The sequence below is a fragment of the Amblyomma maculatum genome, unplaced genomic scaffold (genome assembly GCF_055883805.1).
Source record: "Amblyomma maculatum isolate TAMU_Amacu unplaced genomic scaffold, ASM5588380v1 scaffold_13, whole genome shotgun sequence".
In the NCBI taxonomy this organism is placed as follows: domain Eukaryota; kingdom Metazoa; phylum Arthropoda; class Arachnida; order Ixodida; family Ixodidae; genus Amblyomma; species Amblyomma maculatum.
The window spans coordinates 14,280,143-14,352,231 of record NW_028146738.1 but is presented as its reverse complement, the minus strand read 5'-3'; the positions used below and the strand labels follow the sequence as shown (position 1 = coordinate 14,352,231).

General features: G+C 46.7%; 2 protein-coding genes across 4 annotated transcripts in view; both read right to left on the bottom strand.

Annotated features, from left to right (window-relative positions):
* LOC146172261 (uncharacterized) overlaps positions 1 to 2,920 on the bottom strand; it is an 18,591-nt gene extending 15,671 nt beyond the window's left edge. The window contains exons 1-2 of one of the 2 annotated variants that reach the window (XM_084585835.1): positions 2,498 to 2,920; positions 783 to 828 (exon numbers count right to left, since the gene is read on the bottom strand). Coding sequence is in view for 1 of the 2 variants with exons in the window: in XM_084585834.1 (XP_084441960.1) it covers positions 2,498 to 2,507 (10 nt within the window). In the remaining variant the exon portion in view is untranslated. The remainder of the gene's footprint in view (positions 1 to 782; positions 829 to 2,497) is intronic. The other variant, XM_084585834.1, reaches the window with a different exon arrangement.
* Positions 2,921 to 20,411: 17,491 nt separating this feature from the next.
* LOC146172260 (three prime repair exonuclease 2-like) lies at positions 20,412 to 58,819 on the bottom strand. 2 transcript variants are annotated; one of them, XM_084585928.1, is made up of 6 exons: positions 58,621 to 58,819; positions 57,415 to 57,593; positions 54,059 to 54,213; positions 52,623 to 52,729; positions 38,196 to 38,335; positions 20,412 to 22,765 (listed from the first exon to the last, which is right to left on the bottom strand). In XM_084585928.1, the coding sequence occupies exons 1-6, from the start codon at positions 58,634 to 58,636 to the stop codon at positions 22,430 to 22,432; spliced, it is 933 nt and encodes a 310-aa protein (XP_084442054.1). In that variant the 5' UTR covers positions 58,637 to 58,819; the 3' UTR covers positions 20,412 to 22,429. The 2 variants fall into 2 exon arrangements, with proteins under 2 accessions (XP_084442054.1, XP_084442053.1); XM_084585927.1 differs by having other exon boundaries at positions 54,059 to 54,216; positions 58,621 to 58,818.
* Between the last annotated feature and the right edge of the window lie 13,270 nt (positions 58,820 to 72,089).

Genomic DNA, 72,089 nt, shown 5'->3' with positions numbered 1-72,089 from the left:
GCTTCATTACGCTACCCCGGGCAGCTGTCGCGGACCTTGGAGTTTTTACCTTCAAATGACCTGGACAGATACTGCATCTTTCCTTTCTTGTAAACTATTTTACAATGGAAGCGAAAGCTTCACTTCGCTAGGTATAGCAGGTCTTCTTGTGACACTAAATTTGCCCTTCAAATGACCTTGTTAAGTGTGGGTGTCCACGATTTCGTGGTGTTCACCCGAATGTATATTGCGCCTTCCTTTCCCCAAAAGCTAACTTGAACGGAGAGACAGCCCAGAGGTGGCCAAATCACTCTGCGGCCTCCGCTTCCACTCCCATCTTCCTTTTCTCAAGTCTGGCAGATACTGCGCCTTTCCTTTCTTATAAACCAATGTACAATATACAAGAAAAAAAAGATATGAAAAACATGATCTTGACCTGGTACAGTGTATGTGTCCACAATTCCTTGGCGTCATTCCTTGGCGTCCACTCAAAAGTATAAGGCTCCTTCCTTTCCCCGAAACCTAATTTCAATAAAAATTATGTAAAAACTGCGGACTAAAAGCGGGTGTTAAAAAAAAAGACATCGCTGCAACACTGACAGCTTTCGCCCTCTCACTGGGTTCAATCCTTACTTAAATCCCCACAATGTTTTTTTTTTTTTTTTTTTTTTTTTTTTTTTCACAGCCTTCGAAACAGGCGCAATTTTTCTGTGGCATTGCTTCTTAGAAAGATTAGATAAAAATGGAGACCAATTAGATGAAGAAAATAAATGCTGCCTCGAGAGCTTCGTGCGCTCGCTTACCACATGTGTCTCGTATACGGGCTGTATAACTTCCTGTTGCCGGGTTCTGAAAAAAAGCACTCAGAAAATTCAGGGAGACGCGGCCGGCAACCCTCGCCACCCTAAGTCACTGTAGATAAATACCAAGATTCTCAATGTCTCAAAACGCGGCGCTTGTATATGGCATCGAAGCATATAGTAGCAGTACAAGCCTTTGGCGACTCTGTATAGCGAGAATTCAGGCAGTTCGACTGCAGTTTGCAGGCTCCGTGCTTGCGTCCGAGGCACAAATCATCTAGCATAACCGCCGCCGCCATGGAGGAAAGTAAATATGTTTCATCTCTGCATATCCGGACATCAGTTGGAGGCAGAACTGCTAGCAAGCGCGGGCCTATCGTGCCGTCTAAGGCTGAACAAAGGACAAAAGACAGTCGCCTGCTCGAACCTTCGCCGGCACGTGGGGAGAACAGAGCAACCAGTTGAATGCGCTGAGTTCCCCATTAAATGCGTTATTGAACGAAACTAAGTCGACTGCAAAACGGGATCCCGGAGGCTTAAGGGGCCAGGGATATTCCCGAAGAAATGATTTAACGCTGTCAAGCCAAATCCTAACTCTAAAATACGCACCTTGCAGAGTCAATAGGTTTCGCTGGAGCGCAGAAAAAAAAAAAAAAAAAAATACCTCGGAGAAAATGACCACCGAAGAAATGGTCTATGTAGGTAAGATTAGCCCAAAGTTAAAAAAAAAAAAAAAGAAAAAACACGACAAAATGACTTCCCGGGAACCGTTTAGAAATGAGACAATTAACTAGCAATTTTTACCTCGGGCGAAGAGAGTTTATTAGATGAACTTGTGCCAGGAGTCAAACAATACAAAAGCTAAGCACGGCCGCATGTCAACGCACAGGCGCCTAACTGCCTTTAATATTCGAGCTCCAGGATTGAATTTGATAAATCTATCTTTTGTGCACGCCCTCTGTAATTTTTCTTTTTGTGTTCGTTGCTGATGCCCATATATATATATATATATATATATATATATATATATATAGAGAGAGAGAGAGAGAGAGAGAGAGAAAGAGAGCTCGAAGCAGTGCATGCAGCCTCCCACTGCCTCTACAAAAGCAGATGCGGCGCCGGGTACCAAATGAAAGTGGTTGCTCATGTGTGCGTCAAATTTAAGATATACCAGAACTCGGCAAAATTTTGGACGGTAAAGCTTTCGTCCAGGACTGTATACTACGGTGCTAGTTAACAGGTATAGTCGCTATATGCTCAAGAAACTCGCAAAAATGCCGCTTCGATCAATACTTGAGCTACAGTGCGATGATCAAGATAAAAATTCCGACTTTTCGGGCGATAGGCTTTAAACAAACACGCGCACCCTGCCCTTTCAATACGCTGCCTCCAAAGGGAACAGCGATTTAGCGAATGAAGTGCAATAAGGCAGACATTTGCTGGCATCGCATCAGAAAACGTGATCGCTCGTTATACACGACAAACTCGTGCCACTGCGTAAAATTTACATATATTAGGCGCACTCCAGCTTGACGATATTTCCATACTGGTGGAAGGGAAGAGTTTCCAGGCTCTACAACACCTCAAGGTATGCGTCCCGACAAGTTTCCACAACATGCTGAATCAGAAAGATTTCGCGGGGACGACCATCCTGCAACCCACCACTGTACAGAAATATCCGCGTAGCCAAGTATAGACGAATAAAATGTCTGACATACCTGGTTCCATGGCGGCTGTGTTCGACGGATTATCAGGCGTACACGTCAGTGCTTGAGACTAGGCGAAACAAAGCAGTCGCAGCAGCGACCCATGCTACGATATATCGGCCTTCGTTTATCGTCTCGCCTTTGGCTGCTGCGCATCCGCCGCGCTGCTACACACAGCGCGCAAAGCAGGCTCTCGTAGCTGCTCCGAGCCGCGTGGCGCGAGCGGCGGACGGAGCGTTTCCACGGCCCGTACAGTGCAACGAAGTTTGTCACGACGCTGCGACTCTCAACACACCGACAACGCCATGTTGTTTACGGTTTACGCCTGCCATGCATACGTCCACGTCGCCCCTCGTGGCCCCGCCCCGGGTAGGAAACCGTCGCCCCGCCGGCCGCCGCCAACTCGGAGCTGCCCGCTGCCCTTTCCCGCTGCCCCCATTTATGGCATGGCCTCCGCGGTCGCAAGTAGTCTTCCGCAGTACGAGGGACAGCAGGCAGCGTGGCGTACTGCAAATCACTATCGCACCATTCAAACGGCGTTAAACAATATCTATGTGTCTGTGTGAAGTGCCGAATATAGCCGACCACTGTACATACATGACCCTTTCTCTTCGATATTTGCTGCAAACAGAATAAAACGCGCATTTAACAAAGGGCCGCGGCGCGAAATCCAAAACCGGAAAAAAGTGACTGGCGCGTCCAGAGCAGAGTTACGAAATTATTGGAGCGATTTCAAAATGGTGTTCTGCTGGCCTATACCTAAATGTAACTGTGAGGCCTTGGAAGATAATTTATGCTGGATCACTGCGATGATTATTGGTCCTGCGTTGACATGAACAGAGAGGTCGCTACGCTGTAGCTAAAGGTGCGTCAGAGGGACCTTTTTTTTTTTTTTTCTTTCTTTCTTTTTTTAAATGCAATACGTCGAACAAGTCTGGTCGCTTTATTTTGAGGCTGGGGTTGAATGTACGTCAGGCGGATCCGGAGTATTTCCCCCTGAGTACATCATATTTTTCTATGTCCGACATATCACAAACTTGCTTATATGCTAGGTATATCATGGGTGCGAATTTAAGTTGTGATATGATTATACAATTGCGAGTCGCGAGGTGGCTGGCTTTATTGTTTTGCCCATGTCTGTATACCCATGCACGAAATAGGGCGATATAATCGACATTCGATGTGCATACTTCGAGTGCACAAAAAGCCACGCAATGTATTTCGGTTGTTTACCGGTAGACACAAGTCGTTCAATAGCAGCGTTGAACTGCAAAATTACGCGTGGGTATTTGTATTTAAACACAAGGCACAAGTATTCTGCCGTGTTCCGAAGCCCGGCGCTGCATCTCTGCTCGTGTACGACGACAGTGGAGACCACTTCGATCGGCTCATGGTATTCTAATTCACGGGTGTTTAATTAAGTGCCATAGGTACGCGAGCTTTCACGTGTATGCAAAGCTGTGGGCAAAGCGTTTGCCTATAATTACTTAAGCAACATCGCCATTTATATAAGCGCATCGTTCTACGCTTCTGGCCTTCCCGTTGTTCACTCTTGCATTGCAGTGCGGCACGCCTTCACCTCGGCAGGCTCGCCACATTTCTTGCGGGTTGCGTTGTCTTGCACCTTTCGAAGCGTGTTGTGCCGGCTATACATAGCCGGTACTGTCTGCATCTCCAGTATGCGCTTGGGAGGTTGCTGCAGGATCGCAGATGGTGCCAATGGTAGCGATAGTTTAATTACGAGCAGATGGATACGATAACGAGACCGCGTTTAGTGCGAGGCGAAAGCGAGCGAACGCGCGTGGATCTCTGCTCGTGTACGTCGCGTTGCCTGACGCCGTTGCTTTTGCTTTCACCCTGTGAGTGTGAGTCGCGACAGCGATGCTCGAAAGCTGCGTGCAACCGAGAGTGAAGACGCCGAGCTGAGCCATTACGAAGACGCCGATAGTTAGGCATGGGAGAACCTCACTGCCTCGAAGGTCGCAAGGGCTCATGCAGGAGCAACAGGCATAATGTGGGCGCATCTCTAGACATTTCGATTAACTTATTGTGGAATAGTGCTCACATCGAGTCACTGAGAGAATATGGCGCGTTACCTAGAGAAAAGAATGTGCATCTAATTGCTATTTACCTTTTGTCCTTACATGTAAAGGCAACAAATATTTTTATTTTCGTTACGCAATGCTACATTTGAATGCGGAAACAGGGTCCCGTTATATACACGCGCAAGGCTCATCATTAGGGGGAGCCAAGCAGCCTTCCCTCTCCACCCGCTCCAAGGAATGGTTATACAACATTTATTTTAATGAATTGAACTCGCAGCATTTTGTGTGACGCGATAACGCGGTTTTCACAACGGTTCCTTGATTCCCCGGCTTTCCGGAGGTAAAGGTGACAAGTAGTTATAACGCAACATCAGGGGTCCTCGGCCGCGAGTATTGTCAAAAAACCTGCAAGGCCATAACCCTGTACTTAAAAAAAAAATAAATAAATAAAATGAGGGCACAGGTCCAACAGAGTAAAGGTATGGGGTAGTCTTGGCGCCCCTTTAGACCAGCAGACGTATATCATAGTCTTGTGTTCCAAGAGTCTACGTACCTATAAATATTAATATCCAATATAAATATTGGATAAAGCCCCAATGCTCAGCTTGCACCTTAAAAAACATTCTACACTACTTAGCACCACTGCGTCTGTTAATTTGGAGGGCTATTAGGAAAAATCGCCCTCTGGCCAAAAATGTAGTCTCCGAAATTTTCGACATGGTCCACGGAACGAGCTTCAATGTTTTCTATGACAATTTCTATGATGTATACAACTCTAGAAGGAAGCACTCAACCGTTTTTCACCTGTTCGCGACCTGCGATGACACGTAGCAGGCGAAAGGTGGTTGACAGCGACCTCGTGTCAGCAGTTAACACGATCGGTTGTAGGGCCCCCTTAGAGGGGCATTAGCCACTTCCTTGTAGTTGCAGTCATCACAGTCACTGATGGCAGTTGAAACAGCAATGTGTTTGCATATATATATGTCGAAAAGGGAGTCACTAAATCACTTATTCATGACCAGTACATCCTCCAATACGGCTGCAATTAAGGTGACCGTAAACTGCAGCTAACGCTTTACAGCAAATGAATTAACACACCAATAAACATATCGATCGGGACTCCACAGAGAGTTCTTATCCATCAACTTGGCAAAACCGTTAGAGGCGCAATTTGTTCAGAAGGAAACCGCTACCACAACGTGAGCTGCTGTGACGTAGCCATAATTAAAAGCATTAGTACTATTGGGGACTAAAATATCAACGACACACGGGCGGCAAAAGAAGTGTTCAAAGGGACACCGAGGAAAACTCCGCCCAGTTGTTTCTTCATGGTAGAAGTTGATTCTCTGGCTCTCTTCAAGTATACAGTTCGTCCACTGTAGCAGACAAGCCATTTGTGGCTGATAAAGCTCGCTTCGGATTTTTTCCGCCGCTAGGTTCGATCTTGTAACGTCCACACCGAATAGGAATTGTTGCCGATTTTTCGAAGTGAATGGAGGTGTAACACAGCCTCTCGGATCCGCGAGGAAATTCGACCGGTGTCGACGCACGCAGTTCACTTTTGTGAAATCGAGCAATCTGTACAAGGTTTACGTTGACGGTTATAGTAATCCCTTTTGCGTTAGGATAGGTACAGGCTTGGTCAAAAGTATGCACAGGCCACAGGGCCTGCATTTAGGCTTTATAAACAGGCACTCAATGCAGCTTAAGATGACAAGGTCTGTATAGAGATGAGAATAATCCTCCTCGTACTACTACATTACAAGGCGGCGAGTTTCGGGGGTGTCGTAAATGCGCAACGTGGCTCAGAAGCAGGTAGTGAGGCCACATAGCTACTGCGTCAAGTCAGTTGAAGTTATCAATGGCCGACTTGGCACCTATACACGTTGTTTTTTGTGCGCATATTATAGACGTTTGTTCCCGGCAGAGCATTCCACCCACACCAGTGTTTTTTAGAAATCGCCGAGCCTATATACACCAGCATATTCATTTGCATGATGGCATGCTCATAATTGAAGAAAATGCAGCACATTTACCACTGCCGTCGTGTAATAGACTTCAAACATAGCGCACAGTTGAGAGAGGGCATGCGCATCAAATGACTCAAATTAACGATCTCCCACAGCATGTATCCTGCCAAATTCGAATGTTTGCTGACGACTGCGTAATTTACCGCCAAATAACAAACAGAACTGATCAAGAAGCCCTCCAGCAGGACCTTAACCAAATTGAACAGTGGTGCAAAAATTGGCTTATGACCCTGAACCCTAGCAAATGCAAGCTTCTTTCCATTACCCGTCGCAAAACGAGTCATGCCTTCCATTACAAAATCGCTAACGAGTCCATAGAATCTGTATCATCTTTCAAGTACTTAGGCGTCACATTATCTAATGACCTAACATGGAATGCACATGTTGCTAACGTGATATCATCTGCCAACAAAACTCTGGGATTTCTTAAACGTCACCTTCGCCTCGCCTCGCATCACGTGAAGTTGCTCGCCTACAAGTCACTCATTAGACCTAAACTTGAATATGCATCCGCCATATGGGATCCGCATCATATTAACCTCATAAACGATCAAGAAGCCGTTCAAAACCGTGCTACAAGGTTCATTCATTCTTCTTACTCGTACGACGTCAGTGTTTCAGCCCTAAAAGCTAAATCAGCACTGTCGCCTCTTTCCGTTCGTCGTCGCATAGCCACGCTATCACTGTATCAGAAATTCTTTCACTCATCACTTAACCGTGCCCCTACATCACGCCAGCATCTTACATTTCCCACCGCACTAGCCACACGCTTCAAGTGTTTCGCTCACGTGCCCGAACTGTTACTTTTTCAGCCTCCTTCTTCCCACGTGCAGCTAAAGATTGGAACGGCCTTCCCCAGCATATCGTCGACATCACCTGCCCTTCATCGTTTGCTAGCAATCTAAACAACATTTTTTGTATATGATCACATATATTGCATTGTCTTGTACCTTTTCTTCTCATCCCACCCCTTATGTAATACCCCGCGAGGGGTCTTTAAGGTAATAAAATGAAATGAAATGACTAGTATCAACATGTACCAATGTGTTTGAGGTGGATGTTATTGTCAAGCGTTTTGTAAACTGTACCGCACCGTCATACTGCTGCAAGCCATATATTACCTGCATAAAGTGGACGCATAGAAATGAGCCTCACAGAAAATATCGCTGCAAGACGCTTCAAATCTGTGCTAACTGTAGTAGTTAGCAGTATAAATTTGGTCGCAGTATGTTCACACAGGATGACCAATTATCACAGCATGGTGCTACATATCGACGGCACCTGCTTCACGTACACCCTGCCCCCTTTTCATTCCTACACGCCTGGCACTGTTCAACGGTGCAGCTAAAATTATATGATGCGGACCAGTGGTCGAATGCACTAACTCAACACCACAGTAAAAAAAAAAAAAAAAAAAGGAAGAAAAGTCGAGGGAAGTTAAGTTTAATGACTCCGTCCGTGGACATCGCTCCCCTTTCGGATTCTCGTGCGTGTACGTGCACTTTCCTATTCGCTTAACCACTATAGTCCCTTAATGTGTGCCTTATATCTCACACAAGTCCATTAGCACTAAGCTATCGCATGGAGTGAAATTCCATACGACATATAGATAAAAGGCGCGCTTTGGTCGAAGGGCCGGGCAAGTTGTGTTGTATGGAACTCGGAAGAGTGGAGAGTTGGGCTTACGATCATGTTGGGAACATTGTTAACACAGGACGGAGCGAGAACACAACACAGGCGTTGTGTTCTGTTCTCGCTCCGTCCTGTGTTAGCGCTGTTCCCCAAATGATAGTGATATATGGCGTCACGAGACCCCGTTACAAGGTCGAGATGACACGAGGTGCCGAATCGGGTCGCTTCCTTGAAATGGGAGGGGGAATCGAACTTTCCACAGTCGTTGGATCCGCAGTCAGACATGCTATTCCGATAGGCACACAGTCCATAGATGAACGTGGTTACGTGGCTACCTTCCAGATGCATGCTCGTGATTTATCGCTCAAAAAGCCGCGGATTTTCTGGAGAACGGGGCCTTTTACGCTATCGTCTTGAAACAGTTTCGATTGCCAACACGCTGTACACACTACGCACACATCTTGGCTTTCAAGCATCCTAGGGAAAATCGCTATTCACAGTGCGGAGAGAGAGAGAAAACTTTATATAATGCAAAAAAGAAAAATAATCTAAAGCTCCCGTGATTGGGTCCTCAGTCCAGGACTCCCGCGGCCTTTGCTGCCCTGCTGGCCCGTTCAATCAGCCAAAGCTGGGCCGGCTTGCACGATAAAGTCCGAGCTAAGTCCAGACTTAAATGGTGTCTTTAGAAAGACCAAGCTTATTTAAGACGGCTCGTGTTCCGAACGTCGAACGCTTCGGGTTCATGTTCACCAGAGTGGCTTCTCAGAACGGCCTCAGCAACCACTTGGGGCATTTTTCCTCGTAACACAATCTTAAGCCGCAAAAAGCAATGGCACGGATTTTACACAACGCAAAATTGACGTAATGTGTACATCTTACAGCAGGGACAGTGCCAGCGCATCCCTGTATTTCCCTAATTTCTCTACTTAGACACCTGGCGTCCTTGTGTCTTAACCAAGACAGCACTAGAGTCGTAATCATACAAGCGACTTATTCAAGTCAGGACTGAAGCCCAGTCGTGGCTCCAGTCTTAAGCGGCCATGCTAGTGGCCTATTCTTTAGACTCCAGTTAAGTCTGGACTTAGCTAAGACAGTCTTAAGATTGTGCAAGCGGGCCCTGGTCTTTCGACTCCGAACTGGACAGCGCAGCCTCCCACTGCTCCGGCGTGGCGTTGTGAATTATCGGCACTGCATCTATTTTCTGGCAGGCCCATGTGATGTGATAAATTGTCGGTTTCTGTCCACACCAGGGACACGTGTCCCTGTATACGGTCGGATGTATCTTGCTGTATAAAGACAGGCATGGATAAGAATTTGTTTGCAGCTGCAACCAAGACACTGACTGCTCCCTGTTTAACAACTTGTGCGGCGGAGGATACCGTCTTCTGGTCCCCCGGTAGTGCACCAAAATGTCTGCGTAGGTACGAGTCACTGTCCCGGTCTCTTCGGCCTCTGACCTCCCTCGGTTTGCATAACCTCGAGCTATGAGATCGGCCTGGATGTTACCGGGAATGTCGCCGTACGTGTCTCGGAGCCCAAAGTACGAATTGTTTTGTGTCACTTATCCCGCTGGCCTTCAAGATGGCGGCCGCCTTTTTGCCAATACTGCCGTTGGTGAATCCTCGGCAAGCGGCTTGCGAATCGGTCATTACTACCAGCGAACGCCCGGACCTATTGCCCTCAGCGACCGCTAGAGCAATAGCGTCCTCCTCGGCGTCAGACACGGTGCAGTTCCGTAGCGAGGCGCTCATTTTCTCCTTTAGCTAGAAATCTACAACCGTCACCACCGCATCTCTTTCATTAGAATACATCGCCGCGTCTACATAGACGGTGTTCTTGTTCTGATAGATCTTGGCTAAGGCTTCCGTCCTGGCCCTACGCCTACCCTGATGAACGACAGGATGCATGTTCTTGGGCATTGGTGCTACTACAAACGTGGAGATATCAAGCACAGGTAACGCACAAAATGGATCAACACTACGAGGTGTCATCCCTGAAATTAATAGACGCGCCCTGCCTACCAGCAAGCACAGAGGTCTTGCTGGTATGTTGCTTGTTACAGGGCGCAACAAATTCTCTATACATGCAACCACGATGAAGCGTTGAGCCATAGCTCCCTTTATGCTATGGTTGAGCATAATTTAGCTCGAATCTTTTTACGGCACGCGCACTAATTAGCAATTAACAGACCTGATTTCGCGCCATGTTGTGAAGAACAGTGGCTTATAGGGAGATGTTTATGCTGGTGCGGCTGTTTTGGGTTCACTGGAGCTTGAAAAAATTTGCCGACGATTACGTTACTTCCTAATGCGAAATTTGAGCGCAGTTCATCATGCTGTTTCAGCTTTTCGATAGATTGAGGCAAAGAATTCGAGAAAGACATCTGTATACAATTACAGACAACTTTTTTTAATCTTATATACACACATATTCCATGCCAACTAGTTAGTTCCCCCTCCACGAGTGACATATACTGGGCTATTCCTTTCCTGCGAACCACTTAACTGGCTCTAATTAAGTTTTGATAGAGGCGAAACGAGGAGGCGTCCTTGTACTGTGCGATTTCAGCGCACGTTAAAGATACCCAGGTGGTCGAAATTACTACGCAGCCCTCCACTACGGCACCCCTTTCACTCCCATCTTCCTCCCTTCCCTTACAGAGCGGTTAAGGTGTCCACAGAACAGGTATGGCAGACATTGCGCGAGCTGGTTACGGCTATGAGGGACAACGGCGACGTCGCGAAACGCAAGTACGGGCGCCAAAGAGCTGCGCTCCGAAATTCCGAGAACCCTGCGAAATCTACACTGCAGGAAAGCGAAAGCCTAAGCGTTGCTGGTGCACAAGGTGCATCACGTTTGCTCTCATTATAATTATCAACTCAACGTACCGTTATTATCATTGCTAATGTCATCATGGCATTATCACTAATTGCAGCGTCATTGTTATCGTTGCTATTATCCTCACGGTGGACAAGGAGAATCATCGATCCTGGGCGCGGCGCAGTGGGTTAACAAAGGATGGAGCTTCGGTTCCCGGTGGAGACAGGGATTGTTTGTTTATTTATGGAGCTGGTTACGAGGGACAAAGGCGACGCCGCGAAACGCAGGAACGGGCGCCAAAGAGCTGCGCTCTAAAAGGTTGAGACACAAATGCATACCTTCAAAGGAGACATTATTACACCAAGAAGCGGCACAAAGACCTCACCACTGTTCTGGGCAGCTTGGCGTGCAGCTGCATTCCGCGGCAGTACACAGAAAGTGAGCTTGCTTGAGAAACTCAACGAATGCATCAGGAGCTGCCGTGCTACAGTGACCAGTCAAAGCTTGATCGCATTGATGTCCTTCGGGGCACCGTTCGGGCCGGTCAACTTCATGCTCAAAAACACTCTAGTGTCTTAACTTGGTGCTGTTGACCTGCGAAAGCACGTGGAAGTAACGGTGTGTCGATGTCAGAGCAGGTGGTGGTGTGACACTTTTATTTAAGCAACCTTCATCTCAGGCGCTTCACACGTTCGGAGCCATGGAAGTGGGTGCAGTCTGTCTTCACTGTAAAAATTCAAGCGCAAGCAGGGAGAAAAATTTAAAACTTACTTAGAATAAGTAAATCAACGAGCCTATAACCTGCCCTTGCATGGCTTCGAGGTTTCGCTCTCAGTATGCAGCGGTTAACTAAAATGATTAATTTCTTGCTTCTGTTTCTCCCGGCGTCCCACAAGTCTCCGTCTCCACCCCGCGACTATTTCTAAATATTACTAACAATATTCCAAGAATTAAATGATGCATTTACCTTTTTTTTTTTTTCTGATGACTGTGTGATTTACAGTGAAAGAAGACTAGTTAATGATTCCAAACTTTGAAAAGTGTGAGATAATAGCGTATACTGATGGGCGAGTTGGTACGACATTCTAGGAAAAACGCAGCGCACTAGCATGAGCACGAGGGAGGAAGGGACGAGACAATTTCCTCCCACGTGTTTATGCTGGTGCGCTGCTTTTTTCCTAGAAAGTGTGAGATAATGCATTGAAGGCGAATTAACTTCCACACGACATGTAACCTACAAGGTATACATACCCTTCTTCAGCTAGTAACGCCGAACAAGTTTTCATGCCTCTCTAACCTTTGGGAGGGCGGTGTTAACAATGTGTCTATAGCAATACTAACCACTCGTAAATCTACTTAGGCGAAACTTCTCAAACACTGCTGCAAACATAAAACTACTATAAAAAATCCTTATTTTTTTTCTAATTTCGAGTACACATCGTATTTTTACGCCGTATACGGCGTGTGTCGCATAAAAAAGGTTCGCAGACATCACGGAGGAGTCGCGCGCTTTCGCATTGACTTAGCCATGTTAAATCTTTCCTTAACTACTTTTTTTTTTGTTTGTTTTTGTTTTGTTTTTTTTACAGTTGCTCCTGCATCCCGCGGTGATTTCCGCTGGACGGGCTCGTGAGCCCGTAACAATATATCTCTCTCCGAATCTTCAATAATCTTCGTCGAAGCAACCAGAATCACTCTGCTCGTAACATGGTTAACAGTTATCATCGCACTACCAGCATTTACTTGAAAACTTATTCGCGCCTTCCTCTACTCAATTACTGAGGCATAAAATGGTACGGCTGCTATCGTACATGTTAGATTTGGTCGAATATTTTAAGGGAATCTCCCAAAGTGGAGTAGGTTTAAATACTAATTGACATATCCACCCAAGTGCACCCGTATGGATATACAGGAAAGCTATACAGCTTTCTCAGGAACTTCGTAACTCGTAGAAAAATTCGTGCCGATCCGGGGATCGAAACCGGAACCAAAGCCTTTCCGGGGCAGTCGCTGTACCACCTGAGCTAACCATGACGGTCAGCAGACCAGAGAGTAGGGCGAGAGCGAACTGATCAGTAACTCGAAAGATGCATCTTTCCTTTATAGCTGCGCTTGTGTCGATGTCAAGTGAGTAATTACTCCCTTTTTACATGTTAGATTTATGCTGTTTAAGTGTTTACTGAAACACTATATTAATTTATATATGGAACATTGCTAAAAAACATTAAAAAAGAGGCATTAGCAGCATCAAAATAACGTTAGACTGAAACAAAAACGTCTCATTGTTCCAATGTTTCGGTGCTACCTGGGTAGATGTATTGGTATACTTCACCCCCAGAGTTGCCCAGAGTTGTATGTTCGTCGTTTGTACAACACATTTTGTGGCCAGCAGAACAAGGTTTTATGGTGTGGCAGTGCGCTTCAAATACCACAACTACTACCTGCCTGATTAGGGTGCTATGACGCCACTCTCTCCGCCTCGCTTTTTTCCAGATGGCTTAGCAATTTGAGCGCTCATATAATGTAAAAGAAATAATAATAAAAGCGCTGAAAAATAGAAAGAATGAAATATCGGTATAATCGCACACTGAGAGTTAAACTCTCAGTGTGCGATTTCCTTCATTCGGGCTTTCAGCATCTTAGAAGCAAAAGTGGATGTCATCCTTGAAAAAGTCACGTGTTCAGATGGTGCACATTGTTTGACATTAATATAAGAGCACACCAACAGTGCTGGAGTGATTTGAACACTGTTTGAAAGCATGCAGTTATATAAGTTCGCGGAGAGAATAACGTACTGCTTCAAATGCATTAAAAATATTCGCGAGCAGCGACGATATCGACGTTTCATCAACTGAAGTGTGCTTTCGCATAATCGCGCAACTTCAGTTTTAAAAACTCTCAAGAAATTTCTCAAATTACGTTTCGCATATTTAAGCGAAGCGAGATTTTTGTTGTGGCCTCAGACCCAATTTCATCGCCGCAAACAAACGGGTGCGCGCAACCAAATTGAGGCATGAAAACGAAACTATGCCGCGTGCTTGTGTAGAACAGGTTCGCTGTACGAGACGCATTTATATACAGACTGGCCCCGAGACGTCTTTCTCACTGAAAGTGTGTTTCCTAACACCACGTTGTGCAAATAGAGTCAAATTGACGAAAACTGAAAACATCGCTGGGCGCATTCGCACCGTGGAGGTTCAACCATCCGTTCCGCAAGCATTTCCACGCGCAACGAGCTTTTTATTGCAGTGACCGAAAACAGCAGAGACACTTTAGCGCCCGTTAACGTTAGACCGCCTGCTGATCACGTCATGGCATGACACGACGATGTGTCGCGCACGTGGTGCGTTTGCAGTCGGTTTTTCGACCAGCGAGCTGCAGGGCTGCCAACGCGGACTCGAGTGCGGCGGCGGCGGCAACCGCGCCGCTCGATTCCGGTCGTACGTGGTTCACGCAAATCCCAACATTGCAGCGCGTGCTGGAAGTTGGCCCTGCGAGAAGGCAACTAAATGAAGTTCACAAGGACGAGCCTAACTGAAATTTGAGGCATCCGCACTCTCCTTCCGTACGTGATCGCTGTACGGTACAGAAGTCATGAATGCGCGCCGCCATGTTTAAACTTGCCACTGTTAGCCAGCCGGAGATAAAAGATGTTGCTTGCGCTTTAGTACATTCCTCTGCAGAGCAGTATTAATAGTTCTACTTTCCCAGCTTTGAGAAAAAAAAAATGCTGCTGCATGAGAAGTATATGTATTCGCAGGAAGTATACGCTGAAGCAAGCACTGACGAGGCAGAAATAATTAAATGTTTCTGTCTTATCTGACAATATTAAGTTTCTGCAGTGACCTTTCAGTTAAGAAATGGCGCGACACTGCGAGAAATCATAGGTTTTAGCAAATATAGCAGAATTTTCAATCTGACGTACGCAGCAGTTCCATCACTGCGCGATTGCACAAGCTTTGAAGCGCACGTGCGGCTCGCGCCGGAACTGCATTCAGACGGGGAGCGTCGTAAAGTTCGCCGCATACGGTCGCCTTGATCTAGTTGTAAGGATCGGTTTTGGTACGCGAAAACGTGGTGGGCACAGTCAAGCATCAGCATTCCTTATGTGCACATGGGACAAAGGCGCTTGTCGACACCGAGCTATTCGAGCTTGCTATATAGGTGAACAGCATCTACAGAGGCAGTTGGAATGGCAGGCGTACAAAGGGGATAAACACCCGCTGGGAGAGGGTCGTTTCAGCAACTAGGGTGAAGGCCTCTGATGGGGTCACTTATCGGATACGGCGAAACGAAAACGCCAAATTAGCGTTGTCAACTGTGGCGTTGGGGGGACCATGGTGCACTTGCCAGGCGACACGGGGTTAAGAAGGGAAGCGTTGAAAAGATCGGGTATTGGTTGTTTCCCTCTCTCTGTAAGAGACGGATTTGTGTAGAATTTAAGGTTGTGGGGCAGGGGCCCGGTTTCGGCAGGCTAATATGGTCGCTCGGGTCACTGCCAAGTTGCATGTTTTGACTTTAGTTGCTCTTTGCTTTCATATGCATCTCGGGAGAGAGTTGTTAGTTCTAGAAAAGTCTGGAGGATCGATGCGGTAAGCAGCACGCAACCAATCGTAGTGATGCTTGCTATACCGAGCTAGCCAGATCCATGTACGTGTTACCCAACCTTGCTGTATATATTGCAAAGTGTTTTTTTTTTCTTTTTTTTTTTCCACAAAGTTCAGTTAAAAGTGTCGATATCCGTATTTCGTTACTTATCGTCGCTCCACCTCACCGTCCCGGAAGAACAAGGCCTGAAATTTACTCTAGTGTAACGAGATTTAGATTGCCAGAGAAGTATATATACTTCTACGTTAGCACGTTAGCACGTAACGTGACGTATACCGGTTTGCTTGATGTCCTGCGAATGTGCATTGACAGGGGTTTGCGCAATCGTTGCCTGTGCGCCTGCGTGGTTCGGTAAACCAGTATATATTAGTACGAATCCGCTCTGATATAAAAACCTTTGTTAGGGACTAAGAAATGGCATTTGCCTAGGTCCTATAAAGAGCAGACATATATACCCCTCGACTGTCATCCCACCGCAATAATCCGTGAGCTTGCTGATCAGCTTCGAGGATATCGGTGAGTAAAATTACCATGTTCCTTTTAACTAATACAAAAAGCTGAGAGACACTTAAGAAACAGCCTAATTGAGGACTGCGCCCCCCCCCCCCCCCTCCCCTCGTCCATGAATGCATCATCGGTTGACGCTTTGTCGCACCCGTTTTCCCGCGCGTGCGTCAGTGGCAAATCAGAACCACATGCGCGCGAAGGCATTGGCGCGGACGCCCAATGGGCTCGCGCCATGCGCAGACGATTGACTTTCGCGGCTACCACATGTGCCCGTGACGTCGCGGCACGCAGCTAATCGTAGCATTTGCGATGTCACAGAGTAGCAAAAACCGTCACAGCGCGGTGATTAATCGGCACAGGAACCAAAAAAAAAAAAAAACAAAAAAAAAAAAAACGAAATACCGTTCCTAAATAACACTAAATCATCGGCTCCAAGTAGTATTCGTTTCATACACTGACATTTACCAGCACATATATATTTGGTTCCCGAAGCTAGGTGTTTTGAAGCTTGAAAGAACCACTCTGCATGGGAGTGCCCGCGGCCAACAATAAAGGGCAAGAAAGTCGAGTTGGACTGGATGAAATATCATAATGGGAAGCACCGCTGCGTGATCTCGGAAGTATAGCCTTGGAAGAGCAAGGGGATGAGCCCACTATAGTCCCAATGAAGTGCTTCTGAGGCACTCAGAGACTGCGCTCAGCGGAGGCCGTATAGTACATGAGGCTCTTGCACACACTATTCCACGCCTGCATGGTGATAGGGAGCATATGCACAACCTTTGTCAAAAGTTTAGAGACCATGGGGTTTGTCTCTAGGCCGTGCAACGCCAAATTACTTTTGAAAAGGAATTAGATTATAATTACCGTCCTGAAAATGTAATTAAATTACTAATTACTTAGGCAAGAGTAATGACATTACATTAAAATTACTTCTGAAAAGTACTAATGTAATTACTTTTTGGTTTTCATCGTTTCATCCACTGAAAACCAAGTAAACATATTGCAAACAAAAAGATCTAGGGGGTACTTTGGACCACTAACGTGCGATGAGGCGAAAGCATCTGTTGCGCGGTGGTCCAAAGCCCTCCACTACGACACCTCTTTGTCTCTTTTTTCACTCCCACTTTCCTCCTTTTCCTTACGGCTCGGTTAGGTGCACGCGGAGAATTGTGACAGGCGCTGCGCGTTTTTAAATCAATTGGGGGGGACGCCGCTGATGCCTGCTGTACTGTGTCTGCTTCTCTATGCTGTGTGACGTGCGGCGTTCGAGTAAGCACCAAATAAATGGAAGGCGCCGCACGGACGCCTGGATCGAATTCGCCCGGCGGGGTCAGCTCGCCTGAAGTAATCACTAGTCGTGACGTCATGAGAGATTGTGACGTCATTATGACCGCACTTTTTATTATTAAACATGGTCGGATGTGACGCCACATCCGATCATGACGTCATGGTCGATGACGCGTCGCCATGTGATGACTTCATACACTCATTTCAAGGCACAATATACTACACTACTGATAACGTCATCATTACTTTCAAGGCACGACATACTACACCACTGATGACGTCATAATTAATTTCGAGGCACAACATATTACAGCAGTGATGAAGTCATCATTTGTATCAAGGTACGACATACTACACCAATGATGACGTCATCATTTATTTAAGGTCACGAGATACTGTAAACCTGATGGCGTCATCATTAATTTCAAGGTACGACATACTAAACCACATGATGACGTCATCAAACTAAAGCGTTACGGACGGGCACGTTCGTGGCCGCGAGCATGCTTTCGCCTAATAACCTTGACCTCTGCTGACATGGTGCACATAATCTTTCCCCTTCCTGCCAAAAAATATTTCCTCCCACTTTCCCATTAAGTGCCATTACAAAGATAAATAAATTGCAACAAAATGGTCAAAACAGAAGCATGATCGAACAATCATCACTTTTGTTGCGCACAATACAAAAAAATTAGTTGTGGTTTAGCTCTGGTTAACCCTAGGTGAATAGCGAAAGCAACGGCGGAAGCTCCTTTTGCCTGCTACATTATTCCCCTTTCACGCCCTATCAGTGTAAGATGCTACATTATTGGGGACACTTCATCCTTTAAGGGTATGACGCGAGAGCGTTAGCTACCAGCCCACTTATGAAGTCACGCTTCAACTAAGCCGTATAGACGTGCCTGCTTGCCTGCATGTCGTAGAGGTAACGAGAATGCAAACTGTTCTGCCAGGCTGATTCTAATATCACTCTCCCATTAAAAGGAGCGACCCGAGTTGGCAGCTCCTGCCCGTGGCATAGGGGAACGTGAATTCAAATGCCATGGCAGGCCGATTTTTTTATGAGGAGACCCTACGCCCGCTGCGGCCACCCGAGATCTCGCTTTGGCTGTCATTGCTTTCGCAAGAATAAAAATAATAAAAAAATGCGAGAGCACTGGAGAAATACGAAAGCCTGCGAGTTGCTGCTGCGCACGGTACATCGCGCACGGTGCCGCACAGTGGAAATTTTATTTCCTTGTCCCGACCGCCGGTGGCTGAGTTTCGATGGAGGCGAAACGAAGAGGCGTCCGTGAGCTGTGCGATGTCCGTGCACGTTACAGATCCCTAGGTGGTCGACGTTTACTCTGCAGCCCTCTACTACGACACCCATTTCCCTCGGTCCGCTTTCACTTCCACCTTCCTCCCTTAATTCTCTTCGGCGAGGGTCAGGTGTCCACAGAAAGTGTGACAGATACTGCACATATCCTTTCCTGAGAACCAAATTAATGCGTAAGCACTGTATGGCTATATGTAGAGTTCGCATGGGCGCGACCTTGTCGGAGCAGCAAAGAGGAACTGGTTGGTATACCGGAAAAAGAAATGGTACAATCGGACACAGCATCAAGGAAAGGTGTGCAAGCGACAAAATGTTTTGTGTGGGTTAAGTAATTATTTAAAACCTAACTTCGGTGGCGGGAAATTTGAAATGTTTGAACGTGAACGAGCGGGAAAGGGCGATTTTCCCGCCAAATGGGTAGGGATGGTGATTATGTGCAAAGAGAGGTAATCAACCATCTGCAGTCTGAAAACTTCAGAGAGCAACGCGAAAGCCCGAACATTGCTGCTGAACACAGTACCTCCCACTCCCAATTAATGTCGACCACAAGCAGAATTTACCGGCGTTCTGTTTCGTTTATAGGAAAGGAAAGGCGTAATATTTTTCACTTGCAGAATCCCTCCGACATCTCGTGGACAACACAGCAAAGCTCAGGCTTACGCATTTCTGCAGGGCGGGTTCTGCAGCTATCTCCGATTTTTAAATTATTATTATTGGCATGCGTTCGCTGCAATGCTTCTGCAAATGTGAGATTGGACGGCATCACTGTCGCACCACTGTGTCACCTATGGGGCTGAAACGTGGAGGCTAACTAAGAGAGTTCTACTTAAATTGAGGACAACCCAGAGGGCTATGGAACGAAAAATGGTAGGGGTAACATTAAGAGATAGAAAGCGTGCAGAGTGGGTCAGAGAAATAACTCAAGTTACCGACATTCTAGTCGAAATTAAGAAGAAGAAATGGACATGGGCAGGACATGTAGTGCGAAGAGAGGATAACCGATGGTCGCTGAGGGTAACAAACTGGATTCCAAGGGAAGGAAAGTGTAGCAGGGGGCGGCAGAAAGTTAGGTGGGCGGATGAGATTAAGAAGTTCGCAGGGGCCAAGTGGATGCAGCTAGCACAGAACCGGGTTAAGTGGAGAAATATGGGAGAGGCCTTCGCCCTCCAGTGGGTATAATCAGGCTGATGATGATGATGATGTCACACCTGTCGCGACGGTGATGTGTTCTTTGCTTCAGTTCTCACTCCACTGGCGATTAAAGAAACAGAGGAAATGCTTGTCACAAGCACAGTGCATTTTTTCACAACTAATTCCCTCCAATCACTTGTGCCTTATACTAATTTACTTGTGAACAATGTATATCATGCACCATGCTTGCATTAAGCCTATTGCAAGATGCATTACACCTCCACCACTGGTGCGGTACCATCGTTCCTGTATCCAGCTAAATTTGATAGTAAAACATCGCGGCAGCTAGTTTGGAGCTTCAATGGTGCAGTTGCCATAGAAGCAGACGATAGTGATGATGGCCTGTGCGTTGAGATTCGATTCTTCGGTGAGAACAGTGCATGAGTTAGCCAAGAAAGCGGCTAGGTGTACTCTACATATGACTACAAATCAGACCGCTTGTCTCGGCTGTAATGAAAAAAATGTGCCACATTCAATGAACAGCCAGCTTGTAAAGATAATTTATTCATCAAAAACATTTTAGATACATACAGAATGAAGCACGAAAAAAAAAAAAAAAAACAGTTTCTATATACACATAAAGCAGATGAAAATCGGGTGAAGCTTCAGTTTTGTCCTTCGGCTTGCAAAACATTATTTTCCTAGCCAGAAAAACACTCTCGAGTAAAATGTCAGACCTGCCAACCTGGCGATTTAATAGCACCAGCAGTGGGGAGAGGTGATGGCCCTTTATGAGCACCAGATATTGGAGGGTTGCAGTGCACACTGATGGAGAATTCAGTTCTAGTTTCGAATCCTCTGTGGCCCCATGAGACCCGCTAATGCAGCATCGACATATAGTGCAAAATGTTTGCTTTTTCTCAGTCTCGCGAAGCAGGAAATTATAAGAGTGCAAAAAATCTGCTAATATTTTTTTTCAGACTTTGATAGTGCCACGACTTCAAGCACGTGACAATAACTTCACACTGTGTGCTGCATGCAGATGGCTTAGCTAACCGCAAACATACACAGAAGCAGCTGCAACACCAAGCATGAAATGCAGCTACTTTGGATTTCATCACATGCCTAGCCAATGATGATGGTGTTGGTGATTACGATACAGCTGCAGATCATGCGACGCCAGTTTCTCAAAAACTGTTCCTGTGCGAGCAGCAGCTCCTATCAGGAGATATAGGGCAGTGGTCGCAATATTGAAAAATTCAGTAAGAAATCAGGAGGGCTGGCAGGTATGTAAAGTTCTCCAAGAGCATCAATGTCCTGCAATAGTGTATTTGAAATATACACGAGAGTGCTAGTTAAAAAAGAAAAAAATTTCTTACGATTATGTTGAGTGCGGCTCATCAGCTGTTTCACCTTTTCGATAGATTGAGGCAAATATTTCGAGCAAGACATGTATGTACAATTGCAGACAACTTTTTAAAGTTTTCCACACATCTTTCGAGAAACACTCCACTAACAGTTCTTGGCTGTCATGAAAGAAGTTATCAGAAAGTTGCGGGAGGCAGCGCGTGGGCCCATAGGAACGTTGCGTGACGAACAGATAGCAGCGACTGACTGATGCCGCTAGCGAGTGAAAATGGGATGCACAATGGGCGCCAAAGAGCTGCGCTCTAAAAGTACACGAAGCTTACAGGCAATTAAGAAATACCAGCAGTGGCTACGCAAGCGTGGTCTAAATATGACTATTAATACAAATTGCGCTGTCAAGGCTGAAGTGGTTACAAAAAGCATATAAATATCATGCAAAAGAATGGAAGGGGAGAGAGAGAGGGAAAGGCTTCTGTGCAGCTTAGGTATGATAGCAACAGAGACACAATGTACTATTTTCTAGCAATCGAAGTGGTTAACTAAAAAATCCACACAACCACAATTTCAGAGAAAAGGATATCAAAACATGTCTGGATGATCATGGTACACAGAGAAAGGGAAATGATGATGAATCTAGTGGCATATTTGACCAGCTAGCACTCCATGAGAAACATGCACACGAAACCTAGGCAATGTCTGCAGTGTTGAAGTTGTAATGCTATGATGCTTAACAGCCTATTAAACTGCTCGTCACATGTTAGATAAAAATTAAGGTAAAACTAAGATCGCAGATACAGCAACATGCTTTACGCTCCTTGATGCGCTTAGGCCATGGAAGAAGACACCACAGCAAAAGCGAGAAATCAGCTTGCTTGGCAAGCCCCCACTGTGCACGAGAGTAAAGCCTCTTCTGCCAGAATACTGCATCCCCGCTTCCGTAACCAGCGTGCACCAACTGCCAACATACTACAGGTACTTCAATCGAGCTAAAACTTTGCAGTGCCACAAAGGAGCTGTGTAACAAAGCACCCGGCATAAGTACTGTATACTTCAAGCAAAAGTTGGTAGCAAAATAGGGCTCCAAGCCACGCTACTATTCCTACATTTGTAAGTTCTCCAGCGAGTTGATAACCAAAAGAGATAAGGAATATAAACAGCATTTTGAAGTGCATGCGTACGGTGGGAAACTCTTAGGAAATCACCAGTTTCTACTGGTCTCAGCCAGCAGTGCTGCTTTTGCGTCAATATAGCTTAGGAAAGCTGCTTTCTCTGTATGGCAGACCTTCATAAGGTCAACGCAGTCCTGTTCGGCATGGTGGGCGTTTGATCGCCGTCCGCAGAAGCGCTTGTACAGCTGATCGAGAGCGTAGGAGTTCTGCTTGCTGGCAGCCACTGAGCCACGCCCTTTCTTGGGGGCTGGCGGCAGCACTGGCCACACGTTGCGAACAGCCTTGAGCGTGTCACAGCAGGTCAGTCCCGATATTCCCAAGATGCTGTCCACATCGTTGCTGTTAGCAGCAAACTTGAGCTCGTCCTATAAGGAATCAATGCAACGAAAAGAGAAAAAAAGTTACTCAGACATCATTCTTTGAATGCCCACGACAAGTCTGCATAAAAATAGCCCGCAAAGTCTACCCATTTCCACAAAACCTGATTAGTGGTAAGTTTCCAGAGCTTTCCTTTAATTAAATGAGCCACTTCCCTCGACTCATTTAATTCTGCAGTCGTTTGAATTTCAGCCAATTCAAGAAGTGTGCCATTGCTTCTACTAGGCCATACAGCCACTGGCTTCCATGATACCGATATTGGAAGAAGAGAAAGGGAAGATATGACCCCTTGAATATGTGACCACACAATTAAAATCTTTACAAATATCTGCGAGACTGCCAGCTTGCAAGACACTGCATGTTCTGGTTAGATGCTGATGCAATTTAGGCAAGCAACAGAAAGAACCTAAACGGTCACAATATTTTCAAAGTGCACGCCAATGTTGATCATGCGTGTCTATGAAGCAAAGCCCAGAGTTTGAGGGTATTCAGCAAAGCACGAGGGTGGTACTACCTGTGGTTTGTACTTGTCTACTCAGAGTTTGAAATGGAACACTCTGCTCACTTAAAGGTTTTAGAGTCCCAAGGTAATGCTGATATACCCTAATGGTAGATTAAATGTGTAAATGACCCTCCAATTTTTAGTGTCACATAGACTTTTGTATCAGCATGTGCACGCAACAGCCTAGCAAGCAATATGGAGACACCCAGGGAGTCCTCATTCCAAAGGTGTTTAAAAAAAAATGGGGTGGGGTGGACAGCATTGTGGCGAGGAAGAATTGCAGTAAATGCCCTTATTAATGCAAGCGTTCAATATCGTGTGTCTGAAAGGAGAAACTTCAACAACGTGAGCTCTGAAATGTAGCTCACATAGGTGGACAATGGAGATGTCTCTAACATTGACCCTACCGATTATGATGCGGGCAGGAATTGTAGCAAGTGGCATTATCAGACTGAATCACTTGCGAAAAAGAAGCCAGAGATAAAGAGGGAATTCCTGAAAAACGGAGGAGACGTTGCTATTCTCTGCTGACAATTACACCACGGTATCATCAACATGGTTTTGACCGTCATGGCCTTGGGACAAGCTGATACAGATCTAAGAAAGAGTGAAGCTGTCAAACTCAGGTGAACACTGAAAGCCCTAGGTCAGCATCACTTACAACAAGCTTATGGGCAACATTGATAAGAAAGAATCCTTCTTTAATGTCCTTGTACCAGTTGTGCAGAGAGTGATATATCTGCCTCATCACCTTGCAATGTAATTTCATTTGCTCTTTACAACTGCCAACAAACCAACACAGTACCACTGGGTAGATGATAGAGCTGCACATCAGAGCAAACAGCCATATTCAGCGCAGTAAATGCGCAACCACTACATGTGGAGGAAAAAAACCCCACCAACAACTCTTGCAAAACTAGTGCTATAAAGTAAAATCTTGTGATAAGCAGACTAAAGAGCTGTTCTCGTTCAACACTCTCTACAACATACAATATTACAGTAGAATCTCAGTGGCATGAATCCAATAGCTATGAAGTTGTATTTGCAAAACTTTTGCAAAGTTTCACCTCACTGCGCATTCCGTGCAATGCTTGACCAAAAAGCAGAGCACTCTATGAAACCGTAAAAAATATGGCATTCTCCTTTTGGTTTCATTTCAAATGCAGACAACTATCGTGCACGTGTTCATCAGATAAAATTACTGCGATGCAAAAAGTTTCCAGGCCCACTCAATAATCTGAGCTTTTGTTTAGTCCAGACATGTCTTTCCTGGGCCTTGAGAGTTTACTGCATTCAGCAGCAATGACAGCTCCACCTGGTTTTATGCTGGTTCTTCCTGTACACAGAACAGGTATACGGAATCCTCTATAAAATTTGTACGAGACTTTTCAGTAGGATGGTTTGGTTTGTGGGGTTTAACGTCCCAATGCAACTCAGGCTATTAGAGGCGCTGTAGTGGAGAGCTTCGGAAATTTTCACCATCTGGAGTTCTCAGCGCCCTAACCCCTGCACCACTACATCGGGCTTTTTGAGTAAGGCATGCACTCCTGCGCCATTCTAGTTTAATTTTATTTGCAAATACTCAATGAATTTTGAAATAATCAAGACAAAAATGTTTGATATTGTTTTTTCAATTTTTTTGGCACTGACCAGATATTAGACATGCAAATGCATTTGCCCCCATATTCGCATCTAATTTGTATTTGAGAATTTCAGTACAGTGCGATCCGCTTATAATGACATCGAATATTATGACACATCACTTATAACAATTAAATCATTGGGATTTTTAAGTTTTGCCACTGCCTCTATGTATAAATAAACCATATAATAATGACAGATCAGGAGGCATATCAGATGCTGCAACTGCTTTCTGGCCGCCTGGATGATGTTCACTATGAAACTTTGAATATTTGTTAAAAAATAAAACACTAAGAAGAGAATGTGAAAACGCACAGATGGCGAAAACGGACTGGTGTGGAGAAATCCCCGACGTGGCATTGCATGCCGTTAGGAAATAAACCCTACCATAATCGCAATCGGTGCCGTCGCCACGCAAAGGGTGTGGCCGTATCGTCACCTCCTGATTGTGCGCTCATAGAAGATGGCGCCAGCCAAGACGAAACAATCAAGTGAAACAGCAGATTCATCAGGATTTCCGGTAGGGTTTGAAGGTTGAAAACCTCATGGGAAACACACACACATACAAAGGCATCCATGCTCTACGACTTTAACTACTATAAGGCTGGACATGTCCTCCAGTCCAGCCAGTCGCTGATCGCTTTCGTGTATGCAAAAGGAATGCGAACAACATACGCGCTGCTGGAAGCGATGCTCACAGCAACTGTCAAGCTTCAGCTGCTGCTCAAGCGGGCACAAACTTTTTAAAGTATGCTCAAGTTATGTTAGGAATATTTATATATCCTGTAATAAATTCTCTTTAACAATGATTCAAGCTGTTCGAAACAATTTGTTCATCGCTAGTAAGTAGACAAGCCTACATGCATGGAAAAATTTTTTTTCTTATTCTCCTTGTCGGTCTAGATATAACGAGAATCGCTCATAACAATTCCCTGTTTACTCAATATCGTTATAGGTACACTACACTGTATGTGCACAACCCTAGAGATTACCTTTGCTATGCTTCTGCATACGTTTCCCCTGACCACATGAGATTCATATCACTGAGCTTCTACTGTATACAGTAGATCCTTTTGATATGTTCCCGGTTCATACGATTTCCCGTTTGACACGCTCAAAATTGCGGACAGTAAAAATCTCTCAGATTTACTCTTTTTCTCCCGGTTAATATGTTCGATATTTTGACAAATTGTGGTTTTATAACATGTTTTGTGATTAACCAGACATGTGCTAATGTGTGTTCATGATATGAAAAACAGGTCGGCGGTGCTGACATGCCACAGTTGCTTTCCTGCAGTGCCTAGCCGCAAAAGGGGCAAAGCATCAAAGAAAGCCAACAAACGAGTCGGCTGTGCCTACGGAGACATGCCTTCATGAGGAGAAACGCGGTGCCATAGGGGTGAAGCATTTGATAACTTAAATTATTCGTTTGTATACGGGTGGGCTGGGTCTGGGGACACAGAATGAGCAAAATTATGGCGACTGTAAGCCACCGCGACGGCTTCTCCACATGTCACTGGTGTAAGGGGGCGAAGCATCCTGACACAATTAAAGGGGCACAGTGACGCGCGTAAGGCCGTTAATTCCAGCCAATCTCTAGGTTCTTTGCACCGTGCTGATGTCAGTAAAAAAAAAAAAGAATTACAAAATTCGGCACACGAAAACAAGAATTATTCGGTTTAAAAAGTTCTAAATACAAGAGCGAAAAAAAAAACAGCATGTCTGAGCTGGTGCGAGGGAGCCCCTCTCCCATTTCGCTCGCCCAGCGCTGGACTCAGGCGGAACCTATCAGAAACACAGCTTTCTGCTGCCGTATCGGAAGCTGGTCGGTGAAAGATGGTTGCCTGTCCAACCCAGCCTGCAGCAGCACTTTTTGGCAGCGTTATTACCATGGTAACGACGCTGCGAAGCGCAGTTATGAGGACCGGCTTCTTCGTCTGCTCCCTTAGTCTGCTCAAAGTTAGCCTAGCCCAGCAAATGCTGCTCCAAACCATCTTTGCCATCTAAGTGTAGTGCCCACATATCGTTCACGGTTCAATACTGATAAATGTTTTCCAACCCAATTGCGGGGGTGTCGACGAGGTGGACCCGACGGTCAGCAAATCTGCGTCGCCGTTTTGGTGTTCCGCCGGTGTCCATCACTGCTGCTGTCATGGATCACTCGAGCGCTACTTGTGCGAAAGTTCGAGAACGAGTGCGAAAGGCAAAGACGGAAGAATGGCGTACACAAGCTAAGGCGAAGCCTACCCAGGGTGGGAGGCTGTTTTTGCAGGTCCCGAGTGCGCAAACACGTGACACAAAAGTGACGTAGGGTCTACACGTCACTCTTGCGCGCCCTATGGGTGTTAATTTTTTCTTTTTTCGTTTTACTAGAGGGAGCGAGAGAGTGGCTGCTAGCTGTGGCGTTGTGTTAAGTCCAATGCGCGGGAAAGATGAAAGGAGGCGCTTGGCCATCGGAGCGGGGCTTTGAGCTGGAGGGGGGGGGGGGGGGATCGCCTAGCCTACGTCCTGTGCGCAAAGAAAGCACACAGCAGCACGAACGCACGCTTTCTGAAAGGAGAAGCGGGCAGGTTAGCCAACGTAGACAGCGCGGTTTCAAATCAGTGACGGCAGTGAGCGTCGGTTCTGTGCGTTCGCAATCTTTTTCTTCCGGTGGTTTGGTGGGATGGCTGGTATTCGAGGCGACGCAGGGACTCCGAGCACTCAGAGTCATGAGTCCGCGTCTTCGCTGCGCGCTGCACGGATCGTGTGTTTGATTTCCTCATTGTATTGAAAACTTGAAGAGCACTGACTATGCGGGGCCGCACATATATTGAGTACCTGAGCATGGGTTATCTGCACACGTGTGCCCGCAAACATGCAGTTTTGTCGTGGCAGAAAAGAAATAACTGTCAAGATTGAGACATCTTCCAAGGGCGCGTAAATGTTGACGTTTTGAATTAAGTTGTGAAATTATACAATATGCTGCTTACCTTATGGACAAATTTTTCGACTTTGTAGTTGGTTCCCATAAGAGGCGCAATTCAAGATGCAAAAACATCCCATTGAGAACTATACGCGCGCACAGAAGCAGTCAAATCTTTAGCGCTACCTAAGCTGCCGCTCAGGCCAAATCAGTACATACCTAACTGCTAGGAAAAAATAAATGATAGGACTGCTGTGTTTTGCCAAGGGCAGCTCCAAGCCATCACTGGTTTGAAACCGCGCTACATTGCCTAGCCTGCCCGCTTCTCCTTTCATCCTTTCAGAAAGCGTGCGTGCTGCTGTGTGCTTTGCTCGCAGGACGGCTAAGCGCTCCCCATCCTCCAGCTCGAAGCCCAGCTCCGACGACCAAGCGCCTCCTTGCATCCTTCCCGCACATTGGACTTACAGCTTGCAGCCACCCTCTCATTCCCTCCAGTAAAACAAACAAACAAACAAAAAAATCATAGGACGTGCAGGAGTGACGTAGGCCTTACGTCACTTTTGTGTCACGTGATTGTGCACTCAGGACCCGCAAAAATATCCACCCATCCAGGGTAGGGGAGCGAACGTGCTTCACGAGAGATTTCGACACAACTAGCGCCATCTGTGGGGCATCGGCAGACACGATCAACCACGTGATTTTGGCTTGTCCAGCGATTTCGCCGACCTCCGAGATCCGAACGCTGTCAGCTGCCTTGGGATTTGAGAAGCCTTGGGATTTGAGAGAAGAGCCTGGACAGCGTATTGGCAGACTTTTTTTTCTTTCCCTGTCTATTTTTTTTTTTTAATTTTTGCCTCCGCCACACCAGAAGGCAGCGGCGAATTGCTGCGAAGGGCGAAGCCATCATCACAATCGCCACAGCAAGCAGACGCTCCATTACGCTTGTTGACAACACCGCATTTAAATACCATTTATTTGTTTTCTACATAGTAACTTGAAGAACATTCGAATGTAAAATCTAAAGTGGGCGCACAACCAATCAGCGAAGCACTGCCCCAGAGAAGGAAACGTCACAGTCAAATCTCGATATAACGAATCCCGCGGGACCGCAAAAAATCATTTGTTATTTTGAAATATCGTTGTAATGAAAAATCTGCGATTATAAGCCAGCGGTCAAACCTAGGTATAAAAATGACGTACCTTGGCAGTAGGCACGTGTGTAGACAAGCAAAACCTCAAGTGAAAATGTTTCACTAACTCCAAAGCTGATTTATTTGAAGAAATCAATTATTTTCTTCTGCCGCGTGCAGCAAACACGACTGCGCACTACATTACACCACTACAACACACACACCTTCTGCTTTCCGAAACACCTCATTGCGTGCGTGATTGCACGAAGCGACGAAAGTACAAACTTTGTCCATGTGCAGAAAAAAGAAAACACATCAGAGTTTTCTATGACCCAATCTTTAATGCTCCCTGAGCTTTGAAAATCTTGTCTCGGTCTTTCATAATGATCGCGGCAGTCCATGGGCCAATGCTAGCTGTTTGTAAAGGCCGAATCGCTTTTTCCCTGCGTTGATTTCTAGCAGTGAAAGCAGCTGCGTTCATATCTTCTTGGCACTTCGCTGGCTAATATCATCACCAATCTCGCACAAACTTCGCAATAAGATAATCCGAGGAAAAAAAAATACTGTCCCGCACGCGCTAACGCACGAACGACCGAGCCGCGTACGGCACACAACACAGGAAAAAAAAAAAAAAAAAAAAAAAAAAACGCAGGCAGCTAGGCTTGCTGGCTACTGCGTAATAAACCATAGCTTCATGGTGGCGCTAGGAGCTGGTACTAGATCTAGAAAAAGCGTTGACTCACAATGGAGGAAAAGAACTAGGAAACTAACTAGTAAGTATGCTAGTAACAAGGACGGAGAAATAAAGAGCATTAAGCAACAGGTGAAAAACACAGAAGGTAAAAATTGGATAAATTCGATGGAAAAGAAACAGAGTGTGGAATTATACCGAAAGTGGAAAATGCAGATCAGGAAGGAAGATTTCTTCGATAATTCAAGAGGCAGTGCCCTACTTTTTGAAGCTAGATCAGGGTGCCTTAGAACACGTAGCTACAAAAAGAATTTTAACAATGGAGATGACGCATGTGCTCTATGTGGAAACTCCAGTGAAACAATTGACCATATTATACTCAAATGTAGTGGTATCCATCCGGAAGTTGGTGCAGGCGCAATCACTGTTCCTGAAGCTCTGGGGTTTAGAGATAACAGTGGCCGGGTGAATAAACCGGCAGTGGAAACTAGCAAAAAACGACTGGAAGATTGGTGCCTTAAAAGCAGAAAAGTGACACAATGTTAGTAATGTAGGAACAAAATTTAATAAATAGAATGGTGGTTTAATTAACCATTCTAAATCAATAATTAAGATATAGGGAGAAAAATGAGCATGATAGCTACTGCTACCACCCCGTTTCAAAGGGGACGCTCCTATATTCCATCCATCCATCCATCCATCCATCCATCATCTGATGATGATAGCTACAGCCCACGGACCATACACACAGAAACGGCGGTTCCTGTTTCGTTTCATGCGAGAGTTGCAAGCTGCGGCGCTGTTAATTTTAGCCAAATTCGTAATACTGATGTTCCAAAATTATAGAAGAAGAAATAAAATATTGTCACGTCTCGATTGAACGCCAAGGAGGACCCAAAGATAGGACGGGTTTAATAAATCAACCTGGACGAGTCTTGCGCTCCAACTTCCTTCTCTTCCAGGCTCGCGCTTGTGGGGCCCAGTCATCATCTTTGGCGTCGTCTTCTATGCGGCATTTGCCCCCCTCCTCAGGAAGCATCGTCCCGATGAGCATAAAAGGGAGTAGGGGGTCAAGGTCAGTCCGAGTTGTACGGCTTCATGCGTACAACGTGGACGACGTCGGCTTGTTGCTGGCGTCGCTTTGAGGTCGACACCCCGTCTGGCACCACCTCATAAGTGACGTCGGTTAAACGTCGCTGAACAACATATGGCCCGAAATATCGCCGCAATAGTTTTTCGGAGAGTCCACGGCGGCGAATAGGCGTCCAGACCCACACTTTGTCGCCAGGTTCGTACATGACATGTCGGCGTCTATGATTGTAGCGTCGTGCATCATGCTCTTGCTGATTCTTGATCCGCACACGCGCTAGTTGGCGGGCTTCCTCTGCACGCTGAGCGATTTCCTCGGCGTCCTGATCGAGATCGTCGGTGTCGGCATTCGGGAGCAACATTGCATCCAGCATAGTTGTTACTGGTCGCCCGTGAAGGAGGCTGAATGGTGTCATACGAGTGGTGTTTTGGCGTGCCGTATTGTAGGCGAACGTGACGTAGGGAAGAATTTCGTCCCAATTCTTGTGGTTCACGTCAACGTACATGCAAAGCATGTCTGCAATGGTTTTATTGAGGCGTTCCGTCAACCCATTGGTTTGGGGGTGATAGGCTGTAGTTTTACGGTGACTGGTACCACTGAGGCGGAGAACGGTCTCCAAAAGTTCGGCCGTAAATGCAGTTCCTCGGTCAGTTATAATGAGCGCCGGAGCGCCATGCCTCAGGACAATGTTCTCCACGAAGAACCGAGCTGCTTCGGCGGCGGTACCCCTTGGCAGAGCCTTGGTCTCCGCGTAGCGGGTTAGATAATCGGTGGCGACAATTATCCATTTATTTCCTGCTGTCGACGTCGGAAATGGTCCCAGGAGGTCCATGCCGATTTGCTTAAAAGGTGTTGTTGGCACTTGAAGAGGATGGAGTAGGCCAGCTGGTTTTACAGGGGGTGACTTACGGCGCTGGCAGTCTATGCACGTACGTACATAGTGTTTCACTGTCGCAGGCAGTTTTGGCCAGTAGTATCCGTGCTGGACTCTAGCCAACGTTCGGGTGTAGCCTAGGTGACCGGCGGTTGGCTCGTCGTGACACGCTTGCAGAACTTCACTGCGGAGAACAGATGGGACGACGAGTAGATGACTGTTTCCCCCAGGGCGGAAGTTCTTCTTGTAAAGCACGTTGTTGCGAATAAAGAATGAAGAGATTACTCGGGTGAAAATCTTAGGCACAACGGTAGTTCGTTTTTCCAAGAAATCAATAAGAGGGAGCAATTCCTGGTCTTCTCGCTGCTGTTGGGAAAGTGTTGCGTCATCTATGACACCTAAAAACGCAGTGTCTTCATCGGTCATAGTGAAAGGTTCGACCGGCGCTCGCGAAAGGCAGTCAGCATCCGCGTGCTTTTTTCCAGATTTGTAAATAACTGCCATGTCGAATTCTTGTAATCGAAGGCTCCAACGCGCGAGTCTCCCTGAAGGGTCCTTTAGATTCGTCAGCCAACAGAGCGAGTGATGGTCGCTAACGACTTGAAAGGGGCGAGCGTACAAATAAGGGCGAAACTTCATAACCGCCCATACCACTGCAAGGCATTCTTTTTCGGTTGCCGAGTAGTTCGCTTCTGCTTTAGATAGGGTCCTGCTGGCGTAAGCAATTACTTTTTCCACACCACCCTGGCGCTGCACCAGCACAGCACCTAAGCCCACGTTGCTGGCATCCGTATGAAGCAGTGTAGGGGCGTCGTCATCAAAGTGCGCCAGGACAGGTGGTGTCTGTAAACGCCTCCGCAGCTCATTAAACGCTTGTTCCTGTTCTTCACCCCAGTGAAAGACAGCATTGTCACGCGTCAGCGAAGTTAATGGCCAGGCAATTCGTGAGAAACCAGCAATAAACCGGCGGTAATAGGCGCAAAGACCCAGGAAACGCCGCAATGTCTTTTTGTCCGTAGGTGTCGGGAACTTGGCGACTGCGGAGAGCTTTTCAGGATCAGGCCGGACACCTTCTTGGCTGACGACGTGACCTAAGAATTGCAGCTCCTCGTACCCGAAGTGGCACTTCTCGGGTTTTAGTGTGAGGCCCGCAGATCGTATGGCCTGAAATACAGCTAGCAGACGGCGTAGATGCTCTTCAAATGTGGCCGAAAACACAATCACGTCGTCAAGATACACCAGGCATGTTTGCCACTTAAGTCCCGAGAGCACAGTATCCATCAACCTCTGAAATGTTGCTGGTGCTGAGCATAAACCGAACGGAAGGACCTTAAACTCGTACAATCCATCGGGAGTGACGAATGCTGTCTTCTCCCGATCTCTCTCGTCTACTTCTATCTGCCAATATCCACTTTTCAAGTCCATTGATGAGAAGTAACGTGCATTTCGTAGGCGATCAAGGGAATCGTCGATGCGAGGAAGAGGATACACGTCTTTTTTAGTTACTTGGTTGAGCTTGCGGTAATCTATGCAAAATCGTAAGCTGCCGTCCTTCTTTTTAACAAGTACCACGGGGGAAGCCCAGGGGCTCTGTGACGGCTGGATAACGTCGTCTCTAAGCATTTCGGCCACCTGGCGCTGAATGGCTGCACGTTCTTTCGGAGCTACACGGTAAGGATTTTGTCGAATCGGGCGAATCGAGTCATCCGTGATGATTCGATGTTTTGTCAAAGGCGTTTGGCCGATCCGCGATTCGGAAGCAAAGCAGTCTCGAAATTGATCTATGAGATCCAAAAGACGGTCCCGTTCTGAAGAAGACAAATTTTTACTCACATCGACGATGGTTACGGGCGTCTTGCACATTGATCCTTCCTGTTGCAGTGAGAAGCAGTGCTGTGCCTTTGGGATGCTGTCGAAAAAGGCCACAGTTGTGCCTTTCGGAATTTGCTGACGCTCGTCGCTGAAGTTTGTCAGCAGCACTTCGGTCTGTCCATTGGTCAAGTTGACTAGCCCTCGAGCTATAGAAACACCTCGGCTTAGTACCAGGGCGACTGCCCTTTCGGCGATACCATCGCCGGTATGCGCCATGTCGCACTTCACTTCAACAAGAGAGCATGATCGTGGAGGTAATGTCACTGTCTCATTGGCGACGCGTAAGGGCATCAGTGGTACTTCCGCAACACCAAGGTCTTCATGATTGTTGGTGAAGGCAACGACGCTGTCACGAATGCTGATTACAGCCCCATGAAGACGCAGAAAGTCCATGCCCAAGATGAGATCTTTGCAACAGTCAGGGAGAATAACGAAGCTGCCAACAAACACCGCGTTTCCTATTCCTATCCGGGCAGTGCACTTCCCTGTCGGTGCCAGTAGCTGGCCCCCAGCACTTCTTATTACTGGCCCAGTCCATTCGGTTTTTACTTTGCGCAGCGTGTCAGCCAGTTTCTGGCTAATAATTGAAAAATCCGCCCCGGTATCCACCAGAGCATGTACCTCCAGCCCATCAATGGAAACGGCGAGGTCAGCGCTAACAACGTTATCTGGGTTGCTCGTCTCTTTCGGCATTTTCGGCGGAAGTGCGGCAAGGTCAGCGGTATCAGCTTCGTCGTCGGGGCTGCTCATCTGATGCGGCATTTTCGGTGGTAATGTAGGCGGCATTTTCGGCGGTAGTGCGGCAATGTCAATACTAACGGCAGCGTCAGAAGCACGGGCTGTCGGCTGTTGCGGCGGTGGTGAGGGTTTTGACACTTTTAGACTGTGTGCAACCTCCCCTCGTGAGGTTGCGGCTGTTAGTTTCCCCGGTGAGGGCTAGGGGACCGCCGTCCGCCAACGTCAGCATTGCCACGACGCATCGGCGGAGAATAACGCTGTGGCGATGGGGAGGAGCGGCGGCGGAAGCCCGGGGATTCGGTTTCCCTGCTGACCGGAAGGCCGTCCTCGGTTTGGGCAGTGTCAGCGTCGAAGCGGCGGCGAGCAGAAGCAGACAGAAAGGCCTGCCCCTCTTCGCGGTAACGGCAGTACCGATATACGTGGCCAGGTTGTCCGCAGTAGAAACAGAGTGGCCGGCTGTCATAACTGCGCCACCTGTCCGTTCGGCGTAGTTGAGAGCACCTGGAAGGCGCCCACTGAGGCCCCTGGAAGAATCGCGTCTCCTGACGGCTTGGTGCGCTCGGTGAGGCGTGGTCTGGAGGCGGGCGACGTAGGACCGCGGCGTAGCTCTCAGATTGCGGCTCGTGATAAGGTGCAGGAATGTTGGCCGTGTAGTTGACCGGTTGTGGAACGCGGTATGGTGGTTCGGAAATGACTGCCGCGTTGTCGACTGGATGAAACTCGTTGCACTGGGCAGACGGTGTTAGGGAGCACCGAATTTCATTCCTTACAGCCTGCACGAGGGCCTCTGACGACTGAGCTTTCGTAACCGAAATTCGCTGCAACTCCTCAAGGACAATTTCTCTAATCATGTCTCGAAGAGTGGTCTGATCTGTTGCAGTCAGCGCCGCCGCAGTCGTCGGGGCACAGCTGGCTGGTCGGTTGTACTGGCGGCACCGATCTTGGAGGGCTCGCTCTATAGCCGTAGCGTCCTTAATGAACTCACTCACGGTTTTAGGTGGGTTGCGTACTAAGCCGGCAAACACCTGTTCTTTGACACCGTGCATGAGATGCCGTAACTTCTTTGGCTCACTCATATCAGGGTCGGCACGGCGAAAAAGGCGAGCCATGTCTTCCGCAAACATAGCCACGCTCTCATTCGGCTTCTGGACACGCACTTCAAGCAGGCGCAGCGCATTGTCGCGTCGATCAGTTCTCGCAAAGGTGTCTACAAGCTGGCGGCGGAAGTCGTTCCATGTGGATAAGCTGGCCTCGTGGTTTTCAAACCACGTTCTAGCATTATCCTGAAGGGCAAAATAAACATTGCAAAGCTTGTGATCTTCGCTCCACTGATTAATCTTGGCCACTCGCTCAAACTGGTCAAGCCAGTCCTCGACATCTTCAAACGCTTCCCCGCGAAAGCACTCTGGCACCTTGGTGTTCTGAAGAGTCACCGGCGTAGGGTTGGGATGTGCCATGGCTTGGGAGACCTGATGGACTTGGTCGTTTGAAGAGTAGCTTGGCAGATGGTTGTACTCCGGGGCTAGGCCTAGAAGGCGGCGGCTAGCGCGATGTACAGGCGTGTCGACGTCTGGGATTCGCTGTGGACTGCCGGAAGGAGTCTTATGCATACCCCAGCGCGCTCCACCAGTGTCACGTCTCGATTGAACGCCAAGGAGGACCCAAAGATAGGACGGGTTTAATAAATCAACCTGGACGAGTCTTGCGCTCCAACTTCCTTCTCTTCCAGGCTCGCGCTTGTGGGGCCCAGTCATCATCTTTGGCGTCGTCTTCTATGCGGCAATATGTTCGTTATTCTGAAATATACGCTTTTTTGAAATTCGTAATTCTGAAATAGTTTTACATTGAAAACATAGCAAATCTGCCGGGGATTCTTAAAAAATTTGTTAATTTGAAAAGTTTGTTAATGTGGTGTTCGTAGTAACGAGATTTCACTGTATCCGTTAACGAGCTTCACCATCGTATGCCCTCACATCGGTGCCAAAACGCTGATTATTGAAGCGGATGAAAATATTACTTGCTACGATTTCGCAGTTATGATTGGGCTTTGGGGCATCGGGAAGGTGTAAAGAACTATAGCGGCTGGCTGGAATTAGTGGTCTGGTGAATGTTATGGCGCCCCTTTAAGGAAGCGATCCTGCCTAGTCATTTCCTTCTACTAACCGGACTTATTACTAAATCTCTTCTGCACTTAAGATGGTGCAAATGCGGATTGAATTCTGCGAGAGCTGAAATATGAGCTATGCAATCCCCCCCCACTTGAAAATGGTTTGGTTGGTTTTCCTGTCTGCCATGTTAACAACATTGCATTACAAGAGACACTCTGTTACTAAGGACAACTTTTGCAGGTCCCCAAAGTAACTTTTTCACCGTTTATAAGAAAGACAATTAACCCAGGTATGCTCATGCAACACAGCTGACTCATACCAACTCATATGTGGCAGTTTAGATTTCCTTATCTAAATTCTGTTCCATATCAGTGTCCTTTGTTGCAATGTGCCAGGAACCGAGAAGGAGTGCCTAATCTTGACTGTGAAGTCCCTGCTGTTTCAGTAACATAGGAATGCAATGACAGTGACCGAAATAATAAGGACATTTTGACTTCCCTGTCAAGAGGAGGCACTCCTTCTCGGTTCCAGACATATTGCAACAGAAAAGGACACTGATATGAAACCGAATTTAGTTAAGGGAATCTAAACTGCTGCACATACGAGTTGGTAAGAATACTTTGGTTACAAGACACATCTTTTTCGGGTCCCTTGAGTGTCTCTTGTAACGAGACGTTACTGTATGTTCGAGCCAGCAAAATGATGCTGTGATGTCGCCTGTGCTCGATGACTGTACAGCCAGGTGCTCTACAGAGGGAACAGCGGAAGACAGGGAGAGGAGTGGGAACACAAACCAAACCCAATGAAAGATTCTCCTCGAGGGTTCAACTTAATGACAGATGACAGATTTATCCACAATACCGTATCTATACGAATGTAAGTTGACCCACCCCTCCCTCCAACCATATATATATATATATATATATATATATATAAAGACTTGCAATCATGTAAATATGGTACTTTCCTCATGTAATGGAAGGCAGTCAAGGGAAACAAGAAAATGCACAAAAACAGACAAAAACTTTCGAGATCACTGCATCAACCACAATTGAAGAAATGCAAAAGCATCCTCACCACAAATTTTCTAGTCACTAATTTTCTTATCAATCAGTCTTCTTGTTTCTCGCTACAACATACTACTACATAACACTAATGGTTTCAAGTTATGACATACTAAGGTTCACAACTGTTGCTTCTTTTAGCGCCCACAGTTTGACCTCGCCAACAAACTATTGTTTTCACATTAATAATCGGTGGAAGGTGACCAGGAAATGTGCTCTGAAAATGATCTGCATCTGAGGCAGTTAGTTCATGATAGTATGTAACTACAGCCGAACAAAGAGAGAGAAGACTAGATGACATGAGGCTGCCTTGTGTCACCTTGTCTTCTCTTTTGTGCATTTTTTTAAAAGCTAGGCTGTAGTTACACACTGCTCTGAGGAACCTATAGCCCATTAGAGAGAAAGGGATAGCGGGCCACCCGTGACCGTGCTCCTTCAGAGCGCCACATTCTCCACTGTTCCCTTTGAACTGTGCTTCTAGTCACCACGTGGCCTTCCTTTTAGATCCCAAAGTTTCAAGATAATTAAAGAGTCTGACATTCGTCCCAAGTAAATCAGAAGTGAGCTCACATTTCATGCTGCGCTAATGCTTATAGCTATGTTTGCATAAAGAAAAGGTTTCAAGATATTGAACACATAGATATCAATAAAGCATACCACCGTTTTTCTCGCATTGTACTGAAAGGCACTTTTAAGAATTTAAAAGAGAAAAAGCCCCTGCCCCTGGAAGTCTTCATTAACGAGTCTACTGAATAACACAAGTAAGGCTGCACCAGGGTTGTTGCTGCAAGGGACAACCCACCATGAAAATGGGGAAGTCAAAGGGGTCTCCATTGTGAGCCAAAAGGCACACAGGTGGCGTCAGTGATGAAAGGAAAGCACGAATCGCAGGCAGTGCCTTCTGGAAATAGCACTGATCCTTCAGGAGGGTGGGGTCAAGGCCTGCATAAAGCAAACAAGTTCACCCATTGGTCAGTTTTCCTAAAGCACTATGCAGCCATAAGTACAGTCAAATCTCGATATAACGAATCCCATGGGACCGCAAAAAATCATTCGTTATTTTGAAATATAGTTGTAATAAAAATCTGCGATTATAAGCCAGTAGTCAAACCTAGGTATGCAAATGACGTACCTTGGCAGTGAGCACGTGTGCAGACAAGCAAAACTTAAAATGAAAATGTTGCACAAACTCCAAAGCTGATTTATTTGAAGAAATCAGTTATTTTCTTCTGCCGCGTGCAGCAAACACAACCGTCTACTACATTACATCACTACAGCACATACACCTTCCATTTTGCAGAACACCTCGTCGCATACCTGATTGCACCGAGCTATGAAAGTACAAACTTTGCCCATGTGAAAAAAAAAAAAAAAAAAAAAAAAAAAAAAAAAAAAAAAAAAAAAAAAAAAAAAAAAAGACTATTTTTAACGGTTCCTGAAGTTTGAAAATCTTGTCTCGGTCTTTCAAAATGATTGCGGCAGTCGATAGGGAACCAAAGCTGGAGTTTGCTCCGCGACGCCAGCGCTCTGTTTCTAGCGGAGCGGAGAGGAACTACAAAACCTACGCGCACCCGCGCGGCTGTCTGCAGAGTCCGCGCAGTCCGCTCGCTCGGGAGCGCATGCTACAGGCAGCCGCACGTGCACGCGGAGCGGGAGAAGGAGAGTGAGGACGAGGGGGGATGGTCGTGCGTCTGTGCGTGCAAAGCCGGCGCTCTTTGCCAGTGGTGTTCCTTATTTTTGCTTTTTTCTGTGCCCCGGCTGACATAGAGGCTGGCGGGAGGCACACTTTTTATCGGTGCTTTCTAAAGTGAGAAATTATGATTAATTGATCGCCGCGGACATTGTTTTCAAAGAGCACTTGTTGGCAGGCTCAGACAAAAAAAGAAAAAAAAGAGAGAGAGAGAGAGAGAGAGAGAGAGAACGCGAATTCGATACTTGAAGGCAGAGGCAAGCGACAGGTATTTTGAAGGACTTGAGGCGGCACCTCTTGATGTCTCTTCCATGTTGTTCAGAGAACAAAGGGTCCAGCCTTCTCGTTGAGAATTGATACGCGTGTACACAGCGACGAGTGCTCCGGGCGCTGGTTGGGGAGCTTCCTTTCCATTTGTGACTGCTCACTTTAAAGGGGCCTATTCAACTCTTTGGGGACAGACGTTTTAGGCGATGCTGCTGGCGCCGTGGTGCCTACTTTCGGCGCGTTTAGGATGTGTTCCCTACAAAGGCACAAAGCATGCCGCCTTACCCTTTGGTTCCTGCTGACAGCGGTCAGGGGGAGTTCGCTGCTGTGACGCTGCCATCCGAAATCAATGACTTATCTATCTTTAACGATGAGAGCTTTCTTAACGACCTGGATCACTGACGAGAAGCCGAGGCATGCCATTTTTTCGGCAGTTTCCTCTCTCCGCGAGACGAAGAGCGAGGAAATGCCTGACGACTTTTCATGCAGGCGGGGACATCTCTCCAAGTAAACCTTTGTCTTCTTAATTCCACAGCTACGCTGCGCAATCCCTAGTTCAGTTATCTCCTCTAGCGAATGCGCAGTTTTGAGCTCCCGAAGCAGGATCGCGTATGAAGATAGAACGATTAACGTATGTGTTTTCCCTTTATAAGCGCCGAGTGATGGCATTAATGACATATATCTGTTTCTTGAGGCCGACTTGGTTCCGTGATGGCTGCTGCAGCACCGCCAGTTACAAACAGAGGTGCGAGATACGAGCGGTACAAGATGCCTAAAAGAAAACAGACAACCATCGTTTCAACATGAAAGAGAGAACAGAAAAACGGTTTCACGAGTTTTGCGAAAAAGCGCGCAGTCACTTTTTCATTCCAGTTTTTTTTTCTTGCCCCCTTTGTTGGAGCGCGACGGCGGCCAGAATGCGGCCGGAGGAGGAGGAGAGAAACAACCGACAGCGCGCGCGCAAACACGTGCTGAAAAGCAGCACGGAGCAGACGACAGCATGCTTTTCTATGAGGCGGGGAGCAGACGAAGCGGCCGCACTGCGCGGAGGTTTTGACGGGGTCTCCATGGAGGGCGCTGACGCACAGAGCGGCGCAGCGCCCCCTGGCCCAGGTTTTCTCCCCTATGGGGCAATGCTACCTGTGCTAACTGTCTGTAGAGGCCGAATCACTTTTTCACTGCGTCGATTTCTTGCAGTGAAAGCGGCTGTGTTCATATCTTCTTGGCACTTCGCCTGCTAATATCGCTCTCGCATAAACTTCGCAATAAGATAATCCGCAGCATACCCCCCCCCCCCCCCCCCCAACCTTCCAGCACGCTCGAACGCACAAATGAACGACCCGTGTACGACCAGTGCCTCCTTGAGTTATCCGTGCCTGCAGCATTGGGGGTTTTTCCTCCTGCCACACCCTCTCCCTATGCACCCACTCCCATTCCCAATAGGGCTTAAGTTTGGCTCCGCCTCGCGGCCACGTCGCTAAGTTATTCTCCAGCAGCATGGCCTCCGAGATCCGGAGACCATGTTAGCAGACGCTCCTCGCGCCAGCGAAGCAGCCGCTTGCTGACAACTTCCACGAATTTTAATGGTCTTGAAGGTGTTTCAAACCAACAGAAAATAAGAAAAAGGGCTACGAATGCAAAAGCGCGCCTGCAGATGTTTCGCGCACGCGTAACACATGCATTGGTATAGGGCGTAACGTTAGCACCACCACACAGTCTCTCAGCAAAACAGAACGCTAATTTCAACACTATGGAGACAGGCGTGACGCTGCAGGCACTGTTCTCCAGGAGGCACTGGTACGACACAAAAGAAAAAAAAAAAAAAACGCAGGCGGCTGGGCCTGCTGGCTACTGCGTAATAAACCATAGCTTTATGGTGGCGCTAGGAGCTGGCACTAGATGTGCTGATGATAATAGCTACAGCCCACGGACTATACACACAGAAACGGCGGTTTCTATTCCACGCAAGAGTTGCAAGCTGCGGCGCTGTTAATTTTAGCCAAATTCGTAATACTGATGTTCCAAAATTATAAAAGAAGAAATAAAATACGTTAGTTATTCTGAAATAGTTTTACATTGAAAACATAGCAAATCTGCTGGGGATTCAAAACATTTGTTAATGTGGTGTTCGTAGCAATAAGATTTCACTGTAGCAATGTGTACTACCAGGATGGCATGAGGGCTGATCATGCCGCAGGTAAAAAAGCTGCCCAAAACCCACCACGACAGCTTTTCCTCGTGCTTCTTTCAATGTCTTGCCACGATTCCCAGAATGCATGCACACACAAACACAGCATCAATATAGTAAATACAAAATACGAAACAACATTTGTGCTAACTGTGAGCAATGGTACGTAGCGAGTGGATTGCTCCATTGAACAGTAAACAGAACTAGTTTTTGATATTTGACTACTACTATAACAAACAAGCCAGAGGCATCAAAATTCTTGAGCTTATATTTTGGCCTAATGGTTAACATTTAACCTCCGCCTTTAAGGGAATGGCATGACAGCATTAACAGCTCACACTTGCTAGCTGCCACTGAGGATGTTCGTTCATGTGGAAGCACTTTGCTACTTGTATGCAGTGGATGCGTGCGCGCTAAACAAAACTTGCATAAACATTAAACAATTTCAGAATAAGTAACTAGTTTCCTACAATACAGGTGCCAAGTCATGCTCGACAATTGAAACTCAATTTTGCATCAAATAAACGGAGCTGAACATATGCCTCCTTGACATCGCCACAGTCCTCGGTGTCGATATCCACAATCGAATCCCTTATGCACGTTTTTAGGCTTGACACCGCTTTGCACTTTGGATGCGCTGTTCAAAGTTATTTGTTGCTTTTGACGAGCATGCAACGTGGAGTCAACTGCGGAAAAGCGTCCCCATAATGTGTTATCTTTAAACACTAAAATGGAAGTTTTCCAAGACTTGAAGTGTGGTAGAAGCGAAGGCTGCTATTGCAAAACGGCACGGCATTCCAAAAGGCACGGTTTCTAGGATCCCCAAGGATCGGGAGAAGATTGAGACGACACTTAACCGCGGCCCATTTGCCCCTGACAGATAAAGAATGAGTCAGGCTGACCCCGGGCAGCTCTAAAAGGTACTTTTCCTGTGGTTTAGGCGTGCTCGAAGCTCAAACGTTCCGGTAAATGGGCCTATTTTGGAGGAAAAGGCAAGAGAGATTGCACCCCATATGGGGACTGAAAATTATGAATTTAGCGGTGGCTGGCTAAGGTGTTCCAAGAAGCACCATGGCCTTGTTTTCCACACCGAAACAGGTGAGAGTGCCACGACAGACAAGGATGTTTGCATGGACTGGCAAGAACAGAAGCTGAAAGATGTCCTCGCGAACTATGATAAAATAAAATGGCACTTTTTTAATAAGCTTGTTCCCAACAAGTGTGCTCCAAAGGTGAGGTGCAAAGGAGGAAAACACAGTACGGACCGCATATCACTGTGCTGATGGGAGCCAACATAGACAGGTCTTAAAAACTAAGTTTCTTGTTATTAGGAAAACGAAGAGACCGCAAAGTTTTAGGAGCGTTAAAGAATTCATGTCAATACCAAGGCGTGGATGATGAAAAAATTGCTGATGTTGCAGAAGCGCAAGCTGAACACACAAGTGCAGAAGACGGACAACATGAACAAACTCTTCTCAGTGTTCTTTCTTGTCCCCACCTTCAGCGCTTTTGTGTTTGGTATGTCTTACTAGCTAGCCCAGAACCACACCTCACTATTTTCAGTCTTCCGGCTCCTCGGTGCAGCACTGGCATGTTAACTATGCAGGATTATGGGTGTAAAGCTGCAGTGAAAAGCGACTCGCGCGTGGAGTCGAGCTGGCGGTCGAACCCCCCATGCACCGAGGCCAAGGAGCCAGCGCTGTTGTTGTTTTCTCCTTTTCTCCCCTCTTCTTGGGCGCTGACTGCGACCTGCGGCGCGTGGGAAGCTTGGTTTGTTTCGTCCCTTCGCCCCGAGGCATCGCCAGGAGCGAACGGCAGACGCACCCTTCTCAGCCGGGAACAACAGCAGCATGCTTCTGTGAACCACTTTACGGCTGGCTCACTTAGCGATCTCCCGCTGTGGCGCCGCAGGGAGACGCTGCTAATGAAGCCTTTTGCACTGCCACAAGCGCTCACTAAATGTCCTGCAGAAAGCGACAATAGGCGCGACCCTTGGCCCTCCCAAGTAGCGACTCAGCCCAGCGGCCTCCCGCTGTGCCGCCAGACATCAAGTGTGAGCAACAGCGACTGTACACTGATCTGGGACAGTGCCCCCCCCCCCCCCCCCCCCCCCCCTCGAATGGGAACGCTGGGCGGCCTAGTCTCCAGATCCCCCGCGGCGTTTCTTCCACAAATGCGTCAGCTGCAAGGTCGCGTCGCAAACACGCTGGGGAGGGGAAAGACAGGTGCCATGTGAGAGGGTTTGGGGACCGGCGAGTGGAGAGAGTGTGTTTTGAATGTTGTATTTTTATTTGACGTAATTAAGGACCTGGGTCCAAGATTATTCCCAACCCACTGGGGTTGTGGCATGTTTTTCAATAATTTGATTGGCTGCCTCATTTTCGGGTCGGATCACCTAAGGTGACAGCCCTCGGGTCTTTGTTGATGCTTGTCATCAAAAAGCGGTCCTCGGACCATGTTCGGCAGTCAAGATTGAGGCTCCGTGCTGAGCACGTATCTACATGCCCTAGGCCTTTAAACGAAACGCTCGGTAGGAAAGTAAGGGCTTGTAGAGTGACTTCTATGTGTGAGAGTCTATTTTCTTTTAAGTTACAGTTGTCTGTGCAACTCTTGTCGCTGTAATTTACAGTTTGCCAATGTATACTATTTTTCTTCTGTAAATATAATTCTTCTCTTGACCATCATCTGATCATGGTCTACTGCTTCTTCACTGCCGAATGACCACGTTTGGAGAGGCTTCAGCCCCTCCGAAGATTGGCAACGAATGAGCTATTCATTACTATGGGGTTACTGATGACGATGTCGTTACCTTCCGTGAGGACACCTTACCTAACGTTGTAAAAGAAGTTGGAGAAGCATCTAGTATTGAAAGTGAAGAGATCGGCCATGACAATAACCAGGGTTGCCCAGTGTCAATGGACAAGGCAAGCCAGGCAGTGGAGATGCCTCAGCGGTATTTCCAAAAAGAGGGCTGCTTAGAGCACACATGCAGCCTAAGCAGGATGAAAGTATATTTTCTGAAGAAGCGGCACACCAGCCTGAAGAAAACGACTTTGCATAGCTTGTTTGGGGGGTCACAACGAAACTGTCAAGAAATGAAACTTTGTTCCTTTTTCCCGCCGTGTTTCTTTTAAAAGAAGTCCGCTCCTTAATTTGGGCCTCCACTGTCCCACACATATTTACCACACATTTACAAGCTACCAGATTATATGAAAGACCACCTGACATACATGCAAAGCCCCGCTTAAACCAAGCCATATGAACGTGCCTGCGAGGCCCAGAGGCAGTGTATTCAGCTTGGGATGTGGCAATCATGCCCTGCAGTGAGTTAGGACGCTTTCGTGCATGTCACAGCATGCCTGCCATCAATGTCACGCCTGCACCAGGCGCTGCTAGACTCATGGCTTAAGGGAGGATGCGGGGCCAAAGGGAACTGTTTCCCCAATTTCGATACAACAGGGATGGTGTATCTTGCTCTTATTAGAATATATTCCAAGTTCCATCACCTTAGCACGAACAGAAAAAATGTTGCAGCTGTCATAACGAGTAATTAAGTATGCCAGCTTAGAAAAATGATCATTTCAAAACTAATAAAGATGTACTAACCGTTTGTGCTTAAATAACTTTAAGTACATCATCGTGCAGGATAAGAGCAATTCTGAGTTCTTTAAGAAAATTTTGCGAAACTCTGAGCAATTTAAAAATGAACGTTTTTTCTGTTGTCGTGATGTGTAACATATTTGATAATAGTTTATCTTAGAGAATAATTAGGAATCCAAAAAGCACCTAATCTTGTTCCCAACAAAATTTTAGTCTAGAAACCACCTTGAAAGCAGCATTTGGCAAAAAAGTTGGAAATGGTAGTTTTCCTCACGGTTGTGCTCTTGCAAAAAGTAAGAACCAAGAAAAATGAGTTCAAAGATTTCAGAAAATGCTATTCAAATTTATGGTCTACATAAATAAATCACAGTTGGGACGCCCTTTCCAGCACGACAATACTCTGTCATGATTGTTTTGAGTTGCCTCTCAGCTTTACAGCTGTCCACTGCCCTTGTCTGCGCTCATAAAATGTTTGCCTTGGTTGCTTGCTGGGACTGCCTCTTTCTCTAAGCTTCATATTTTATGTCCACCTTATCGCACACTTTAGTAGCCAGGCTCCCAGTGGCGTTTGAAGGCTATGCGCTGCGTTTTAATCGATTCAAGCTTCTGTTTCAATTTACCAACCAATCTGCTGTTGCCAAGTCACAAAGTTTGCCTTTCCTTTCCGTTTTTCAATTACAGTCAACGACAGAATTTTCAGACGCCCAAATTTTCGGACATGCCCGATATTCCGGACGTCTTCGCAGCACTGCCACAAGCCCCACAGAATCAATGTATAAGGGCATCTGAAATTTTGGACGCTCAAACCCCCCGCCATCCAATTTTTCGGACTTTTTGATGCGACGGAAGGTCTGAAACCGCAACTGCGTCATACAGAGCCGCCATTTTGGCTATTTCCCAGTCTGCATACTATGCCACACCTTTCAAGTAGCCGTACCTAGCCGTCACACACCGATTTGGTCTGGCCACTCTTCCAGACCAGCGCCACTTCCGGAGTTTCCAGAAGCGCCGCGACCGTTTCGACTTTTGGTCGTGCAGATTCATCACAGACCACATGGTGTTTCGCTAAACTGGTGCATGGTTTTGCTACGTGCTACGTATTGTGTCAAGTGTACTCTGCGACGCTAGTCTTAGGTGTTTCGACACTTCGCAACAAGAGGATTTTGCGTGCCCGCGATGGCCCCCCACTCAGTCGTCGCCGATGGCATCGAAGCGCGGAAAACGGTACCGCCGGTTAAAAATGGAGAAGAAAGCTGCCATTACAGTCGCCGACTGATTTTTCGGACTCCAAAAATTCGGACATACTCGATTATTCGGACTGCTTCGCGGCACCGTCACCTTTCCCATAGGCCGTAATGCATAACAAATGCCGAAATTTCGGACACTTTGCAACCTCTCATTTGATTTTTCGGACCCTACTCGAGCCAACTCGATCGACAGCAGCTACCCACACTGACACTGACTGAAGCATGAAGCACCATTTCTGTTTTTGAATGAGCCTCCTTACCGCCCCAAGAGGTGGCGGTAGGAGCGGAGTCCGCTCATCATCATCGTTTTTGTGTGTTCCGGCACAATGGCTAGTTTCGGTCTGGCACATTCAAATCCAGTAGCCGCTGGCCCGGTCGTCTCTTCTTTCTTCTTTGTGACGGCGTGCAGTGTAGTTATAGTGTGCAGTGTTCATTCTATTTTTGTTCCTTGTGCGTTGTGTACGCCTAGCAGTGAGACCAACGAAGCACACTGGAATGGCACCAACATCAGGGCAGTCAGCGCCGGGAAATTCAGCTAAGAAGCGCGGCAAATACGCAACGATGACAATGGCGAAGAAGATCGCCGTGATCCATCAAGTGCAGAATGGCCGCCTGCAGAGCAAAGTTGCCTGGGAGTTCGGCATCTCGAAACAGACTGTGTCGGACTATATGAAAAACAAAATAAGATTTTGAACGACTCACTGAAGTCTTCTTCAGTGCTGGAAAGAAAAAATTTCAGAGAGGGCAGCCACCCGAAGCTCGAAGAAGCGCTCCACATGTGGCTGTGTGCGACAGTTGCAAAAAGGATCCCAGTGCCGGGCGATCTTCTGAAACAAAAGGCGGAGGCCCTCGCATTGCGAATGAACATCGAAGGCTTTAAGTTTAGCGATGGCAGGCTCCGTAATTTTAAGAAGAGGTACGACCTCACTTTCAAGAAGATGTGCGGCAAGAGTGGTGCCGTGGACCAGACTCTTGTAACAAATTACCGCTCTGACAGACTGGAGTCGCTGCTGGACTGATTTTCACCAGGCCTTTTTTATAAGATGTTACCCGAGAAGACACTGTTTGCGTCTGGCGACCCCTGCCACGGCGGAAGGCATAGCAAAGACCGGGTCACAGTGATGGTTGGCAGCAACATGTCGGGAAACGAAAAGCTCCCGATTCTTGTGATTGGGAAATCAAAGAGCCCGAGATGCTTCAAGGGGGTAAAAACATTGCCCGTGTGGTATGAAGCCAACTCGAAAGCTTGGATTACGCAGCATCTTTTCGCTGCCTATGTACGCAAGCTGGACCGGAAATTCAAGGCCCAAAATCGCAAGGTGTTACTCTTTGTGGACAATTGCGGTGCACATGGCCACATTGATGACCTGGAATCCATTCAGTTGGAATTCCTGCCACCAAACACAATGAGCGTCCTTCAACCCATGGACCAGGGTGTGATTAAAACTTTGAAGGTGCTATACAGAGCACGCTTGCTGAGCCGCATGGTTCTGTGCATTGACGCCGGCAAGCAGTATGCTGTAACTCTGCTGTCGGCGATCAGCATGCTTGCCGACGCCTGGAAGGCAGTGACTGCAGCCACACTCCGAAACTGCTTTCGGCATGCTGGATTTGTTAGAGTTGGTGAAGCGGATGCCGCGGCCCAGGATCTCCCGTCCGACATGCTTCCCACAGATAGCAAACAAGTGCTGCAAGACTTGCGCAGTGGCGGCAGAGTGATCCCAGACACAGTCACCTTTGAGAACTTTTCAAATGCCGACAGTGCAGCACTCACATGCGCGGAGCTGGACGATGATGAGATTATTCGTCAGGTGTCTGCTGTCCCGCCTGACGACGAATCTGAGTCGGAGGACGACGCACCACCTGTTCTGCTGCCGTCGCACGTGGACCTTGTGAATGCAGTGACGACCTTGTGAATGAGGTGACGATGCTTGCAGCTGCCTACAGTGACAGCACGACCCTTTCCGAGATTCAAGCCGAGCTGATTGCTCGCAAACGGAGGAGCGTCCAGCAGCGTATTCACGATTATTTCCAGCTAATTGCGGGGCCTGAATAAGTGCATAGGGCATGCCAGTGCATAGAAATAGGTTTTCTTTATTTTTTTCCGATTTTGTTTTTTCGGACTCCTGTTTATTCGGATTTTTCGCCGGTCCCCGTGAGGTCCGAATAATCAGTCGGCGACTGTATTAAACAAGTAATGAGTGGACAATCGCAGGCTGACGTGGGTAAGGAGTTCGGCATTTCCAAGCAAACAGTCTCAGATTTTCTCAAGAACAAGAGCAAGATTCTGGAAGCAGCCGAAAAACCATCTGGTGCCAAAAAAAAAAAATGCAAGCCAAGGTGTTCACCCAAAGCGTGAGGAAGCCCTCATTGTTTGGCTTAATTCAATGACTGCAAAGCGGTTGCCAGTCTCGGGCGGCGTCTTGAAAGAAAAAGCGGAAACTCTTGCGTTTCAAATGGGCACTGACGATTTTAAGTTTAGTGATGGGTGGCTGAGAAACTTTAAACATCGGAATGACCTCAAGTTCAAGAAGGTGTGCGGTGAGAGCGGCGCCGTCGACAATGCAGTTATTGAGCAGTACCGCAACGGAAAACTGCAGTCTTTGTTGCAGCAGTTCTCTACTGACAATGTTTTCAACTGCAACTAAACTGGCTTATTTTATAAGATGTTGCCGGAAAGAATGCTTGCTTTTGCTGGTGACCCATGCCACGGTGGCAAGCACTGTAAAGAGCACCTGACCGTTCCCGTCGGCAGCAACATGTCTTGACAGCGAGAAGCTTCCTTTGCTTGTAATCCAGAAGTCAAAGAACCCGAGGTGCTTTAAAGGGGCATCGCTGCCAGTGTTGTACGAAGCCAACAAGAAGGCATGGGTCACTCAGCAGTTTGAGAATTACATCCGCAGGTGGGACAGGAAGTTCGAGCTTCAGAACAGACGTGTCGTACTCTTAGTTGACAACTGCGCCGCTCATGGTCACATCAAGAATTTGAAGGCTGTACAGCTGGAGTTCATGCCGCCCAACACGACTGCAATTCTCCAACTGATGAACCAAAGTGTCATCCGCAATCTGAAACTTTTGTACCGTTCACGGGTACTAAACCGCATGGTGTTGTGTGCGGAAAGCGGCAAAGGCTACAACGTTGACCTTCGGTCTACTGTCGGAATGCTTGCGGACGCATGGAAGACAGTGAAGGAAGACACGATTCGCAACTGTTTTCACCACGCGGGCTTCACACTCACCACAGAGGCAGCAGACTTGCCTGAATGTGACGTGATTGACATGTGCCCGCCCATGGACGACGTGATCAACGACCTCGACTTCTGTGCACAACTGACTGATGAGGAGCTAACGTCTGCGTCACCTAGGAGCGCCGAGTTGACGCGAGCATTGCTAACGCTTTCATCGGTGTACAGCGCTGGCATGACTCTTTCTCAGATCAAGGCGAATATGATCGCATGCAAGCGGAATGCCGTCCAAACAAGGATCGACAAGTTGACACAGCAGCAATAACGCCGGATGCCGTGACGACACATGCATAATAAACAGGCTGTCGGCTGCATAGTTTTTGAACGGCTCTTTTTCACGTTTTGGTGTTTCAGAAGCCTAATACCTCGTCCTTGACTGTTTTGATCCAAGACATATTTGTAAAATGGTAAGTCTTTGTCATGCATTAATTTTTTTGGACTGCCTGAATTTTTGGACGTTTTTGCGTTCCCTAGAGGGTTTGAAAAATCGGTCGTTGACAGTAGTTGTTTAACGTACTCTCGGCAGCAGGTCCTTTTTCACTAGAAATCACAAAAATAAGCATTCTAAATGGAGGATGCACTCCGGGTTGAGTTTCTTGCTTGCTATGCAGCTGTGCCTTGAAATCAGTGTTCATAGGCGCTTTCGGTGGCGAGTGCCCCCCGTCTGGCAAAATAAAAGTAATTTAATTGTTTTACTGCACAGATGACAACCAGACTTGGTGAAACGTGTCTACATGCACAACTCAAAACAACACAAATATAAAAACGATTTTCTCGGTGATTTTAGCCCCGCATAAACAGCATACGCACAACTGGAAGCAATGCACATAGCCAGTGGCAATTTCAGCTGTCACTCAAGCAAGCACGAATTTCTGACTTTTTAAAGCATGCCTAGGTTTTTTTCATGGTTCTGCAATAAAGTGCTCAGTGCTGTTTACAATGAATTGCATTGTTCAGCCCAATTCAATCACTGCTGGTAAGTAGACAAGCTTGCATGCATGGCAAAATATGTGGGCATTTTTCTTTTTGTCAGCCCAGATATATAATGATAGTCGGCCATAACGATAAGATGTTTCAGTTCTCTCAATATTGTAGTAAGTGGACTGTACTGTATATTGTCGCAGACATTGTTCAGTTGATGAAACCAAAACAGGATCAAGATGAAATTCAAATAGAAATTCTTTGCCACCTATAGGCGAGTGCCATGGGATGATCAATGTACAGTACAACTTCGTTAATTCGAAGTCATCGGGATCGCAAGAAATCTTCGAATTAAGCGGGTTTTCGAATTAACCAACACACCAAGAAATAAGACTTAGGCAAAAAAATTCGTTGCAGGAACGTGTTACCTTTATTCGGCATATTTTGAATTACTACTGAAAGTAATCAGAGATGCTGGTTTGCCGCGTCCGGTAGTTTGCGGCTCCTAAGGTCATGCTCTCGAGTTGGTCAAATAGACGAAACATCTCTGGACTTCCACCGCGGCACTCAACAAAACTGCGGATAACGTTCAACCAATCCTCGACAACGCTCTCGTTAGTGCTGCCGCTCTCACCACAGACGGTGAGAAAGGTTAAATTATTGCGTTCTTTAAAACGGCAAAACCATCCATTGCTGCACTTAAATTCCTCGTGCCCAAGTTGTAGAGCTAGGTCGTTGGCCTTCTCCCGCAGTAGCGTTCCATTGACGGGAATGTGGGCAGCGTTTGCTTTCTGCAGCCAGCGAAGCAGAGCAGCTTCCACATCTTGATACGTGGGAGCCCGCACTCGTGACCGCTTCGAAGAATAGGTCTTGCCGTAAGCCTCTAGTATTTTTGACTTGTTGCTCAATATTGTGGACAACATCGAGGGGCACGCCATGCCTTTTGGCCAACTCGGTCTTCGAACAAGCGCTCTTGCCTGCTTCCTGGATCAAGCAGAACTTCTGCTGCAGCGTTAAAGTCTTGTACTTTGGCATTTCTGCACTGCTACGGTCACAAAGCTAGCACTTCTGCACAGTCCCGCCCAAAAAAACGGCACAGTAGCCGACCCCTAACCACAGCGCACAACACAAAGAAATGGCGCAGGCGAGACCGGCGCGGTGGTGGTGGCGGCGTACTTGCAGCGTCGGAGGCACGGGGGAAGAGTGGGCGAAGCACACCAAGGGATGGAGTGGGGGCGAGGTCACGTGATAAAAACCGGTATGCCCGCCGTGTTGCAGTGAAGCACGTCTTCTCCTCTGCAGGCGCGTGTTTCGGCGGTGCGCGAGGCGCACTGTGGACCGATTTTTGTGCAGAGAGTGCTCCGGCTGGGGCGCTTCGCCTATAAATCATCACCATTACTATGTGGCTTTGCGTCGCGGCTCTGTAGGGCCGTCATTTCGCCGGGTTTGCGGCGAAACATGGATCAGGCATTGCCGCATAGCAGTCCAAATTTTCGAATTAACCGGGCTGGCGCAGGCCGCCTGTTCGAATTATCCGGCCAAATTTACATTGGAAAATACGGGACCGCAGAAAACCTTCGAATTATCCGGGATTTCGAATTAACCGAGTTCGAATTATCGAGGTTGTACTGTATAATACTAATATCTAATGATTTGGTCTGGTTGATGGAGTTTGATGTTCAAAAGCAGCTCAGGCTATTAGAGACGCTGTAATAGAGGCCTCTGGAGATTTCGACCACCTCGGGTTCTTTAACGTGCACCGACACCTCACAGCACATGGGCAGATTACTTTTTGCTTCTATCGAAAAGCAGCCACCACAGCCAGGATTCAATACCGCATCTTCAATCACAGCAGTTCAGTGCCCTACCACTGCAACATCATGGCGGGATGCCTAATGTCTAATGCACTATTTTTTTTTCCAGTTTCTTATTTTTAAAATAACAATCTCTAATGCACAATTTTAAAGAAGCAAAGCAAAAAAATTTAGTGTCCATACTCTCTACATTTACATGGCCACAAGAAACCAGTGACGAAAAAAAAAAAAAAAAAAAAAAAAATGAAGAAGCTTACCGGACTTCTTCACAGCCATTGGGTGCATAGGAGCTACAGGTCTCAGGCACAATGTCAACTTGTTGGTCACACGAAACTCTGCTTTCTCCTGCTTCTCAAAGTGGGCTCTGGTTGAGTGGACAGAAAAGAAAAGTTGTAAACCCCAATGTGCACATGCAGGCTCAAGCATTTTTGAGGGACTTTGGAGCAACAAACTGGACTTGTGGAGCATTCCAATTAAGTTTTGGAGCATGTTTCCACCATAGAACGCTTTCAATAAGTGCAATTTTCTATTCTCAACATACAAAAATAGCCAATTTAGTTCGCATTCATTATTACCCACTGTGTGGAAAAAAACCCAGGCTCCGCTAAACTTGATGGCAGAACACCGAGGCAGCCGGTGTGGAGCAGAATGGAGCAGCGCCTGCACCCCTGCTTTCAGCTTATTCATAAAATAATAGCCTTTAATTATTCTTTTCACAAACAAGGCTTAAATTAACATTGTCTAAATAAATATTTTGGAATGAAACTGTGTTAGACCCAATATTCCATATTGAAAAGAGTCAAATAGTTTACAACCTGATATTGACCAAATTATTCGCATAATTTTTTATTACACAGTGATGCAGAACCCCTACGACTTACATGTAAAGCACACCACATAACAGCTGCAATAGCACGCGCACTCGAAAAAACAAACAAACAAACAAACAAAAAAAATCTCGAAATATAACAACTGATTGTGTAGACAAGCAACATTCTCAAAATTCAATGAATTACAGCCGAGCCTCCCTAGCAAACAAACACACTAAATTATCAGATAAAACAATGTAAAAGCAAAGACTGGTTGGACCATGCTTTATTTTTGAGGAAGTTCTACCTGTATTACGAAACAAAAAAATCCAAAATTTGGCGCTCAACCGGTGAAAAGAGTTTTTGCATTCACATGGCTGAAAAGGAGCGAGAAAAGCTTCCGGAAACGGAATACCTTGATCATTTCAATAGCCCGCTGCAGTAGTGTATTTAGATGAGTTTGCATGTGTGCTACCTAGGGGCAGCAACAAAAACCAGCATCAATGACTCACAGGCAGCATATGACCGGCGCATGATCGGTATCTTGTCATGCCGCACACCCCTGCCTGAATGCACGTGTTGCACTTGGGCACGCAAAATAGCAATGTAAAAGTGCAAAGCAGTTCCTGCTTAGACGAAAACCACAACTTTCGGGATGATTGAGAGTGGGCGCAGAAAAAAAGACGTTGCCACAGACTTCGGTGGTGCACCTAGCACTGTGCTGACAATCTTGAAAATGGGCCGGGAGACTGAAGACATCCATTACTAAGGCGCCATAAAGAATGATTGGAAGCCCTGTCACCATGTTCCAATGATGTTACCAAATATTGCGTTTCAGGACTTTCACGCAAATCTTAATTTTGTTCCGAGTGATGACCCCTCACCTATCCACAGCCACCATGGCCAGTTCAGTTATGCTGACTCGCTGATAGCTCGATGGAAGGCCAGTTGTCTCCAGGTCAAAGAAGACCAGCGTCTTCACTGGCCCTGGAAGCACTGGTGACAACTGCGCTGGTGCCACTGCACACGCGGTGGTCTGCTTCTGAAAAAAAAACACCACACATTATGCTCGAGCTTTCTTTCTCGCTCGCAGCACTTCCTTATTTGCCTTGCAAATTCAGTCACCCTCTGCCGCCCATATTAGGTGTCAAGGGAGAACAAGTTGCAGCAAAGCACAAGCTGCACGAGGTAAAATCTGAAGAAAAAAAAGAAAAAAAGAAAACAATGTAGCAGCATGAGATTACTTTCAGGTGATGGCTGCTATGTTGCTATTGTCATCATCATTAGCCTGACTATACCCACCGCAGAACGAAGGTCTCTCCCATATTTCTCCAATTAACCCGGTTCTGTGCTAGCTGCCCCCTGCTACGCTTTCCTTCCCTTGGAATCCAGTTTGTTACACTAAGAGACTATCGGTTATTCTCTCTTCACACTACATGTCCTGCCCATGCCTTCTTAATTTCCACTAGAATGTCGGTAACTTGAGTTATTTCTCTGACCCACTCTGCACGCTTCCTATCTCTTAATGTTACCCCTACCATTCTTCGTTCCATAGCCCTCTGGGTTGTCCTCAACTTAAGTAGAACTCCCTTGGTTAGCCTCCACGTTTCAGCCCCATAGGTAAGTACAGGTAAGATGCAACTGTTATATACTTTCCTCTTTAGCGATACCGCTAAGTTGCTAGTCATAATCTGTGAGTGCTTGCCAAATGCGCTCCATCCCAATCTTATTCTTCTTATTTCCTTTTCATGGTACGGATCTGCGGTTACTACCTGTCCTAAGTAGACATATTCTCCTACTACTCCCAGTGCTTCGCTACCTAACGTAAACTGCTGTTCCTTCCCGAGTCTTCTGCATATTGATTTTTAAGCCTACCGTTCTACTTTTCCTGTCCAGGTCATCAATCATTATTTATCGCAAATAATGAGAACACAAAAATAACAAAAGAAGAAATGAAAAAGAGCAAGAAAAAAAAAATAAGTATCACGATTATAATGCGATCAGAGGTTACCCAAGCCAAGTGAAAAAAAAAAAAAAAATGTCAACGCAGTCTCCCACACAGCAGCGGCCACCGCCATTATCACTATTACATTCACCTTTCTTACAGTTCCCTAGTCTATTCAACCGTTTCAGTGACTTCTGTTTGTGAAGGATGCACCAGCTTCTTTCCCTGCTCATAGCCACACTTTTCAACACAGGCTTGCTCAGTGACCCTCAAGTCATCATAAAGGTGGCTTCTCCTACAGATCCATGAACCTGGTGGGGAAGATCACCGTAGCCATCTCGGGGAGTTATGCTTAAAGGGTTTAACGTCCCTATAACGTCCCAATGTGACTCGGGCTATGAGAGATACTGTAAAGGAGGGCTCCAGAAATTTTGGAGACTTGGTGCCCTTTAACATTACACTGAAATTGTACAGCACACTGGCGCCTAGCATGTTCCCTTCCATCGAGCTGAATACCCTGACCACTGAGCTACTGCGGCAGGGCATTAAATGTACAACTGCCTAGAAAGAGTAAAGCTAAATAAAGAGAAAAATATGGCTCTACTCAGAGTTGCAATAAATTTAAGAACTTGACAGTCATGCACACTAGAGAGAATAAATAATAATAATAATAAAAATCCACAGCTACAAGTTTTCTATGCGGCAGTGGTCTAAATTTCAAGTATAGACGAATGCTGGGCAGTGCTTGCTTGATGTGACATTCTGAAGGCATCCAAATCCCTAGCAAATGGGCGAGGACTAGTGTTTCCGGAGTCAAACGACAGAATCGTAGGAAAATTGTTCGCTCATTTGCTTCATCTACTAAAACTTATTTGTGCTGTAACATTACTGAACCCACTCTGCTTTCTGGCAAAATGCTTCCACAATAATGAAAATGTTATGTGGCTTTCTATGAGCTGTTTTGCTAACTTCTTTACTAGCTCACTGTGAAGAAAATACATCTAACGTATGTCCAACTGTACAGGTGTCAGCACTTCCCAGCGCAGCAAATAATGCACTGTAGTGTTCTGCATCATCATAGCCACTGACATGCGTCGCGTGCTGGTGCACTCGAGAATTTTCTGATTCTTTGTCTTTATAATTCGCTACGCCTGACGCTCCGCTGCGAGTTCATCCCGATCAGCTGGATCCATCTGCATTGACTGAATAAACACACCACTACAATTGGTGCAGGTGCTGCCAGGTATGTTCCCGCCCACCCTAGAACTAAGAAGCCGCACACTGCCCTTTGCTTCCACCATGCCGGACGATACTGCCTCGACATCACCGCCCCTCCCAACCACGGTCCTGTGTTCTGGAGTTCTACGGCAGCGTGATCCATGCCTCTTCAGTGGCACAGCCGACCAAGACGTCGATGATTGGTTGTCAGCGTATGAGCGTGTCAGTAGTTACAACAGATGGGACACTATCAAACTAAGTAACATAATCTTTTATCTGACTGACGTGACGAACGTCTGGTTTCGCAACCATGAGGCAGACCTGCTATCTTGGTCTGCATTTAAGAATTTTGTGGAAGCGTTCGGCCGCCCCGCAGTTCGCAAGCTCCGAGCCGAACAACGCTTGCGTGAGCGCACTCAGCATGCCGAAGAGTCGTTCACCAGTTATATAGAAGACGTCGTTGACCTGTGCAAGCGTGTCGACCCACTAATGTCCGAAGCGGATAAGATCGAAAACATCCTGAAAGGCATCTCTGAGGACGCGTGCCAGATGCTCTGGGTGAAAAATCCTGCCACGGTAAGTGACGTGATCAAATTTTGCCAGAGCTATGACGAGCTTCGTAAGAAGCACGCTTCTAGCCGGCAGTCCGGTGTTAGAGACGACCAACTTCTCCGTTCTCGAGTGCGCCAGCACGTGACACATGTCAGTGGCTACAACGATGAAGATTACCCCACTACAGCACATATATAATAAGTGATGCGTGAAGTTGTAAACTAGCTCAAGTGCACATTAAACAGACTGCTGCTCGTGCACGACGGCCATGACATAATGCACAAGCTTTTCAGGAATTACAATTTCTGCCCCTCCCGCACTGATCTGATGACAATGCTGTATAATAGACGATGTTACAGCACAAATAAATAAGTAAATAAATGTTGCTGGCACACATGGCAACTGCAGTGCAATAGGCAAGCAATGGGAGAATTCTGGGAAACTGAAGTGGCCAGCAGACAGTTTTCCCACAGTTCGTTGCACTGACTTTGGCACTCAAACACACCAATTTCATCTACAGCCTACCTGAACAGTCTGTTCAGTGACTGTTCTGACTATATAGTGCGATTCCATGGGCAATGCTGCCGACCGTGCAGGCCTGTCCGGCGACTGTATCTGCAGTGGCACCAGTGGACTGGCACCTGGCATGGTCATAGGAAAGGCCCCATCGAACGATGACAGCACAGCTGTGGCTTGTACTTGGGCTGTTAAAAAAAAAAAAAAAAAAAAAAAAAACGGTCAGAAAAAATAACAGTACAATTATGATACACACATATATATATAAATCACGAAGCTCTGCCATATTAGTGTGAATTTGCATGCCTAGGGCGTGATTTCTAAAAACGCTTCCCGAAAAAAAAAAAAATGCTTTCAAAACTGCACACACGAGCAATATAGCAATATACGGAAGCATACAATTGAATTCACTTTCGATGGGCAGATAGGCCGGTCGCGCTTTATCAGGAAGGCAGCATGCAGTGAAATCCATGCAAGTACACAATTTTTCTTACAGCTTTCAATAGCATTAGCCTCCAACAGATACTACTCCTCTAATTCGAGATATAACTTACAACAGAGCATAAAGATTTGTGAAAAGCAATTCGAGTCCAACTGTTTTGCCCCAGTGTTAGCTACAAAATCTTAGCTCAAAACAAAGTCTCAAAACAAAGTCTTTACAAGCACACACTTCAGTTTATATTTCGCGCAGTCAGCATACACTCAACTGATATTTAGAACTCCAATCAGGATGGAAATAATAGCGTGGCTTCTTGCCAGACGAAGTGAGCCCCCCAGCGCGCGCGCGCGCGCACCCACACCCACAATGTAAAGGCAAGCCATTACTCCGATCAGCAATATAAGGCCTGTTTCACGACCAATGACGCCAAATACCTGGCCACTCAGTAGTCAGGCTAACAGTGACATGATAAATCTAAAAATGTCCGCAAATAGTGTTCACGCCATCGAACTGTCAGCAAAGAGCACAAAGGATTCAGCGTTGTTTCACGTTTACGGGTTCCCGCGCAAACGGCAATTAAAAGCAGAAGCGCAATGCCTCACAAAGCCTTTAAAGAAGAAATGAGGCAGAACCAACAGGCCATTTCGAGGCTCGTACAGTAAAAAGATGCACAGGCCCTCCCGCGCAAATTCGATCTAAGGCAAGCGCAGATGCACGACTTCAGAAAAAACTAATATGCGTAAATCAAATCGTGCGCACGGCACGCGAATACATACTCATATTATACTCCATGGTGACTGACAATTCCTGCCCGACGAACAGCTTCCGTGATATCTCCGAAGAGGTCTGTCAGCAAGAACACGTCCTGCCAGCCCTATTCGCCGCCTCAGAATAGTTTTCGCGCGAAAAGAAGTGTCAGTGGCGCGAAACAGAGTGGCCTGACTACCCTACCACCCTACTTCATCCTACGTTGAAAGCGACTGCCAAACGTTAGTAACGTTGAGCCTCCAGTAATCGAGTCCGATTTTGTCGTGATAAACGTTAATTTTGTATAATAATGAGAGACAAAATAATTACTTAAAATTTAAAGCTAGAATTAAAATGCCACTATGTTGTCTTCGAATCGAGTGTCATTCGACTCGATTCCTCGAATGCCGAACTAGAACCTGCCTCTGATACCATGGACCAGCAACCAGAAACTCAATGATATGCAGTTGGAAAAAGGGTCAAAGCGCATTGAAGACATAGTAAACCAACAACCAAATAGAGAATGGACATACGATGACCTAGTAGAAGTATTTAAAAGAGAGCTAAAAAAGGGCAAGATTAGAAGAGGAAAGAGAAAATATAAACCAAAAAGCTGGTGGGATGCTGAAGTTAAAGCAGCCATAACGAGGCGTCAAGAGGCATCCAGAGAGCACAAATTAGCAAAGAAGAGGGGAGCCACACCAAGGGAAGTAGAATCCAAATGGGAGGAGTACCATTGAGAGAAAAAGGGAGGCGTCAACCTTAATCCAAATCAAAATAGGAAAAGCTGGGGTCCAGTGGATGATGGACATAAGTAAAAAAGATAAAAATGCTGCAAAGAGGTTTTGGAACCACATAAGGCTACAAGCAAAAAAGACGGAAGGGGTCCAACACTATATGACCACACAGGAAGGAAAAAGAGTGGAGGGAGAGAAACAGCCTTTGCCAGTCTGGAAGTGAATGCCGCAGAAGAAATGGAGAATAATGAGGACCACAGGGACGAGGAGCAAGAATACAAGGAGATGACAGCAAGACAATGGGAAAGAATAGAACGGAAGGTCCCCTTGGGAACAGCGACAGGACCAGATAGCATACCCATGGGATTGATTACCAGATTAGGACAAAAAAGCAAAGTAAAATTGCGACAGTTGATTGAACAAACAATAAAGGGCGGTCAAGTACCAAAAGATTGGAAATTAAGCAGGATGAGACTAATATACAAAGGCAAGGGAAGCAGAGATAACATAAAGTCCTATCGGCCAATCACAGTTACATCAGTTATATACAGGGTAGCAATGCAGTTAGTAAAAGTAATGATGGAGGAATGGGCAGAAGGAGGGAATATCCTCGGAGAACTACAAAATGGTTTCCGCAAGGACAGAAGACTAGAGGATAATTTATTTGTGGTTACCCAGTGTATAGAAACAGCAGCTGCAAGTCAGAGACCACTATGGATAGCGTTTTTAGATATTAAAGGGGCATACGACAGTGTAGATCAGAAAAAACTGTGGGACCAGTTGAAGGAATATGGCCTGAATAAAAACCTGGTACAGTTCATACAAGAAGTGTATGCAGATAATAAGGCAGTGATAGTAATGGGAGACGGAAACAACAAAACCAGCAAAAATAAAAAGGGGGCTTAGGCAAGGGTGCCCACTGTCACCGCTGCTTTTCATGATATACATGAGCCAAATGGAAAGGCGCCTGGAGGAAAGTAATAAGGGATTCGATGCAAGCTATATGCAGGGAGGACAGAAAGTAACACAAGTTCTACCAGGATTGATGTACGCGGATGACATTGTACTGCTGGCAGATAAGAGGGATGGGTTGCAGGAGCTGCTTAAGATCTGTGGAGAAGAGGGCGAAAAGCTGGGACTGCAATTTAGCAGTGAAAAATCAGGAATAATGGTATTTAATGATGAAAGGGGGGACGTGCTGGAAATACAAGGCACCAAGGTTGAACATGTGGAGAGCTATAAATACCTGGGCATATGGATCAACGAAGGAAAAAATTACCTAGAAAAGCATGAAGGAATTACGATAGACAAAGGGAAAAGGAGTTCGGATATTATGAAACACAGGGCCCTCTGGAATTATAACAGGTATGAGGTTGTTAGAGGGGTATGGAAGGGTGTTATGGTACCAGGACTCACTTTTGGAAGTGCATGAAATCAGAAGTACAGTCAGGCCTTGAAATCAGACAGAGAAAGGTAGGTAGATTGGCATTGGGAGCACATGGCAACACACCTAATGAAGGAGTCCAGGGAGATATGGGCTGGGCATCATTTGAGGTTAGAGAGGCAATTAGCAAACTAAAATATGATCAGAGACTAACCGAAATGGAGGAATCAAGGTGGGCACGAAAAATGTACAAGCACCTCTTCATGAAAAGCCTGAATACGAAATGGACTAACAGAACCCGAAAGCTCAGATTTAAGTACCTAGAGTTTGGAGATACACCGCAGCAAAACAGCAGCATTGAAAAGCAGGTAAAGGAGGCAGAAAGGAAAATGTGGGAGGAAAGAATGCAAGGAAAATCAGCATTGGGTATGTATAGAACTCGAAAACAGGATATAAAGAAAGAAAGTTTATTCGACAACTCACGAGGGAGCTCATTGCTGTTTGAGGCTAGGACAGGGGCCCTCAGAACAAAAACGTACAGAAAAAAATTTCAGGAAGTAGATATATTATGCGCGGCGTGCGGAACTGAGGAGGAAACAACGGAACATGTTGTTCTATGGTGCCAAAACTTCGTCCTGCCCTTCCCGCGGAAAAAGCGGCAGATCTGGAGAGAGCGCTGGGATTTGCTGGGGAAGATGGACGAATGGATGAGGAACGCGTTCTGATAACAAAAGAGAGGTTAGAGGATTGGTGGAAAAAGTCAAGAGAATAAAGAGAGGAAAAAAAGGGAGGAGGGCAGATACGGCGAATTAGAAGCTAAAAATGGGGAAGAGATAAATATATTTCTTTTAATTTTTTGGCTAGGCGGCGCAAGCTGCCGCTCGATTCAAAGAGCAGAGCCACTATCATCCATCCACCCATCCATCCATCCACATGGCTGATACTGCGTTTGCACATGCTGCTGTTCCACAGAAGCGTTCCAGAAATATCATTCCAATCAAATGAGCTACGCGAAGACATTCGATATTTTGGAATGCCTGCCTGCCTGCGAAACGCGAACATAAGGAGGCTAATAGCCATCTAATGGCTAATGGCTCAGGCGCGGACTGCGAAATAGATGTGGTAAGATGATGATCAAGAAAATGAAATGGGCATGGGCAGGACCAGGCAGGACATGTAGTGTGAAGAGAGGATAACCGATGGTCGCTTAGGGTAACAAACTGGATTCTACGGGAAGGAAAGCGTAGCAGGGGGCGGCAGAAAGTTAGGTGGGCAGATGAGGGTAAGAAGTTCGCAGGGGTCAAGTGGATGCAGCTAGCCCGGGAAAGGATTAATTGGAGGAATATGGGAGAGGCCTTCGCCCTGCACCATTCAGTGGGTATAGTCAGGCTGATGATGATGATAATGATGTGTGGACCAACGTGGCGCGGACTTCGGCACGACAACGTAACGTCGTCGGGCTTCCACCGTGTTGTCGCCTGCAGAAGCAACTGTTGTCGCAGAGTCCCGACATTTGTGTGAAAGGTGTGGGTGCAACCTTCATGACTTGGAACAGCGTTCCTCGGAACTGTCGGAAATTGTCAGGTAAAAAAAAAAAAAAAAAAAAGGCAAATGACTGACAACTAATTTCCCTGTTATCAATGCTAGAAGAAGAGGAAACAGTCCCCTCAACTTTTCTTAGTTACAGTGGCTGATGGTTTCTTTCCTATGTGTTATATAAAGAAGAATGAACATCGTAGCCTAAAAGTGGTGAAGAGGAAATTATCCGTAGGTAAAAATCAGATGTATACACCGAGGGACAAGGTGGGCAGTATCATTACTAATATGGACAGGATCATCAAGGTAGCCTAGGAGTTCTTTACGAACCTCTACGGTAGCCAAAGTAGTCAGAATAAAAATGAAATTGGTAGTAGTGAAGAACAATCAGACATATTCTACCTGTGCTTGGGCTTGGGTAAAAATGCAAGTATATGTCCATTTGGCTACGTTAAAATGAGTGGCTAGCGTTCTGCCCTGAAGGAACACCTGTTAATGATGACAATGCATGAGGCGTGTCGTAAAAGCTGGCCTCCTGCCTAAAGCTAGACGCACAGATGTCCGTATCTTGTTTTGTATGTGCATTCTTTGAAGTGTTTTGTTCTTCATAAAAGTTTTAAATGAAATATATCTGTAAATTCCTTCAACACCGCTGTGCTTATCATTGGACCATAGCGTGGCTTGTAGATTCGCAATAACAGTTCTTTCACCTTTTGAAATACTGCAGTGCCGTACAGTTATGACATAATTTAACTGCAGCTTTTAAAACCACTGCTGTGAAAGCGCTCATGGCACTGCCATACTGGATGTTCTCTTTGTGTGATAACCTACCTTTCATGTAGACCTAGCTGCGTCACTTTGGTTTCACAGTTCTTTATTGCACATTTTCTTCAAACTACTTCATCATTTCAAACAAGCGTTTGACAAGTTAGTGGCTATGCCAAGTTAGTGGCGTGACCTGCCAAAGTTTAGTAGGTGAATAAGTGACTGAACCTCATATACAATGGGTAAGGGTAAGGTGTGGAAAAATACCTATGCTGATATTTGTTTTTTGTACAAGTTTAATTGTGCAGACATGGGTAGAGAGTGAGGTTATTATTTTATTTTCTCTCAAATAGGCTGTCAGGTAAGAAAAAAGAAAAAAGGTGACTGTACAACTAATGCCCCTGTTATCAATGCTACAAATTAAGAAGCGGAAAAACTCTGTTCAACTTTTCTCAGCTACAACGGCTGTTGTTTTCTTTCCTATGTGTTGCATAAAGAACTTGAAGAATGAAGAATGTCATAGCCTGAAAGCGATGAACAGGAAATCAGGCATAAGTAAAAATCAGATGTGAGAAATCAGATGTATGCACTGAGGGACAAGGTGGGCAATGTCATTACTAATATGGAGAGGATCATTAAGGTAGCCAAGGAGTTCTATACGGACCTCTACAGTAGTCGAAGTAGTCAGGATAAAAATGGGATTGGGAGTAGTGAAGAACAATCAGACATTCTACCAGTAACAAAGGACGAGGTCAAGAAAGCTTTAGAAGCTATGAAAAGGGGAAAACAACTGCGGAGGATCAGGTAACTACAGATTTGTTGAAGGACGGAGGGGATATCGTGCTAGGAAAACTGGCCACCCTATACATGCAATGCCTGATGACATCGAAGGTACTGAAATCATGGAAGAACGCTAATATTATCTTAATTGATAAGAAAGCGGATGCTAAGGACTTGAAAAATTACAGACCAGTCCGCTTACTATCCATTACGTACAAGGTATTTACTAAGGTAATTGCTAACAGAATCAGGACAATTTTAGATTTCAATCAAACAAAAGATTAAACAGGTTTTCAGAAAGGGTACTCTACTATCGACCATATCCATATGATCAACCAGGTGATAGAAAAATGTTCAAAATATAACCAGCCTTTATACACAGCATTCATTGATTATGAAAAGGCATTTGACTCAGTAGACACCTCGGCAGTCATGCAGGCATTGCGAAATGAGGGAGTTCACGAGCCATATGTGAAAATACTGGAAGATATTTATAGTGGCTGCACAGCAGCCATAATTCTGCATAAGGAAAGTGACAAAATTCCCATGAAGAAAGGTGTTAGGCAAGGAGACGCGATCTCCCCAGTACTATTCACAGCTTGATTAGAGGAAGTATTCAGACTTGGAATGGAAACAGTTAGGGATTAGGGTTGATGGTGAATACCTCGGGCAATCTGCGATTCGCTGATGACATTGCCTTGCTAAGTAACTCAGAGGATGAACTACAAAGAATGATTGATGACGTTGACACGAATAGCAGAAAGGTAGGCTTGAAAATTAATAGGCAGAAGAGAAAGTTAATGTTCAACACCCTCGGGAAGGAACAGCAGTTCATAATAGGTAGCGAAGCACTGGAAATGGTAGATGAATATGTCTACTTAGGACAGGTAGTAACCGCAGATCCAGACCATGATAGGGAAATAACTAGGAGAATAAGATTGGAATGGAGCGCATTTGGCAAATACTCGCAGATTGTGACTAGCAGCTTACCGGTATCACTCAAGAGGACCATGTAATCTTCCATGTACTCACCTATAGAGCTGAAATGGGCGGCTAACGAAAAGGGTTCCACTTAAGTTCAGGACAACGCAGAGAGCTATGGAACAAGAAATAGTATGTGTAATGTTAAGAGATAGGAACCTTGCAGAATGGGTCAGAGAAATAACTGACATTTTGTCAAGGCAGGGCATGTATTGTAAAGATAGGACAACCTATGGTCTCTAAGAATGACCTATTAGATTCTAAAGGAAGGTAAGCGTAGCAGGGGGCCCAGAAAGTTAGGTGGGTTGATGAGGTTAAGAAGTTCGCAGGGGTCAATGGATGCAGCTAGCGCGGGACCTAGGTTAATTGGTGGAATATGGGAGAGGCCTTCACCCTGCTGTGGGTATGCTAGTTCGGCTGCTGCTGATGCTGATGATGACGTAAAGAGCCCCTCATTTTTCTTTTGTAGTCTGCTAAGTAAGTTAACAGCCTCTGTTCTGGTAGCCTTGATGCTCTTGATTCCATTGGCAACATAAAGGGGTTCTCACACTGAACGTGCATTCTGCATCCATCGCTGTTGTCATGGTACTGATAAACACACTCAGCATTAGGCTGCATCCAACATAAAACATTCGAAGAGACAAAGTGGGACAGATGCCTCTATAGCTCAGTCTGCACAGCATGAAAGGTGCTTGTACGCAATTATTTATGACAAGCTGTTTCTCAGGCACAAATGTAGCGAGTAGAGAGACGTGCTAGCTTTGGCAGCATTGCAGGTTATGTGTGAAGCGTCACAGTGTGCATCTGTGCAAGGCATTTTCTATGCAATGTGGAAAATGCTTCACATCAGAAAGGACAGTCTGCTGATATTTCGCAAATGTATTTTTCGAAAACACCACGTCCGAATAAAAATATATTTAGCTGTGGAGGTGAGAAACATGGGAGGACATTTTAAAATGTAAATTTTCAAGTAGGAATGTTGGTTTGAGCTGGTAGTCAGCATCTTCAAAACCTGACAATAAAAAATGTGTGTGTTGCCCGCCACAGTAGCCCGCTACCTAGACAGAGGGAAATGATGAGCGCGACGTTTAGAATGAAGGTCAATGATTTCCCTGAATACCCTCAATAGAAGGGGGGGGGGGGGGCAGGGGGTACACATCTGTTTGCTGCTCTGAAGGCAACCCCTGCTCCCCCCCCCCCCCAGAAGATGAATAGGTTTTAATTACAGGTATAGTTTAAAGCACTAAGTTAAAAAATAGTCTCAGTTAAATAAGGCTGCTGATATCTATCACAGGTTGCAAAAAGATATTTTGCCCATGGCATTGCTGCCATTATCAGCTGAGTGCAAATATAAATCCCTGCAAAATAGGAGACATTCCATCACTGTTGTCATCGCAGGGGATATCTGCAGGAATATGCCAGTATTTTTGCATTCAGTAGACTGCCCTTTTGTGTCTTGCAGTACTGCAGGAATTTCCGCAGCAAGCGCTGCAGCAAGAACAACCACTGGGACGCGACCATTATGCTGGCCAACATCATTTTCTATTTGGCAGGAACAGCTCGCACATGGTTCCAAAATCACGAACAAGAGCTGGTGACGTGGGCAATCTGTAAGCAAAAGCTTCAGGACCTGTTCGGGAAGCCCATTGGTCGAGCTGTCACAGCAAAAACTGAACTTTCATCTCGCATCCAATCCTCCACGGAGTCCTACCTTGCGTATATTCAAGACGTGCTTGCGTTGTGTCGCAAGGTCAACTGCTCAATGACGGAAAATGACAAGGTAGGCCATATCCTCAAGGGCATTGCGGATGATGCGTTCAACATCCTGTTCTGCATGGATTGCTCCACCGTCGACTCAGTGCTTCAAGTCTGTCGAAAATTCGAGCAGGCTAAACAACGACGCCTCATACATCGCTTTGAGCACCTTCCAAACACCGCAGCTACATCATCCTGCGATGATCTGGCCCCTTTGCAAAAGCCTTCTCATCCCACGAACATGACTCGTATCGTCCGGAGAGAACTCGAGGCCTTAGCTCCTACACCACTCATGTCTCCGCTACCCGACACTATGGCCATGATACAGGCCGTAGTTCGCCAAGAACTTCCAAACGTCGGCCTCTCCTCCAGCCCCGTGACGCCCACGCCACCATCCCACTCTGTTCCTGTAGTGGCTGCTGCTACTGCCAGCCCACCTTCCCCACGTCGCTACCTTAGTCGCAATCCTGCAGAGTGGTGCACCTCAGACGACAGGCCAATTTGCTTTATTTGCTGTCGCGCCGGTCACATATCGCGTTATTGCCGTAGCCGTACCTTCTTCGCTCCTCGCTCCTATTACAATGCCGACCGCCGATACTACCAAGGACCGCGACGCTTCCCTGCCCAACCAGAGGAGCTCCGCCCCGCCTACGATGGACCAGGACATCATTGTTCTCAACAAGATGAGACTCAAACGAAACCGTCCCCCCTGCCCGTCGCACCAGCCGATCTCCATCCCCACTGGCTCGTCGATCCCGTTCTCCGGTATCTCGCCGCAACTCCTCCCCACCATATGCCGGCACCTACTTGGGAAACTAGCGAGTGCAGCGCCCTGGAGCGACGCTGCATTCCCGACCCGGACTGTCAACTCAGAACTGACCCCCGCACCTAGACATAATCTCATTGATATTCTTGTGGACGGAGTCTCCGTTTCTGCCCTTATTGACACTGGAGCCAACATTTTTGTTCTCAGTTCCTCGCTCCGTTAACGCCTCAACAAAGCCCTCACACCTGCTTCCTCATCTACCGTTCGTGTTGCTGATGGCAACACAGCTACTGTCATTGGTATATGTACTGCGAGAGTTACCATTGCCGACCGCCAAGTCCCTGTGCTATTTACAGTCCTCACCAGTTGCCCTCATGAAGTTATATTAGGACTCGACTTTTTAACAGAACATTCCACTCTCATTGACTGTTCTTCTGGACTGATTCATCTAGACCTGCCGCTCTGCCCTGACAACAAAGCTCCTGAAACTTCAACGCTCCATCTCCGCTCCGCTACATTTAGTCGCCTACCACCAGAAGCCGCAGTGTATGTGCTGATGTCGCCTTTTCCCTCCATTCCGGATGGCGACTACGTTGTTTGCCCCATAACTGACGTGACACTTGAGCGTAGCATCGCTCTACCTCACAATATAGTGCATGTAGCGGATAACAGCACTTGTATTCCAGTCCTGAACTTCAGCTCTTTTGTGCAAGTTCTTCCTGAGGGCATTTCCCTCGCCGAACTGACCCCATTGTCGGAGTTTATTGTGGCTGCTCTTTTACGTGACCCTATTGCCGCAGTGCCGACACGACCTGCACCGTTCCCACCTCAGAAGGTCCGTATATCTGGCATGGTTGCTCCTGACTTGCGCCCTGATCGTGCTAAAGCACTTATGACCCTACTGACATCGCACAGTGATATTTTTGATTTTGGTGACCGACCCTTGGATCAAACGTCCCTCGTTACACATCGCATCGATACTGGAGACACCAGCCCAATTCACAGACGACCTTACCGAGTCGCCATTTCTAAACGTCGCCTCATACAAGATGAAGTCGACAAGATGTTGGCAAGGAACATTATAGAGCCTTCCAGCAGTCCCTGGGCATCACCTGTTGTGCTTGTTAAAAAGAAGAACAACACCTGGAGGTTCTGCGTTGATTACCGACATCTCAACAAAATTACAAAGAAGGACGTTTACCCGCTCCCCAGGATAGATGATGCCCTTGACTGCTTGCACGGTGCCAGCTATTTTTCTTCGATTGATTTTCGTTCTGGTTATTGGCAGATCGCTGTTGACGAACGGGACCGAGAGAAGACCGCTTTCATCACGCCCGATGGCCTGTACCAATTCAAGGTGATGCCTTTTGGTCTGTGTAATGCGCCCGCAACATTCGAGTGCATGATGGACTCTCTTTTGCGCGGTTTCAAATGGACCACGTGTTTATGTTATCTCGATGACGTTATTGTCTTTTCCTCGACCTTCGAGAGCCATCTCCATCGCCTTGAGACCATTCTTGGAGTCTTCCGAAGAGCTGGCCTTCAGCTTAACTAGAAGAAGTGTAGCTTCGGCCGACGTGAACTCAAGGTGCTCGGTCACGTGGTCGATGCATGTGGCGTTCAACCCGACCCAGACAAAATATGTGCTGTAAGTGCATTTCCTACACCCCGCTGTACCAGTGACGTGCGTAGTTTTCTAGGCCTTTGCTCCTATTTTCGGCAGTTTGTCCCCAACTTTGCGGAGATGGCTCGTCCACTCACCAATCTTCTGAAGAACGACGCTCCATTTTGCTGGGACCAAGAACAATCTCAAGCATTTTCTGCACTCATTGCGGCCCTCACCAACCCATCCATCCTGGCACACTTCAATCCCTCAGCACCAACGGAGGTACGCACCGACGCCAGTGGTCACGGTATTGGTGCCATTCTTGCCCAACAGCAGATGGGTCGCACTCACGTCATTGCTTATGCCAGTCGCCTCCTTTCTGCGGCTGAGAGGAATTACTCGATCACAGAACATGACTGCTTAGCCCTCGTTTGGGCCATTACAAAGTTTCGCCCTTACTTGCTTGGCCGCCTGTTCTCTGTCATCACCAACCACCACGCCATTTGCTGGCTTTCTACGCTGAAGGACCCTACTGGTCGCCTGGGGCGTTGGGCTCTCCGCCTTCAGGAATACACTTTTTCTGTCGTCCACAAGTCTGGCCGGTTGCACGCTGACGCCGACTGCCTCTCCCGCAACCCGGTAGATCCATCACCCACAAGCGAGTGTGACGACACATGTGTGTTGGCCATCTCTGACCTTTTAAACATTTGCCATGAACAGCGCTTAGATCCCAAGCTTTGCAGCATTATCAATCGCCTCAGCACTAATCCCCTTGATGCTACCCTTGCTTTGTTCGTGCTCCACAATGGCATCTTATACCGGCGGAATATGCGACCAGATGGCGCCGAGCTTCTGCTCGTAGTCCCCGAACACCTGCGCGCCACCGTTCTACAGCAACTGCACGACGTGCCCACTGCGGGTCATCTTGGTCTATCTTGCACGTACGACAGCGTCCGCCGCTGTTTCTTTTGGCCGGGCCTCTATCGCTCTGTTCGTCGTTACGTGGCTTCTTGTGACCGGTGTCAGCGACGGAAGAAGCCATCGGTGGTGCCTGCTGGATACCTGCAGCCGATCGACATTCCAGTAGACCCGTTTTCCCGAGTTGGCCTTGATCTCCTTGGGCCTTTCCCACTCTCTTCGTCGGGGAATAAATGGATTGCGGTGGCCACGGATTATACTACGCACTAGGCTGTCACCCGAGCGATACCCACCAGCTGTGCAACTGACATGGCTGCGTTTCTTCTCCACGACGTCATCCTGCTCCATAGTGCTCCACGCTAGCTGCTCACTGACCGTGGCCGTTGCTTTCTTGCTTGAGTAGTCGACGAAATTCTCCGGTTGTGCTCCATTAAGCACTATTTCACCACCGCTTACCATCCACAAACGAACGGCCTCACCGAACGCCTGAACCGCACGCTCACGGACATGTCAATGTATGTATCGGATGATCACCGAGACTGGGATGTTACTTTGCCGTTTGTAACGTTCACATATAATTCCTCCCGTCACAACACAATGGGCTACTCACCCTTCTATCTTCTATACGGCCACGACCCTCCCCTTCCGTTTGACAGCGTACTGCCTTCCACCGTTAATGCCAGCTTTTATGTTCGTGACGCCATATCTCGAGCTGACGCCGCCCGGGTTATTGCTCGCCACCGACTAGCTTCCTCCCAAAATTCCCAGAAACGCCGCCATGATTCTCGTCACCGCGATGTCCACTACTCTCCGGGCTCTCTCGTCTTGCTCTAGACTCCCACTCGTAGAGTTGGGCTGTGTGAGAAGCTCTTGCCACGCTATGCAGGACCCTACCGTGTTTTATGGCCAGTCACTCCTGTGACATACGAGATCACCCCTATGCATCTGCCGCAACAGTCCGCTATGCCACGTACCGAGATCGTTCATGTCGCCCGAATGAAGCCGTACTACACCTGCAGTAGTTCGACATAATGCGCACTGAGACTGTGCCTTTCGTGGGGGGGGTAATGTTACATATATGCCCTGCGCATTGCTGGATGTTGAAGAAGAGGACGATCAACAGTAGTGACGCGAAAGGAAGACGAAGCTGAAGAAACCGTTGGGACTTGCCTGAGCACTTGCTGTGTTCTGTTCTACTGTGCTGTGAACACTTGCCCATCACCTGCTGTGGTTTCCTGTGCTACCCTTCTGCCCCGTATCAATATGTTTAGTAAGAAAGCATACAAAATTATAGAAAACGCACTCACAGTTGCATTTCTTGAGAAATTATAATAAAGGAAATGCCCTCACTCAGTGCCTTGGCTGGGCGGTACACAGCTGACAATTTTTGAGTGACGTGTATGTAAAAAAAAAAAGGTAAACTAATAAACTTTGGAGATTTGCAGAAGTGCAGATGCCTGTGGGATTAATGTGGCAGTGCTCAGTTCTTTGTCTACATTATTGATCAGGTCTAGAACAGCTTCTCAGCTTTATTTTACATGCTTCCGGTCAAAACATTTCTGCACTGCTGCTCCACTAAAGGGACACATCAGACAATTACATCCTACTCATATAAAAAAGAATAAATATATGGCTCCTTTTGGGTATGTTAATATTTTTTCGGCAGCAGAGGTGCATTTATTGCTGCTAAAACAGTCAAAATCTGACACTTGTTTTCCCCTGCCGTTTGAGTTGCACCTGTGGTGTTGTGACCAAAAGGAGAACTGGTAGGGTTAAGCTTAGCGAATCAATCAGCCATGAGACGAGTGGCATTTGCAGGTGAAAGGCATAGAGCGATAGAGAGCTCCAGATCTAGACCAGTAGTGCAGGCAGTGGGCTTTGCTCTCTATCAGTGCTCTTTCCCAAAGAAATGGCGTAGAACAGTCTGAAAAATCGTTGTGGCCTGTGGCACAGCACAGCTTCCCAAGAAGATTGGGCTACTGGCTCGACCGACAGAAGCCCCCGGTGCTACTAGCTACCCCATCCCCTTTGACCTTTTCAAGCTGGTGGAATAAGGGAATAATTACTCATAAGAATCCACCCGAGCACAGCCATACGGCTATGAAGGAAAACTTATGGGTTGAGAAAGCTGCATATCCTTGTAGCTGTATGGTTGTGATCGGTTAGATGGTAAAGAGTAATTACTTCTTTATTACGAATATGTTTCATTTTGGGAGATTCCTGTAAAACATGTGACAGTGGGCATTAGGCACTTTTTTGTGAAGTGACCA

Excerpts from the sequence above, each read along its gene's own strand:
- LOC146172260 (XM_084585927.1), bottom strand. Across the intron at positions 54,217-57,414 it reads TCACTGAACAGACTGTTCAG|AAGCAGACCACCGCGTGTGC; the intron begins GTAGGCTGTAGA and ends TTTTTTTTTCAG. Across the intron at positions 22,766-38,195 it reads TTGACTTCCCCATTTTCATG|GACGAGCTCAAGTTTGCTGC; the intron begins GTGGGTTGTCCC and ends GATTCCTTATAG.